Source organism: Thalia democratica, chromosome 6, assembly GCF_965202585.1.
Source record: "Thalia democratica chromosome 6, ktThaDemo2.hap1.1, whole genome shotgun sequence".
Classification (NCBI taxonomy): domain Eukaryota; kingdom Metazoa; phylum Chordata; class Thaliacea; order Salpida; family Salpidae; genus Thalia; species Thalia democratica.
In genome coordinates this window covers 12,724,438-12,796,526 of record NC_139170.1, presented here as the reverse complement: position 1 = coordinate 12,796,526, position 72,089 = coordinate 12,724,438, and the positions used below count along the sequence as shown (strand labels likewise).

The 72,089-nt window shown below is 26.1% G+C and overlaps 2 protein-coding genes across 3 annotated transcripts; both read right to left on the bottom strand.

The window, feature by feature from the left end:
- Positions 1 to 1,825: 1,825 nt before the first annotated feature.
- LOC145837978 (uncharacterized) lies at positions 1,826 to 5,359 on the bottom strand. The gene is made up of 7 exons (XM_082945484.1): positions 5,300 to 5,359; positions 4,076 to 4,167; positions 3,799 to 3,909; positions 3,468 to 3,663; positions 2,750 to 2,841; positions 2,447 to 2,551; positions 1,826 to 2,283 (listed from the first exon to the last, which is right to left on the bottom strand). Exons 1-7 carry the CDS (start codon positions 5,343 to 5,345, stop codon positions 2,071 to 2,073), a joined length of 855 nt encoding a protein of 284 aa, XP_082801610.1. The 5' UTR covers positions 5,346 to 5,359; the 3' UTR covers positions 1,826 to 2,070.
- Positions 5,360 to 24,676: 19,317 nt separating this feature from the next.
- LOC145837983 (clathrin interactor 1-like) lies at positions 24,677 to 42,479 on the bottom strand. Of its 2 annotated transcripts, XM_082945492.1 has the most exons (13): positions 42,410 to 42,479; positions 41,153 to 41,354; positions 40,707 to 40,815; positions 39,904 to 40,083; positions 33,559 to 33,643; positions 31,358 to 31,475; positions 30,607 to 30,672; positions 29,998 to 30,106; positions 29,127 to 29,189; positions 28,130 to 28,519; positions 27,257 to 27,403; positions 26,914 to 26,997; positions 24,677 to 25,430 (listed from the first exon to the last, which is right to left on the bottom strand). In XM_082945492.1, the coding sequence occupies exons 1-13, from the start codon at positions 42,454 to 42,456 to the stop codon at positions 25,297 to 25,299; spliced, it is 1,734 nt and encodes a 577-aa protein (XP_082801618.1). In that variant the 5' UTR covers positions 42,457 to 42,479; the 3' UTR covers positions 24,677 to 25,296. The 2 variants fall into 2 exon arrangements, with proteins under 2 accessions (XP_082801618.1, XP_082801619.1); XM_082945493.1 differs by lacking the exon at positions 27,257 to 27,403.
- Positions 42,480 to 72,089: the final 29,610 nt, after the last annotated feature.

The following is a 72,089-nucleotide window of genomic DNA, read 5'->3' as shown; positions in this document are numbered from 1 at the left end:
TGATACTCTCAGTTTTAAATAGAGTAGAAACTCTTATCATGAAATTAACACCAATTTGTTTTTATGATTTTAATAAAAAATAAGTTTCAATAAAAAATAAGTTATATTTCGTAAAAAAAACTTTTTACAACAATTTTTAAAATCAAAAATAATATGTTTAGAACCATCAAAAAAATAAGTCTTAGTCTTATACAAACACTTCTAAGAGATCTTTCGTTTATTAAAAAACAAACAATTTCAATTCTTATTCAAATAGAAACCAAACGTAATTTCACACAAGGCATTAACCTTTAAACCCTCAGATCTTCCATACTAATATGCATGTTGTGATTCCTTAAGATCCTTAAACTGGCAAAATGTAAGAGTATAACACAAAAGTTGTACCTTTATTAGAACAAAAATTAAAATGGGATGAAGGTAGTCTGCCTTATTTGATTTTAAAGACCGTACAGGATTGATAATTAGACTTAACAAAAATAAAAAAAAAAAGACTGAGACTGATTTTTTGATGGTTTCTAACCATTTTTTATTTTTATTAGAACAGATGCAACAGCTGCAAGTTCTTTTTAAAGCCTTGTGTTTCAGCACAATAAATTTTCAAACCTTTGGCAGCAGAATCGATTGACTTCCACGGAGAACATTTAAATATTAAAAGACGTTGTAATTTTCCTTGAACTTTTTTTAATTCTTCATTCAACATTTAAATAAACCTTTTGTAAATGGAACTGATGAGATAATTTTTGTGTATAATTTATTATATTTATTATTTATTTTGATGATTTCATTTGTAAAAGTTGTTTAAACGTTTTATTTATTTTAATGTGTTTCAGCACAGTAAATTTGTTAAAAAAGTAATACTTTTAAAGTAGATATTGGTCTCCCTTTTAAATTCTATAAAATCAGTTCCACATTTTGGTAAACTTTACTTAAAACTTTTAAGTAAAATAAAGTGTTTGCGTACAAAAACCTTTTTTTTGTATTTGCAAATAATTCAACTATTTCTCGTAACCAGGACTATGAGTAAGTAGATAATTTAAACAAACTTATGAGAAATAGCAGCGTAATTTTACAATATATTTTAATTTAAGACTAGTAAGTTTCAAAACATTTAAAAGCCTAGAGAAATTTAGGGAAGTGATAACCCTGTGTATTAGGTATAATAAAAATATATATAACTGAAGTTGATCTTAATAACAAGACTTATAACGTTTACAGAGTCACTTTTTAGTTTTCATTATTTTATAACACTTTTATAAGTTTAGATAAGTATCAAGTTTTCTTTTCTTTTAGACAACTGTCAAGGTTTAAATAAAAACCAATAAGCATTATTAGAAAGATTTCTTTTTAAGTGCACCTTTCTTCACTTGTTTAGTTTATAATTTTCAATAGATGTTCAGCCTCTTTTAGTACTAGTTTTACAACTTTAGACTTCTAAAAGTTTGCATAATAAATGCTTGCTGAACATTAAGAACAACTGTTAAGAATATTTATTTAAATTATTCTAAATAAAAAACTTAAAAGTATAACAATAAAATATAAAACGGTGTTATCAAGTTTAATATCTTTTTAATGTTAGTAGATTTTAAAATTGACTGAATTTATAAAATAACGTTTTCAAAAATGTTTTAAGTATAAAAACAATTGTGTTTTCCGAGTTTAACATTATATTAAAACCAGAAAATAGCAAGTATTTTATACTGTTATCAAAAAGTAAAAAAAAAATAAAGTTCAGAATTCAATCAACGCTGTCATACTGTTAAGTTTCTTTTGAAAAATAGTTTGTGAACCAATTTAAACAAATTACGATAACATTTTAAATAAAAAGTAAAATTTGTAATTTACGTTTTATTATATAACATAAGATAAAAAGTATTAAAATTCTAGTGATAGAATGAAATTTAAGCGAGTCGTTGGTTTTAGATGAAAATAAATATTGAAAATATGTGAAGTAAATTAATATTTTTAATTAAATTTTGTTTAGTTGACAACTTTTAAAGCTATGTACATTTTTTTTAATCTTGCATCAGCCTAAACAAAACGCAAAAATCAAACTAAAAACAGTAAGACATTTTAGTTTCCGTAATAGTTTCCGTAATAATCAAGGTCATCCTGAGATAATCCCTCAAAAACTGGTCCGGCTCCTCCAAACTGACCATACGAACCCAATAGTAGACGGTATATATCATTATCAAATGGTCCAACAAAACCAACAAATATGGCGTTTCCACCGTTGAGTGGCTTTAAGGCTTCTATTACGGTGAACAAGAAGTAGTTTATTTGCACCTGCAACCAAAGAGTGATAAGTTTTTTTAAATCAAGCATTGATTATAAAACGAGTTGTAGTTTCCAGTGAGTTATTTTAAACATTTATTTTGAAAACTCGCAGAAACAAAAATATTAAAGTTTTAAAAAATTGTGTTTCCGTATAACATTAAAAAAAAATAACCACTATAATGTAGTCAGTGCCTGTAGGTTTCTTTGCAGATGTGTACACAACCGCGTTGTACAATTTCATTAAGTAGCTGAATCTCATCTCAACTATGTTCTTGACCTAAATGTGCAAATTTATATACTAATCCTGTTAAAACATGGTAAAATATTTTTTGATTATTGTGCTTGTATGTTTACTTTACGAGAAATTTTAAATAACTTTTCTGATAACTTACATACGATAAAAATAGCTTTTGTGAATTTAATTTTTCTGTTAAAATAGTTTTTTTTTTTCTAATATCATTATATAAGTTTGTACCTCATCAGCTACTTCTTGAACCTCTTTAGTTGCTTTTTGTACTTTGCTAAAGCCAGGAGGTAGTAAAAAAGGTTGATCTAAACATCCTGATGCTAAACAGTTAAAGATTTTTAATAAACATTGATTTTGTCTAACACTCAAGTTTTTAGTTGAATGGTGAATAACTTTAAACCACTGAATTCTGTACTCAACATAAAAAAAAATATATGAAAATTTAAATTAAATCAAGTTGTGTGGTCTAATATTTACAATGCAGCTCTCAAAGTTATACAAAAAAGTTAAAAATAATTTATCAATTTATAAACTAAAAAGATTAGTTTATATAAAAGCTGCAAGTATTTAAATATTCATAACTTGTTTGTTAAAAAAAATGTTCTGGACAGAGAAACAGTTTTTATTTACATCTTTGTAGCATCCTTGTAAACTACTTTTTGAATTTACCTAACAAAATAAACACTAGTATTTAATAATTTAAGCAAACTTTTTTTGGTTCATAAAATAACAAAAGGAATATTATTTTATAAGTCTAGAAAGTAAAATAATTAGTTTTTTTTTATTTAAATTAAATTTATTATAAACTAACCTTTAAAAGCAGGACTAATCTACACAAAGTAAAAAAAAACTTTCATTCTAATTTTAACAAATAAACAGTTTAAATTTAAGGGAAAACATTATAAGTTAAAAAAGTAGTATAACTTCAAAAAATGTTTTAACTAACTTGAATTGAACAAACTAAAGCATGGTCCAAGTTCTTCGAATGGTCCGAATCTCTCAATATCTGGGCCGATTTCTCCAGAAGGTCCAACCATCTCGAATAGTACACTACCAAATTGTCCAACTAAACCTAAGAATACGGCTTTTCCGTTTGAAACAAAGACTTCTATATTTGTGAACAAGTCATCACTGATTTGCATCTAAAATTTTATTAGTTTAAAAAAAGAATAGATGTTAAGCAATCACTTCATTTTAACTTATTTTTAACATGCATCACCAACAAATCTTAATGTTTAAACAATTGTGTTAACATATAACATAACACGAATAAAAACCACTATTATGTAGTCCGTTCCTTTGTATTCTTCACTGTAGGTTGATGTGTATACAATCGCGTTGTACAATTTCAATATATCTATAAATCTCTTCTCAACTTCGAATTTGACCTAAATTGTGCAGTTTATTGTACTAAATCTGTTGTAAGCATAGTCCTATATATTTAAGTTCGATATTTTTTAATAAATTTTCTGATGGGCTACCCACAATAAAAATAACTTATTTTTCTATTAAGATTATTTAGATTTTTTTTCAAATTATAAGACAATTTTTTACCTCATTAGCTATATCTTGAACCTCTTTAGTTGCTTTTTGTACTTTGCTAAAGCCAGGAGGAAGTAAAAAAGGTAGATTCAAACACTCTGATGCTAAAAAAATAAAGATTTTTTAACAAACATTGTTTTTATCTAATTCTCAAGCTTTTAGTTGAATGGTGAATAATTTTACACCGCTGAGTTCTGTAATTTAAATAAAATAAAAAATACAAAATTTATAACATATCAATTTTAAAGAACACAATGTTAGTATGCATTTCTTAAAATTATACATAACTAAAAAAAATTAATTTATTATTTTATTAAAGTAAAAGAAAACTTTTAACAATTAAGTTAAGTAGAAACACCAAGTATTTTAATTATGTTTAAAACAGAAACGTAGTTTTCCATGCACAGTCAGAACTACTATAAATTTATCAAGTTATAGATCAGTCAATAAAGTCTAATTGTAAGAATGTTTTATGCCAGGATCGGCAGAAGGTAACTATTAAATCGAAAATATCGCTGTTTGTCCAAAATATAAAAACATAAAACATGAAACTATTTTGTTTCTAGATTTTTTTTAAATTATTAAATATATAGATCAGTAGGAAGTGTTAATTTGTTTCATTATAATTTGTTTGTTAAAAACAGTCATTCTGGACAGAGGCATAGTTTTTATTTATACCGAACTAACTACTCATGGCAAGCTACCTGGCTATAAGAAGGCATTAAAAATGCAGCTTTATCACAACTTAGTTAAAAAATTTTGAATTAATGCATTCGTTTTACTAAAAGAATTGTAAAAATTATTCCCAACTACTATAAAAATTAGCAAATTCGTTTTTAAACCCTTTTTTTTAAATTACGTTAAATAAACATAAGTTTCGGTTAACATTAGATAACCGCGGTGTACTTATTTATTACTAAATAAGAAAGCATTAAACATCTAAACTTTATAAACTTTTAAATTTAACTGAACTTAAAATGTTTTTAAACTTATATTATACTTAAAAGTTTAAAAATCTTAATTTTTAGCTTACATATGCTTGTACAAACAAACTTATTGAACTATTTTTGTAAAAAAAGCATTTTTGACATTTTTATTTTAACCACAATAGTTTTAGGTTTAAAATTATACTTTAAAAATAAGCTTAATGCTGTATAAATCTGAATAGTTACAGAACTAGTAAAGTATTGTTTAAATATATGTTTCTAAGTAGAGTTTAAATTATTACAAACGAACCTTTAAAAAGTAGTACTAAACTGCACAGTATTAAACAAGCTTTCATTTTAGCTGTTAGAAATAACTGTAAAACAAATAATAGAAAATTAACAAAAGATGTAGTTTTAAAAATGACTATAAATTTGTAAGAATTTTATTTAATTTTAATCGAACAAACTAAAGCTAAGAACATTATATAATAAAACTAAACCCTCAAATTAAGTCTTTTAGAATAAAACATTTATAATTAAAAATGAAAGCTATAAAAACAGATTTTAGTTTACAGATCAAGAGTTAGTTCATGGTTAATTGCTTTTAATTTCAACCTTATAAAATAAAGTTATTTTTTATACAACGACTTCAGAAATATTGTTTAACATTTTAAAATACTTTTTATAAGAGTTTCAGAAAACTAAGTACCATCATATCTCAACTAAAAAGAATAACTATTCTTGACTATAACAAAAAAGTTCTGACACATATAAGCTCTATTATCGAAATTTTTTAAACATCTAAAAAAAGTTGTTTAAAAACTTCGTAAAACTTGATTATTAAACTGCTTTCCTGATTAGCCTTTAGTATCATGTTCAAGAAACTTTAAACCTGTATGTTTTACATTAAGTCAGAATCAATAGTTTCAAGGTGCAGAAAAAAGTATTTTTTAAAAATTAACAAAAAATTCTAATAGTATGATTGTTCTACGTCTGTTGGTTTAAAAAAATAAAATGCTCTAACAATACTAGTTGTATTAAAAATATTAAGTTACCTTGATTCCAAAACATTTATAGCTCCAAAAGGTTTAAATTTTCCGTAATTAGCTTAATAAGTAACTCACTTTTAATTAATGGCAAATCGTAATGGTTATAAATTTTAAAAATTAATAAAGTAGACTTTTATCTAAGTTTTTTTTTCTTTCTAAAATCATTAGATGCTAGCTACATGGTACTACTGTAGCCTAAATAACGTGAGAAAATTAACTGTTTCTAGTGTTTCTCTCCGGAAAAAAAAATCGGAAACGGCTTGTTTCCGTTTTCCAGATCGGAAAACTTTAATTTCGTTTTTGATAAAATTTGCGCAGTCGCTGGTTGTTTTATAGGGAATTTCTATTTTGCCGGAAGGCGAAACGTGAACGTTTAGGAAGTCAAAGTCGTCATCTGCAAAAAAAAGAATGAAACTTTTTTTCAAATTATAAACCACAAAAAAATTAATTAAGTGAAGCATTTAAAATTGTTTTGTACGAAAAATAACCTTGCAAACCTCAAATTCCATAATTCGTAAAACTGTGAAAAGACAACACTGGAAATTGTTAAGCAAGAATAATCTGGTTATTGTTGTTTAGGTATTTATTAGACTTTCGCATACTTTAAAAAAAAATCAAAGCTGACAAAAAATCATAGTCACATTTAATTTTTTTTAGTGATAAATAATAAATCAGTTTTTGCATGGCCTTAGTTAAACAATAATCAGTTATACTATACATAAGTCACAATTTGCAAAACCATATTTAAATACTTATTACATATACGGGCTCCATGAAACTTTGCTTGCTTTTAAAGTTTTTGTACAACTTTTGTCAATTGTGTTGAGTGAGTCCTCGTTTTAAACTTACCCGGATGCAATAAAAACAAATCCATTTTAAGTCTCATTATAGTTATTCTATTTTGATTGCTAATTAGTTTTATCAAATAGTCATCAACTTTTACTTTTACAACTTAATTATTCGTTTTCACCTTTTTGTTTATTTGACTCGATAAAAAATTGCATTGTTGACATCTACTTGTATGTGCTATACTTATAATTTTTAATAGATCCAATAAATTTTCCACAAGTTTTTTTATAAGTTACAGCTTAATGTAACTTGTTTAGAGTCAACACTTATTAGCAAAACTTTTATTACAATAACATACAAAACAAAATTAACATTTGGAACTGTTAATACTTCTGCGCATATTTTTTCTAGTAATTTTTGTTTCTTGATGTAATCTTAACCATAATACTGCATATATTTTAAAATCTAACCACAAGAGAAAAAAGATTCATTTGTTTAACACGTTATTAATCATAAAAAAAGTATTTTAATTTATTATATTAGAAAATTAGGGTGGAATAAACTTCCTGATTGTGGTTTATACTCGTACTAATATTGATTATAAGTATAATCTTTAACTCTTATAACTAAATATACAAACCACTAATTTTTTGCAGACTAAAATCAATTGAAGTATATACATCATCATGTTTATCGTTTTTAACAAAAGTAACAAAATTATTATTGAAAGACGGAAAAGATGTTTTCTCTTTAAAATTTAAAACTACTTTCAAACTAAATAGCTCAAAATAGTTATTTAGATTGTTTTATTAATTAACCTTAGCTTAACAGTTGTTTTTAAATTGATAAGAAAAACCTAAGAAGTTTTACAATACTATTTGCTAAAACAAATGGATAACATACTTTAATTTAAGGGTGTGTATTTTGAAAATGTCATTACTTAAGTGTTTTTAACTCATTTAATAGAAAACAATAGAATACAGATAAAAAATCTAATTCTAAATTGAAGCATAATTAAGACGCGTCAATCAAATGCATGTGAGTTTGAAAATTGTAATACTTAACTTTCCGATAAAGTATATTTATAACTAATACAAACATTTTTCCTTTTTTTACTTTTTGTTAGTAGCAGCTTAAGCAGAATTTTCTATTACTATTTGTATTACATATCAAGGAAGGAAAAAATCCGCTGACTTCAAATGATTTTATTGCAAAAAAAAGTCAAATAAATGAGGTTAGATCAAACAGCGTGATTGTGGTGTTTGGTCGTACGATTTATGATTTGCGATCTTCAATTTCTGTGGTGCAGAATAAAGTACCTTGTTTGCAGTTAAACATGTAAACCACTTTGGACTTCCCAAATGATTAATTTATCCACGCTAAAAACCACGTAAGAAATTTGGAAAGTTTTCAAATATCTTTATACAAAACAACTATTTCTTTTAATTTTAAATTTTTAGTTATTTCGTTTTTTTAATGCCATCATTAAACATATGAGTTTAATTTTCAAATTTTAGTAAGAATATATTCTCTTGATTCTTAATTCTAAGTAAGCATGGCTTTTAAATTTCTTTAGTATTTATTACATTAACGTTTTTTAATGCGTTTGGTCAAAAATACTATAAAACAGATACACAGATACACAGCGGCAGCACTATTCTAAGTATAAGTAACTAAACAAAACCATGTTATTAGACAAATTATCTTTTTTAATTTTATCCTACTTATGAATTTCATTTAAAATGTTGGAAATGTAAAAGAAAAAAAACTAACTTCAGTTTTATCTATTTTTTAAGTAACATTTTTAATTCACGTATAGTTTACAGCTTTATAGAGCTTATTTAAAATTCATGATTTTTTTTTCATTTTTACCTTTATATTTAGAAAAGTTAAAACTTTTACACATACTTTTTTGTTATATTTTAGAGTTTTTTAATCGAAGTTAAGCAGAGTATAATACAAACATTTTAAAAACATATTGCCAATAGAAAGAATTCCATCGGTTTAAAATGTTTTTATTTTTAAAGAAAATTTTTAGTTTAATATAGATGAAAGAACCAGCTTGATTGTGGTATACAATCGTACGGCTTATTATTTTATATCTTCGCTTTCTGTTCAGACTAAAGTATGTTTGCTGTTAACCATGTAAACCACTTCGGACTTTCCAACAAATTCATTTTCTACTTTAAACCGCTAATTTTATTAAAGGTTAAAATGTTAAAACCATAAAAGTGTGCAAAAAAACGTTAAGCTGTTAAATTATTTAAAATCATTTTTTGTAGTAAAAATGTGCATAAAAATAATTACTATCTTTTGTATCTTTATTTTTTAACACTTATTAGAAATTTTAAAAACTATGATTATTTCAAAAAGTTAACACTGATCAGTACATATTACTAAGTCAGACAGTTAGTACTTAGTAACTATTATTTTCTTAATCTATTATTTTTATTTTTTTTTACAAACATATTTGTACGCATTTACTTTAAACTTAATTTTTTTTAGTTGTCTAAAATATTCATCGAAAACTACTATCAAAAATGTTTATACTTTAAATAAATTTTTTTTAACTATAACTTGAAAGAGTTTTATTTTAATAACAACTTAGATTTTTTGAAGTTTAAATTTAGATGTGTTTTTTTAGCTCTTAGTAAATAACAAAAAAACTTTGAGGTGTTCAATATACTTTTTGTTTTATATTTTTCATGGTCTTAATTATACTCTATTTACTGAAGAGTTTTAATTACTGTAATGCTTTTAAAAACTCATAATTTCGAAACTATACATATTTATTCAATTATTTAATAACATACAAAAAAGTTTAGTTTGCTGAAAAAGACTTAAACTTTTTTTTAACTGTAAGCCATAAAAAAAACGAAAAAAATTAATGTTTATCTATTCATAAATTGTGAATTATAAATCTTGAAATAACAATTTTTGCTTTTTGTACAAACTTATTTTAAACACTCTTCATATTTCTTTTTTTTTATGGCTTACAGTTTAAAAAATTTTATGTCTTTTTCAGCAAACTAAATTTTGTTGTAATTTATTAAACAATTGAATAAATATGTATAGTTTTGAAGTTATGAATTTTAAAAAGTATTACAGTAATTAAAACTCTTCAGTAAATAAAGTATAACTATTTAATAACGTTAATGTTAAATAAGGCTAATTTAATCAGTATTGTTTAGTGAACGTTCTGACTTGGTGAAAGATTGGGTTCTTCTTGAATAGCGGTAGGCAATGTGTTGCCGTAAGCCGGGTCTGGCCCGTCAACAGAAGCATTATTTGTTTATTTGAGATCAAAAAAGCACTCAACAAGTTTGGTCCAAGGACCTGGTGTATAAAAAAAACTTTTCGGTTATCGATTCATACACCATAGATACAGTTTAATATCTTTTCCAGAACTAGACCTGTCGGTATTTTTCCCACCAAATGTTTGTTAACATTTAGTCATCCTGCAAATATAAAATATAGTTTGTTTTTATAACAAACATGTTAAAATGTGCGCTTAACTTGATTTTAACAACACATTATTGCTTATTAAACCACCATGTTATTAGAATATTGCTTTTAAAGGTTTTTTCAATTTTACAGTCCAACTTTTCATAATTACGCAACACGCTAATTTTTTTCTTCAAATACAGCCTGCGAAATAGTTTATCTAGTAAGTTTGTTTTACTGACTAGAAATTTTGCCCTATATTTTCTAAAGGAACAAGTATCATACTGCAAAAATGCAAACTTTTTGAAAAAGTTTCATCAGGCCTGAGGGCAATAAACAATAAACGGGCACTTGAGTGAGCGATTTTAAATTAGCTGGCAGTTTTTGATTTAAAAAAATATTTCCTAAAGTCTAATCTTGCTAAGACTTTTTGTCGTAAACTAAAGATAAAAAGATTTCAGTCATTAAATTACGTTTGTAGTTATAATAATATTTTTAGAACAACAGTTTTTTGATACTTTAAGACGTATTATTTACTATTAGGCCAATATCAGCAATTTAAAACTAATTTGATAATTTAAAATAACCTAATTTTATTGCATAAAACATTTTATTTCAAGTTTTAAAATGAATATTAAGTAATATTTTTTTTTCTACTACCTAATTTGTTACAGATTATAGCTAATTTAAAATTATATTATTAATTATAGCTAATTGTTAGCCCTCAATCTAATGTAAAAACAAGTTGGTTTGAAAAATAATTTCTTCCGAACAATAGCATTTTATCAAGTAAAGTTTGATAGGTATCATATCTATTTAAATTTACAGAAACTTCTTGCGATAATGCATCTACAGCAAAAAAAGCTTTTTATATTATTGGCTGTATTCTGATAACGCATTTGATAAAAAACAGTTAAGAGTCTGTACTACTTTTAGTCACTACAAAAGTGGACAAGTTTAACATTTAAAATAGGACAAAATAAAATGGTCAATTCAATATATACAATAAATTTAATTTTTACAATATTAATAATTTTTCAAACTTTTTTTAATATAGCTATGAGAATTCTAAAGTGTGTAACTAAACGGGAATTCGTAGATTCGCGAAAGGCTAGTGTAATTCATACTCTACTTTTCTGATAATTCCAAAAATATTTTAAATGAGTTTTCAAATAGATAAAATATTACGAATTTTCATATGTATTAAAACTTTGTACTTAATACAGTAGCAATCTATTTTATGATATTATATATGTGCAATACGTTTATAGTTCTTTGTAAAAAATGTTTTTCAATCTAAAAGGGCAACCTTCTCGATGAGTCTGGAAAATAATGTCTATACAAGGGAGTCATTTTAGTCAGCAAGCAATTTTTTTTCAGGAAAATTGGTCGATTAATTTTAAACAGTTGCCGACCTATTTTACAAACTAAGTTTTTCTTAAAACCAATACATAAAAAAAAACTCTTTAAAGATTAAAAGTTTTTCTGGTAATTACTTCAATTATTAACATATATGTCTAAAAACAGGGTCATTTTATCGTAAGATTTTTATTGCTTTTGAATAACCTTTTCTTTTGTTAATTTTTTTTTAAATATATTTTTTTTAGTTTTAGCTGAATATAAATTTCAGCAGCTTGAGTTAAGTTCTGTTGCAAATATAACATATGTTGTATTTACAAAACTAATTAAGAAGCTGTGAGTTGAAAACGATAGAACATTTTTGTTTCCATCTATCAATTTTTCAGCATGTAGATCATAATAAATTCAAAAAAAAGTTAAACTTGTTAATTATACTAATATTGAACTTGTTTTAGTGGTAAAAAATCAATTTGCTTGTTCGTATATTCTCTGTAATATATTTTCTATTAAAATGTTTTACTATTTAAAAAACTAAACTTTTTTTTAAATAAACTCGAAACGAAAAGAAACTTAACTACAATATTAGCTCTACTTCTTTCTAAAAATAGTTTAGTTTTTCAACAAAGTACAGTTATCAAAAAGAATTAGCTAAAAAACTAAACATGATTAGCAGTAAAACAGAACAGGTTTTCATGAATAATTGTCATTTTGTAGCTATAAAAATAATTTCACTTTCTAAGATTTATCCTTAAATAAAGATGAACAATGAACGCATTTTAGCAAAGTAAGATCTTTAAGATTCAAGCAAAAAGACCTTTCTCAATTCGTCCCCTTAACATGTTTTTTTTACCCAATGTGAGCTCTTTACTACCCCTAGTCATCCTCTTAGTTCTCATACTATAAAGTTTATTACAACGAAATATTTACTAACTTCAAATGAACTTTATTAACTTGCTTTAAGATACTATAGTTTATTGAACGATAAAAAAACGCTCAAAATATTTAGTCCCAGGACCTGGTGCACGAAGAACCTTTCAGATATCGAGTCGTACACCACGGATACCTTTTAATGTCTTGTCCAGGACAAGATAAACTTTATGACTTACAAGTTCTTGTTTTTTTGAGGCTTGATATCATCTGTTTAAAATAAATATACTTGTGTTAATGTAAAAACAATCATTTTATGTTATATTTAAAAACTATTTGAAATTTATTATCATAAACGAAGATAGTCTTCTTATTTTTTTTTTTTTAAACACAAAAATGTTTGACACAATCTTTGTTTTTTTGAAATCAAATGATAAAATGAAGATTAAGTTAGAACATAAGTTGATATTTTTTTAATATGGTTAACATGAAATGATATTTATACAGTTTTCTTCTCAAATAAAAAAAAATGTGTTTTCTGTAAGCTTCTGCCAATAAAAAAGTAAGTCAAAAATGTTGCTTTTCGGTTTTATGCAAACTGAGTGATTAACTCTGGTTTGCGTTTTTTGACTATTATCAAACCCAAGCTCAAAATTTCACTCTGTTTGCATTGTTTTAAAAGTCAAAAATAAAATGAATACTTTTATATTATATAACAGTTATACTAGTAAGTAAAATAAGGATGCTACTTTTTGAAGCAAAACAAAAACAGCTTGATATTTTATATAAAGCTTTAAAATTTTACCTTAAACTTGCTAATTATTGTATGATATTTTATAACATATTAACTAAAGTTTAAAAAAATAATCTGCTATTTTCATAAGATAGATCAGGGGCCTCCAAACTCGGCTCCATTTTTTAAATTTGAATATCAACGTATTAAAAACAAGCAAACTTAATAATTAAAAATAAACACTTCTGAGCGTGATCTTAGTTTTATTTAAACTACAAGTTGGGCTTATTTTAAAAAGTTTTGCTAAATTTTGTGGTCTTAGAGTTTTTATATTTTTTACTGTAAATTTTAAAACTACAGTGGTCAAAAATTTCTTTTTTTTTAATCTACAAACAAAATACTGAATAAATTTGGCCCTTATTTCTAAAAAGTTTGCAGACAGATGCTATAGATCAGGGGTCGGCAAACTGCGGCTTTCAAAGCAAAAACCTGCGGCCTGCAATGTACGTTTTAGCTAAAAGCATACTTTAAAATAATAAATAATTTAAACTTATTAATAAAATAAAAATTATAAAAAGTTCCGCAATAAAAACTTACAACCAGGCTTTTTTTTAAATAAATACTCTTTAAATGAATCTATTCTTTCAAGAATTTATTTCACAAACTAAATTTCTTACAAACTAAGTTTTTCTTAAAACCAAACATAAAAAAAAACTCTTTAAAGATTAAAAATTTTTCTGGTAGTTACTACAATTATTTTTTAATAACTGCGGCCCTCAAAGACTTTTTTCTAAAAAGTGCGGCCCACGAGCAATTTTTTCTGAGCCAACTAGGCACGCACTATGAATGCAGCGAAATGTGCGTACCCAACCGGCAGTGCGTAACTGGGAAATAATGGTCTTTAATTACCTATATTAGCCTAGTAATACAAACATTTTAAAAGCCAATAAAGCTTACAAACGACTGTTAAAGTTAAATTTTCTACCCAAAAAATCTCATCGTTTATAAAAAACAAATTTGTTGAAAGTACATACACATATTATAAGTCATTATATATTATATAAATAAAAATTATTAAACATATACTATGAGTCTAGAATATGTTTAATAATATTTATTTATATATACAAAACATATTTGTTGAAAGTACATACACATATAATAAGTCATAACATATGTATGTACATTGTAAAAATTATTTAACATATACTATGAGTCTAGAACATGTTTAATAATATTTATTTGTAAAGATTTATTTATGTATGTACATTTATACTTGTGTTTATGTTCAAGCTATTATTTTTTTATATATCTTGTATCTACTTGTACATTTATAATTTACATAGTATAAAAAAATAATTACTTATTTAAAATAAATAAATTATAATAAAAACATGCAAATCTAAGTTTTACATTACAATTATTTTCGTTAAATAAATAAACGAAAAGATTTTTGTTTTAAAGATCGTAAGATATAAATTTGCAAGTTTTCTGGTTCCTTTTGTCAAACGCATTTAAATTTAATACAGTATAATATATTTAAAATAAATACTTAAGTATGTAAAATCAAGTCAAGCTGTATTTGAGGTCAAAACAAAATCAGTTATCTAACATTTCAGACAGTTTTGAGCTCTAGTAGCAATTTTGAGTTAAAACTTTTGTATTACTAATTTAGGTTTGTCTTTAAATTTCAAAAAAAAATATTGCATTTTGTACACAGCGTTTTTCGGCTTGAAAGTGCCTACCATACCAGCAGTTCGTACCTAGCAAACGAGTACCTAGTTGACAGGTTACTGTGTATAGTTAAGTTATAATAGCTGACAGGCAAAAAAAGAAAACAAGTGTGTGGCTCAATGACCAAAGTCCTTGGACCAAAGTTTGCACATTTTTATTTGATGAACAAACTTTAGCTTGTAACTAACTATTAACATATAAAAATGCTAGAAAATCAAATAAGGTTATACTAGTTAATCTCAACAATATAAACTTTTGAACTAAATTGAGCCAGCCTCATAAAAAAAAATGATCTAGTCAGAGTTTGCTTTAAATTTTCAAAAGTGTTTTGTATATGCTGATCTCTCAGAAGGACCTGAGAAAGCAGCAATCCCGAACAAGCAATCAGTAAATTAATGCTACTTTAGCTAAAATTAAACTAAATAACTTACATATTGAACTTCTTTTGGACTTAGAAGCTTCATAAAAGACCTAGGATTGTCTCTAAATTTTTATTTTTCATTTTTTTTAAAAACAGTATGGCAAAACTTTTTTAATTTTATAAAATTTGTAATTATATAACTTAATCTAAAAACTAGTAAATTTAAATTATAAATAATATATTTATTTTATGAGTTTTGTTTTTTTTTTTTGAAAAAAATTATTTTGATTAAAAATTATGAATAGTTTAGCTAGAAATCAATGTTAAGTAGCTTAAAATAAATTCAAATTACCTAAATTTTGGGCTGTATGGTACATATCTAAAATCTCTAGGTTTAAATTCTGTATCTTTTAGTTTTGATACTCTTCGTCTCTTACCTAAAATAGAATTATAAGTCAGAATTACTATAAAGAATTTAAACAATTTAATACGATACAGAGTATTTGGTAAAGTTAGTCTAGAAGTTTTAATAGTTTTCTAAAGCTGGTAATTTCTAATATAATTGGAAGTCATAGACATTTTTACAACACACTCGATAATTTAATTCACAAAAGAACTTAAAAAATAAAATACACATGTAAAACGATTTGGACTAACTTTGTTTGATGCTCAATCCTATGTGATTTGATTTTTTAGAAACTTGATGTGTAGATTTCTTCATAGATGTCATAGATGATCGAGGGCTGTTATTATTTGTAGTACAACTTGTTGATGTTTTTTTCTTTTTTTTACTAACTAAAAATGAAGGTGACTTTCCAGACATTTTTAGTTTAATTGACACTATATAACAGTGACCGATAAAGCTGCAGGATAAAACAGTTATACAATATCACAAAAAAGTGTTCCACTGAATAACAAGGTCTTTTAAATGTTAGTAAAAATTAGCAATTTAAAATCTTCTGTGTAGATATTACAACATTGTCGCATCATAATAAGCTGTTATAACTAGGATAATGCATTAGAAAAATAACCTTTAAGTCTTAAATTTTAACAAACAGTTAAAGAAAATTAGATTTATAATTTTTTCTTATATTCAAGCTTTTTATCAAGTTATGAATAAAACTAATAAATATACTCAAATAATCTACATACTAAACTTAATTCTCAATATTAACTTTGTTTCAAGTCAAAAGACCATACATCATTATATTACTTTAATTTTTTTACATATTAAGAACCTTGATTGCTGTAAAATCTAAAACAGATCAAGCTGTTTATATAAAGTCAAAAATATTTTTCAGGCAAGATATTTCTGTAGGTGAGTCATATGTTGCAAGTTGCAACCTTTGTGTTGTGCTACTAGCTGCTGTATGTATTCATTAACTGGTAATTTAAATAGCTCAGCCAATTTGTGTTTTGTGGCTTAAGCAAGTGTTTCTGTTGCAGAGTTTAATTTACTGTGAACAAAATATTAAGCTGCTAAACTTATTTTCAAACTAAGTATATTTTATCTGGGTGTAATTTTTTATAAAATATTTCTTGGTAGTTTTTAAAAATTTCTTTAACAATGTGACAATAACTACCACTAAAGTTGATTTACATAACAGTCTGTTGTGCGCAAGAACTTTTCTTTATGTATGTTATGTGCACTTTTTTTTTAATAGAAAGCTTCTTGCATAAACTACTGTTCAACACTATTTTTTATTTACTTGTGATAATTTTTTAGTTGATGTTTTAGATTTTTTTAATTATACATTTGTTTTTTCTTTTTTTATTGAGAACCATTTATAAACTGAATAAGTGTATTCTCTTTCTCAATTTACTAAAGTTGAGAACTCTAATTGTTTTGTTTTTATAGTAAGGGTTGCCACTTTTAAATCAAAAAAGCTAGACTGAGTGACCAATTACTAGCCTCAACTACATTAACTAGCCCGAATAGGCTTAATTTATAACATTTTTTTTAATGTAACAGGAGCCAAAAACTGAAAAGAAAAATTGTTAATTAATCTAAAGACCTTAACAAAAAACTACCAAAATTACATAATATCTAGTAAAAAAAAATATTTTAGTTTTTAAAACTAGCCTAAGATCTGAAAAAAAACTTTAGTTCAAGCTTCAGTTTTTCAAAAAAGTTATATTTAGCTTGTGTTACATTATTGAGTATCATAAGTGTGTGGTAACCCTGAAAATAAAAGCAATCACACATTTGAAAATCAAATCTTCACAACATTTATTCAAATATTCAATTCGTTAAGATGACAACTTTTTACAATTTAACACACAACTTAATTAAGTGGACATAAAACATACATTGGTTTGCATAAAAAACTTTATACTTATACCATATATTCTGATATACATGCAAAATGAGTCTAGTTTATTTTTTTCTTTTTTATAGATATGATATCCCATGAATTTAGAAATATAACTAAATCTATTGAAAACAATTCGGTTTTAAAATAATTATTAAATTTATTTTTAATGTGCACGATACTTTGATCAGTGATATATTGCGCACAATACTTAAATCAGTGATATATTGTGCATAATTATTGTTAAATGATAACAACCACTGCTTTTAGCAAGCTTTTCTATACACTTTTTTTTTGATTATAAGAGCAGAGTTGTATATATATATATATACATCCTTATACAATTAATATTCACAAAAAACTTCTTTTTTTTTGAACTGAGATAGTGATTAATACTTCATCACTCAAATCAAACCTGTAAAATTAACAACATTTATGCTACAACATAAATTAAATATGCATATGTTTAAAACTGAGTATACTCAAGCTCATTTAAAACAAGAAAGATAGCCTATTAAGAAAATACATTAAATGTAGCCTGGGCTAGCCTGATTGCTTGAGTGTGTGGGGCAACCCTGTAAAAAATTAAGTAATCTGCATCAACTATTCTTTTGAAAACTTACTTTAGAGAATGTCAGCAACTTTTTTAAGGGAATAATGAGCTTAATAAAATAAAATTTATTTTATGTACTACTTTATGTTCAGAAAAAAAAATCTTAAAATATAAGTAGTCTACTGTAATGTAAAATATGAGTTTTTAAGAGTGAAGTAACTTTAGTCTTTATAAATATTTTAATGAATCAATTTCATTCAACAAAGGTTGCATTTACTTTTGGTATCTTAAGTATAATATATTTTAAGAAAAACAGTTTTATCAAACCAGAAACACACATTTTTCATTTTTGATACTTGTCTATTTTAGGGTAATCACTGGTTTTTTAGTAATTTCTTCTAGATTTCAAAATCAAGTCTCTTTGTCTATAGGAGTAGAAAATCAAACTGGAAGTAAAAATCATTTTAGTACCATAAAATCACTGTAAAAATACTGTTATACTACTATAAAAGTGTTTTATAAGAAATAAAACGTTAAAAAAAAAAATTATTTCATATAATAGTTATTTCTTATCTCATCTACATTTTGTTATTTATATATAAAAACTGTTCAAAATTCCAAGTTTTACAAGACTTATTTTATGATTTTGCTCAAAATTCTTAAAAACTTGAAGTTTTTATCAAAAATTAAAAAGTTGAAGTTTGGGCCTAAAATTTTAAATTCATGGGTTTTTTAATGATTTCTAGGTTAAAATACCACTCTGCTATTTTTAAATGTTTTTATTATTTATCATTAGCAAAAGATTATGTCTTCTCAACTATAACTGTTTACTTAACAAAGAACATTACTACTGTAATATTTTAAATTTTACCTAAAATTTACATTTTGATTAAAATATAAAATAATTAAAAGGACATCTATGAAAGGAATAAAAAATTAAAAATGAAACAAAATTAGTTTTTAAGCAAAATTTAAAAAAATTAAGTTTAAGTATGTCAATAACAATAGTGTGGTCAAAAAAAAAGTTAACAGTTGACATAACATAATAAGTTATGTAGTGAGCACCATGTGAATAACAATTTAGAACAAATGAAAACAAATATCTACATTAAAATATAAGTCTAAAAAAAACTACATCAGTTTGCTTTAACATGAACAGGAGAACAATCATACTTTTTTTAAATGAAACTTATAACATGCTATATAAATACTTAAACCATAACAACTACACTTAAATATAATTCAAAATTATACGGCACATGTTAAACAACTTTTTAATGTATGCTGAGTAAAGCTTACAAAAAAAACTATGATTTCTTACCACTATGCAAAGTAAAGTTGCTTTTTTTATGGTAGAAAAATATCAGTCTCACTTTTCCCTTATTTACTGGTAGAAAACTAAACTATACACAGTTTTCCAAAATACATTTTTTGTTAATAGATTTACACTGACAAGTTTATGACTTACATTATATATGTTCCTTTTTATTAAAATTTTTAATCAAATTTCAAATTTTTTTGTAAACAACTAAGTAAATTGAAATGTCAGTGAAAAAAATTTCAAAACTTGCAACTTCAAAAAATTATATTAAACATGTTTACTGTCACAGTTTTATAAAATATTTTACTCTAAATCACAAGCTCTATATTCAGCTCATAGAAGGCCGTTTTGTCAATTAAAAACTAAAAAATAGTTAAATAATTATTTTTATTATTATACTTTTACAACAGATTTTTCAAAAGCTTATAAAACTTTGCGAGTAAAACATAAGTTTTGTTTTTAAGAGTTAAGTTTCTACATGATAATTTTCATTTTAAGTTTCATAAACTTTTTTTTTTCTTAAACATCCTGGACAAAACGTTAAAAGGTATCCGTGTTGTAGGACTCGATAGTTAAAAGGCTATTTTGTGCACCAGGTCTTAGAACCAAATATTTTTAGCGCTTTTTTGTCGTTCAGTAAACAAAGTATATATATGGGAAGCTGAAGTTTTGCAGATATTCAACATCAGATAATAAAAATATTTAACCTGGTAAATAATAGAATACTATTACTTTTGCTGTGTGAAATAAAAATGATATATTATGTTGAACATATTTTTAACTGATGAAGGAACTTTAAAAGTACTGCAAAAAAATATGTGTCAAGCCCAAAACTTCTATATTCTTTTAAATTGTTTTAACAAATTTGCAAAGTGTAACATCAAGATAAAAAACTTGCAGTAAAAAATTGACATACTAAAAAACTAACATATGATATTACTTAATATGTAATATGTATTATTACATTGAAAATCAATAAAAAATTTGCTAGATACTACCTAAATGTTTATAACTTTCAAACTTAAATTACAGTGGGTTAATATTTACAACATATCATTTAACAACTTAAAAAAATGCAGTATCAAGTTTAAAGATATACATTACATAAAGTCTAACCTTTTTTATATATATTGCCTATTTTAAATGAAAGTTTAATAAATTAGGGCAGGCAGGGTCTCTTTTTTTTCAAGCTATAAGCTTTAGTTAAAATTCTATTAACACTTTGAGATAAAGTTAAATTAGTTCAAGGTACTTTCAAGTTTGTTATAATATTTTTGAACACTTTTTGTCTAATTTTTACATCTTATATTTTTAGAGTTTAAAAATAAGTTATAATGGAGCTTTGGCAAATCTTTTAAAGTGTGAAAGCTAAGCTTTTTTTTCCGGGGTAACACAGGTTCTATACTAACGCCGCCCCTGCTAAATCAATCTCAAACTAGTAATGCTAAGAAAATGTCTCTTATATGAATTTTGCGCAGATTAAAAGCTGTTTCACAATAATACTACTCACAAGCTTAATTCATAACAAGATCAAGTCAGCCTTACGAAGCAATAGTTATATCTTAATTAAGGTTTAAAAGTCTTTTAACCTTATATTTTAAATCCGCTAACTCCAACTTATTCATAATACGGTTTAAAAACAATCTAAAATTAAAGTATATTTTAAAGAATGCTAACTGAAAAAATTGTATATGATTTTATTTTAAAATGTTTAATGAATCTTGCATTTTTATAAATTTAAGCTGTTTTAACAGTTCAGTAACTTAACAAGACTATATTACGGAATTGCATTTACCTTTTATTTGGGTTGTAGGTGTCAGCCCTGGTTAGTGTGATGATATATTTTTTAATAAATTTAAGGTTGTATTTTACTAGCTGAAGTCAGTCTTAAAACGTAGCAGTTTTTTTTAAGCACGAGTTAAAATATTATATAAGCTATTACTTGAGTCTAAACGCGTGAGCTCCAACAGGTTTGTTACTATCGCTTTAAATATAATATCAACTAGCTAAACACTGTTTATTTTGTTTCGTTTGCTAATGTTGTTCTATAGTTTATGGGGTTTAATTTTATATTTTAGAAAACTAAATATGTTGTACAGTCTAGTTGTCTGTTTAAGTTATTTATCTTTTTGAAAAAAACTAGTTTTTTAATCTTATTCGTAGTTTGTTTCTTTCTTGGGTTTAAATATCAGTTATAGGTAAGTCAGTACCATCTTCGAGCTGATTTACACTAAATAATTTCAAAAAATGAAGTAAGTAAGTTTTAAGTAAAGTTTTGTAAAAGCATTTAAACTCATTTAAAATTTTATTAATGTAAAAATCCACAGATTACTAAAAACAAAATTAGCAAGCCTGGCAGACTAAATACTTTTTGAAGCTGACAGTTTTGCCTTTATAAAAGCTTAATAGTTAGTAAACGTATGTTCTATATTGAGCATAGTGATACTTGCTTAGTTTAAAACATCGCGGCGATCTGGTTTCATTCCACACTTGGGTCACCGCGGCGACACAAGGTTAAACTTCACCTTGGGTCAATGATGCTAGGTTTTATGCATGCCATCTCACTACTTACTTTTGTAAAATGCAATTTACTTGCAAAAAACTACTAAACAAAAATACAACCTAGTTAATTATTGAAATAAGTAAAATAGATTACAAAGACTCTACAACGTGAAAATTGAAGAAAGAAAAATAGTTGTAATTGTTAAAAAAATAGAAGTTAAGTTTCTGTTTTATAATATAAGGCCTCTGTATTAAAAAATAAAAAAGTATGGGCTCAAACAAGTTTGAAACTGTCTACAGCAAAAATTGAACGAACTAAATGCAGTACCAAAGACTAGCTTAGCTTTTTTCTTATATGTTTTAGAACACAACTTTTTTAATTTTTTAGGTTTAGTTTAAAATTAGTATTAAAGTTTAGTTAAAGTTGAACTAAATAGGTATAAGTTTAAAATTATAATTAAGACAGTAAAAAGCAACAGTACTGTTATTTTTCAAAAAAAAAAAAAATATGAACTTAATACAGTAAAATGACTAAGCAACAGTATTTTTATTCGTCAAAAAATAATTAATAAATATAAACTTGAAGTAATAAAAACCAGTAATTAAGTATATTAATAAGTGGTAATCTTAAAACAAATAAAGTTTCTTAGTGATAATACAAATTTAGGTATATGTATTTAGTTTCTAGGTGAAAAGTTAAAAAACTTTTTAAGTACTTTTGGTTCTAGCATTTTAATTGACTTAAAGTATCCAAATAATCTCTTAGTTTGTTGTAAAAAAGTCTTAGTTTTTACAGTTAATAAGATAGTTAAAAATTTTAACCTGATAGCAAACAGTGGCACGACGTTAAAAATTTGACAACTGAATTTACGATATTTTAAATAATAAAATTAGTGTGAACTATCTATTTCTTTTAACTGTGTTTTCCATAAAAACTTTGTTAGTAAGAACTTCTTTATGGTACTGTTTTTCAGATTCAAATTATTGCTTAGAAATGGCTAAGTAGATTTTAAAACTTGGCAAAATATAGCTATTTATGTTAGCAATTAATTTAAACTTTTTTTCAAACAAAATCGTCTTAAATGTATATTGTGTAAAACTTTTAACTTTCTAGGTATTTTAGAGTGATATTGTCACTTAAAAACTTTTATAAGATTTTGAATTGTTTAAACTTGAGTTTTCCAGCAACGTATTTAAAAAATTTTTAAAGTTAAACTCACTAAAAAATGTTTACGCCTAATGTGTATAAAAATCTTACATAATAATTAAAAAACATACAGGTTAAAACACTCGGCAGAAACTAATACTCTTTCATAATATTTTTTTTTGTAATTATACATTTTTAATTTTAATTTTCAAAAAATTAAAGATAATTGGAATGACACTTTATTTAAATGATAAATCACTAAAAACTGATCATTTTAACAACTTGTTAAAACTATATTAATAACTATATATCGTAATGTTACCTTGTTGATATAAAATAGAAAACTTAATGTGAATGGTTAACTAAATTTTCTCACATGAAGATAAATTTAACCTTTAAACAATATAAAAAAATGTGTAAATTAATTACGAGCATCCATAGAAGTTTATCGTCCACTTTGAACTATTTTCCAAACTCTTAATTGTTTTTAGCAAGAAACAAAAGAAAAAATGACATAAACATTGCATTAGAGAGTTGTGAAAATTAGCATGACACAATAACTTCGAAGTAAATTGAATGATAAAAAATAGAACAACTGCTATCCAACAGAATCGATTAAGATAGAAATAAAACTTTATAGTGATAAATTAATATAATAAAAGTTAATACACAAGTTAAATTATGAGCAAGTTAGAAATTATCGTATATACGCAGTAAATAATTTAAAATAAAATGAAAACAAAATCCTCGTGCAATACAGTTTAATCGAGAGTTATTTTTTAACCTGTTTTAGACTTAAATTTGAAGGACGAGATATCAAGTTTTGGTAAAAGTTTGGTAATACAAGCTTTATTACTAAAGTGAAACTAGTTAAATCTGCTAAACACTTGAAAATCAGAATTAGAGATATTGTACCAAAATAGTTACAAATTCTACTAAAGTAACATAAAACAAACCTCAGTGAATACAGGAAATGTTCTACCTGTGAACAAATCAATGACTATTCAAAGTGTTACTTTTAGTGTCTTAATGGGAGTGATTAAATGAAAATGGTAGCAATTGTAGTATAACTACTATATAAGCCTAAACTATGTAAACAAAAGGAATTTGAAGTAGATTTGTACGAGACTGCGTTTCCTTAGTGTATTTGATTTATTTGATTTTTACTACGTTGATCAATATTATTTCTCTTTAACTTCTTCTTAGTTTAAACTTTCTTTGTTGTGTTGCGTATTTTATAAATTATACCTTGTTCTGTTGTACGTCTTCCAAAAATTAATCTAGCTACTTTAGATATTATCACACAATTGAGATTTTTTAGTTATTCACTATGACCATTATCGAAAATGGTATGTTTTTTACACAATAAAAAAATAGTATTTAGTAAGTACAACTTACTATTGATTTAAATTGAAAATCTAATTTTTAAAGTAGTGATGTTTTTGCGACGGTTTTTTGACTAGTACTAAATAAACTAGTACTATTTTTACTCACCAAAGTTTATTCAAAAAAAAAGTTACTTCATAAGTTGGGCACTTTAGAAAACTTACTAAAAAGAGTTTATGAATAAAGTTAAAAGTTTAAAATACGAAAAAAGCAGATATTCACAAGAAAAATTGTACTTATAAATAAATTGAAACGCTTTTACTCTTAAAAACTTTTACAAAAAAGTTTAGCAGGTAAGGTTGAAAAGCACAAAAAAAACTAAATCTTCAAGTAGGAATTGTAAAATATTATGAAAAAGGATAAAATACATAAAACTAAATTGAAAGATAATAAATACACATATAAAACTTTTTCACTAAAGTATCTTAATTATAAAGACGCATTTATCAATTAAAAGAGGTCTTTTAACTTAAGATTATCATTGAAAACAAAAAGCACATAGTAAGACAAACAAATTGCGCGAAAAATAACTTCTTTTTTAATTATAAACTATACATTTGCCTTTTATTTGGATGGCTATAAAATCTTTGCACATAGTTGCACTTTTCCCTGTACATTAACATTTTGATTTAAGAAACTAGACCGCTTGTGCAGGGCTTTATTTATAACAAGAACTAAATTTTACAATTCCAACTTTCGGACATAAGACTTAAACTCGCACTTCGGTGTATGATAAGAAAAACATTTGACTTAAAAATTAAAGCTGTTGTTGCTTTGTTTTTGTTGTTGTTGTTGGAACATACCGCTGAATTGTTGTTGTTGACTCATGTTGTTGAACTGTTGGTTTTGCTGTTGGCCCATCATACCGAAGTTTCCCATCTGAGCTGTGAATGTTATGTGATTGTTAAACGAAGTGGTGCATTAACAAACGAAAGAAGCAACATGAGTCGCATACACTAGTGTCCACATATATGACCACTTGAAGTTTAAACACCTAAAAATACTGCCTGATTGTGCATTAGTTGCAATTCTGCAACAGATAAAAGTAAAGCTTTTTAATAAAAAATGTTTACAGGAACCTAGAAAATAACAATAGTGATGTTATGTTAAAAGCTAGTTTATAATAACTTTATCATAATACTAAACAAGAAAATACTAAAAAAATAGATTTGTTAAGAGCTGACAAGAATTAATACCTTTTTATTAAACTTTTAAATACTTCAACATACAACTAACCTAACGAAAAAGAATGCAAGGTTGTGATAAAATAAAAATAACTACTTGTAATAATAAACAAATATACAAGTAAAATTGAAAGACAAGTTGTCTTTATTATTTTTAGATAATAATTTCTGATTTTACCACAAGATTTGCAGCGGGCAATTAAGGCTCGAATGCAGAAATTTCTGGCAACGTTTCAAACAACAACGTTTTAAGCAACTAATGTAAAACAAATGAAATTTGGTTTTTATGGAAAAAATATTTTGCAATAGGCTCTTAATTGACTTTTAAAAGTACATAGTAGTGCAGTTAAATAATAACTTCATTACCATTTTGCTTTTAAAGAAATAATTTTTAAATACGCGGGCCCAGATATAATTTTTCGGGTAAATCAGGCCCACTGACTAAAAATTGTCAACCCTAGCCTCGATAATCAAACTTTAAAGATCTCCACTCTAGTGAGTTTTTGTGGTGGCGACAAAGAGTTTAAAAGTTATAGGTGCCAAAACTTTATTCATCGTGTCATAACATTTCTTAAGCTTTAATTGTTCGAGTTGTTTTGTGAAGAACAAATTGCAAAACAAAAACTGAAAGAGCACAGTGGTCGTTTGCAACTTACTGTTGAGTTTAAACAAAAACAAAAAAGCAACTGAAGTTAATGAACTTTGGTTTGACTACTAAGTTGTAAGACTTAAAAAACCTCATTTCTAACAAAACGTTAGGCTTTGGTCCTGATAACTTTTGTTTCTTTGATTTTAAAAGCAAAACTGACTAAAGTGTCTAACCGCTTTTGAAAAGAAACTTATGGGATAGATGTCAGAATAATTAGTTCTAAAAGTAAGTTACTCTATTGTTAGGGTAAGCTTTTAGTGTCATAAATACTTTGGTTGTTAGAGCTCTGTTCCACAACACTGATCCTAAGATGTGTCTGAACACTATTCAAAAGTGGTTTGGTTTACAAAAAAAAAACTATGCCTTTCTAAAACTAAACTTTCTGGCATCATTAATATTTCTTTTGAAATTGAAGTTAAGTGTGTGGTAACAAAAAAAAAAAGTTTTTCATTTTGAAAAATTTTATCAACATTAATAGTGTTAACAGTTATCATAATATAATCATAACAATTTTAAATAAAAACAACAACTAACACATCATGATATTTGGATTTTTCTGATTGAGGTTCATACTACCCATCATTTGATTTATGTTTTGTTGTTGCGCAGGTTGATTACCTGAATATACTAACATTTTTACTTGAATTATCACTTATTCGTTATGACAGATTATTACAGTTCCAATTTTGTTGTAAAACTAACTTTTGTAAGATTCAGAAAAAAAAAACTATTTTTTAATTAGATAAAATGCAAGACTTTATTTAGATACCAGCTATATGAAAACCTTAAAATCCATACACACTAGCAAGCAACATTTAACGCAAGCAAACGATTTCTACAAACTAGAATAATAACTAAACACCACAACTGTTTTAACCTCTCTGCAACTGGTTCATTGTGGGCCTCTTTTCTTTCATCTGGGGCTTTCCCAACCCGTCCAAGTCGATGTTGACTCCGCTGATGCCCGACCACGTCGACCCCAGCTGCTGGTTGCTAGTGGCAACCGGTGCAGAGGCTTTGTTAGCTGCGGAATTGTTGTTACGTGGCAACTAACTACACGAGACTACAAGCAAGTATGAAAATTTGGATGTAAAATTTTCAAACCCCAATTTACTCAACATGAACAATTGTTTGTTGTAAGTTTTAAAATGAAAACAGCTTTTAAAATAAAGTTTAATTTTTATTATACAATGGCAGTAATCTAAATATACTGTAAGTATAAACCCCTATGAACAGCTTAAAAATAAATAAAAATATAAGTTTTTCGTAAAGCTGTATAATTTATAGTAAAGTAAAGTTATGTTTTTTTTTTGATAATTTATTAAGCTGGGATCAATGCATAAGTTTTAGTTTTTACCCGTAAACAGTTTTTATGCTAAACACAGAGTTAAGGTGACAGTAAAAAGTTACAAAAAAAGTGTAAAATTACCCATATAAACTGAACTGAATATTTATAGTTAAATTTAAAAAAATTAAAAAAAATTTACAAAAATAACTAATTTATGGACACTTACAAGACAAAGACATCACAAAAGTAACAAATTAAAAAATTCATTCATCAATACAAAACTGTGGCGATTTCAAAGAAAGTAGTACTTTTTGGTTCCCCTATCATAAAAATGCATTTACTTTTAATATTTGAAAAATAAAATAACTTGTATCGGCACGGGACTTCAACAAAACAATTCACAACATAACTGAACAACAAACAACTTTCTAAACGTAAAAAAAAATTTAGCTTTATACTAACTGAACTGCATGATGTTGCTTTGAGCGGTTGGCGCTGCATTTTGCTTCATCATCATCAGGTTCGGCTGCTGTGAGGTCATAGAAGGCTGCTGTGACATCATTCCCATTAAATTGCTGTTGCTTTGCGGTTGTTGCGTCATTCCCATGAAGTTGTTCTGCTGAGGCGACGTCATGCTCATTTGTGACGTCATCAAGTTTGCTGGCTGTGACGTCATCATTCCTCCGAACAGGTCGGCGTTGGACTGGGGAGCAGGTTGCTGGGGAGACGAGAGCGATGCGAAGGGGTCAAAGGTGGCGGGTTCCGGTTGCTTGGTAACCGAGGTGGTGCTCGACGTTAGTTGGCCGAAATCTGCAAAGTCATCAGCTGGTTGTTGTGTCGGGGCAGCAGCAGCTAAAAATACAAATTTCATTTAATATCTATTAAAATATCAATAGTATTCAAGTTTTTTTTTTAGATAAATTAGGTAATTTCTAAAATTGAATTGAGCAAACGAGAGTATTTATTTTAACTGAAAAAAAATTGCTCAGTTTTTATACAACTTTTGAGACAAAAAAAAATAGTTTGTAAAAACTTTGAAAGTTACTACTACTTTAAATATTTTTTAAAAGTCGTCAATTAATTTAACATTTATTAAACAAAAATGCTTTATTTGTTTTTGCTTGAAAAATATAACTTATTTTAAAGTCTTAGAACACGTAACATTTTAAAATATATCTACATTATAAACTTATTATTACAAAAGGCAAAATATACAACTTTCCTTTTTTCATATAAATTTTCATATAAATATAAAAATAAATAATATTGATGTTTGACGTTTAAAGATTTTTTTAAGATAAGAAAATTAGTCTGATGATTCATGGTAACACTTAAAAGCTTCTTATATAATGGTAATTTTAACATAGAGTATATACATAATTAAAACTAGTCGAGTAACAATTAAGTCTTTTTGCTAAAAATAGTACGTAAGTTAAACATATTAAACAGATTTACTTACGTGTGGCAGTTTGAATTTGATCGAAATCAGCAAAATCATCGTCATTATTGGTTGCAGATGGAACTACATGAAAACTTTTTATTTTATTTTGTTTAGGTATGATAGAATGAACTTATATACTACGTTCACTAAATATTTTTGTCAATCTTCAAAATTATTTTTTAGTATGCCTTGTTAAGATTTGCTATACTTTTTATTTTAGTTTTGAACTAAAGATCATCTTTACTTACTTAAAGGTATGATTAGTGGCTCTTGAAATAAATAATACTGTGCTAACTTAAAACTGTTTCTAGATTTAATTCAAAATTTAATACAAGTTAAACTATTTACTATTTTGATAACAAGAGAAAAATGTTAATCCTTATACAAAAACCATACATTAGCTTACATAATTATTTATGAAACCAAAAATTAAAACTTGATTGAAGAGATAAAATTCTAATTTATTTTAAACTATAACTTTAATAAAATACAGCTAACAGTTTCAAAGCTAAACATGTACTGTTTTGTTGTATTTCAACAAAAGCTAGAATACCTATAAGAAAACTTTTAGCCCACACAAACTTTGCATAAAAATACTTGAAATCAAAATAATAAGGATACTTCTAAACTTTACTTATTATCGATATTAAAGCAAACTTCCACTTCACCTTAACTTTTTTAATGATAAAAATCAATAATAAAAATTTGCAAAAGTTTTTTAGAAGGGCAAAACACATTGGCATCTTTTATCTAAGTTACAAAACACATTTAGAGTAAACATTTTCAATTGATTACTTACTCCAGTGAAACTACAATGCTTTAAATTGAAAAAAATAGCATGATACCAAACAAAATTCATGTCAAAATGCCAATTTAAAAATTCACTCACCATCACCAAACAAGTCCTGGTTGGTTGCAGCTTGCTGTGCAGGGGCGTCGAACAAATCGTTCAGTAAATCGACTTGCCCGCCGCTCGCCTCTGCTGGCGTTTCGTTCGTCTGTTGTTTTTGTAAATTATTTTAAACGCTACCGTGAGCATCGTGTAACAAACACAAACTTAATCTTGGAACTGATTTTCACAGTTTTAAAAAACGGAACCAGCGCACAATTCAGTGTTGCATATTACTGATCAAACTGCTTTTTTTTAGCTTTTTTTAGTAATAGAAATGTTGTTGATGTTAATATTTATGATCTGACCAATATAAATAAAAGTTATATCAAAAAATGTACACTTTGAAAGTCTATCAAAATATAATGTGTATGTTTTGCCATAGTACCATACCTATGTTTATAATTTTTTTAAACTTAATGAAACAACAACTAATGATAAATTATTTTAAAGTGCACAAAACCTTTACTTAGAACATCTCAAAAAAAAATTTATCAAGTGTTAAAATAACAGTATTAAAGTTCTACAAAGTATAATTTGTTACAAAACTATAACACATACTGAAAATAAACGTTTTTAAATTGCTGCATAACTAGAAAAAAAAAAAACTTTTTGTGGAGCTGCAGCTGACGACGTGTTGTCTCCTTTGTAATGCGCCGCTGCTCCGAGATCGACCTTTAATAATTATTTATATAACAACACTTTACAAAATATATCAATACAAATCTCTTTGTAATACCGGATACTTTTTACCGGCTCAAAACATGCTACTGTGAAAAAGCCACAGTGTGAAGTCTGAATGCTTGTTGCGTAAAACAAATTTTTAGCGCTCGAAAAACAATTGCACGTTTTGCGCGGACTGGTTTCGCACAATGCAACTGGATTTCCGTTACATAAATTATCAGAAAACAAAATTGCATAACCCAACTTTGTAATCTATTTTTCCAGTTGATCACTTTTTTTTGAGAAACTTAGAGTAATAAAATAATAAAAAACTTTATAAATATTGTAGAAATTGAGATAAACGTGTATTTAGATAAAAATATAGCAAACAGATTTACATGTATCACATGAGGCAAAACTTCATTTAAGTGTTAAACTTTTTAAATCAAAACATTTTTTGGTCAAATTGAAAACTAGCAAAAATATTTACAACAACACTAAAAACCACATAATAGCTTTTGACCATCCTAAACTTAAAAATCGATAAATTACACTAAAAACATAAAGTTCACTGATGTCCTGATTTACTACAACATTTTAATTTTAGAATTTTGTTGATGACCTTAATCTAAAATAAAGTTTCAGTATAACAGTCAAATCTAAACTAAAACTTGCAACTTATGAAATCAACACTTACTTTTTTAGAAACTTTAATTTCAGACTTAGCACCCACTGTGCTTCTCACAACCTGTTTCAGTTTCGATTCGCCGAACTCATTTGAATCTTCTGTTTTTGGCTTTTCTAGGCTGTCATCGCTGTAATAACAAACATTAGTGTAAATTAAATTGTAATACTGATAAAAGTCTTGAAATACGATTGTAAGAAAATGAAAACGAGTTACAGTTTTTTAGTTTGTGTAAACAAACAAACATATTATGTTTAATTATTCAGTTCACATAATACTAATATAAAAATATATTCAAAATATGTATATTTCCTTGGAGCATTTCCAGAGATTACATTATTGACACATTAACATGTTATTTATTTTCATATATGAGAAAATTGAAAAAAAATTAACTTTTAATACTTAGATTATAAAAACTTTAAAAAAAAAAACTTGTTATATTTGGTATAGGCAATTATTATTTTATAAATAGACAGTAAAACTTAAAAACAAATTTTTGCAACTTAACAATCTTTGTACATAGAATAAGAAAGCTTATTTTACAACGTCATATTCACAGTAATATCCATAGAAAAATATTTATACAACTGACGAGAACAGTTTAAACCATTCATAATTTTTATTAAGAAAACAGTAACACTTTTTAGTTTAGAAACAAAACTGCACTTCTAAAAATATAAATTAAAATTAAATCAATATTGAGAATTTTTCCTATCAGTATTGTCAAACATGAAAACTTTACAAATTTATAAGCATGATGTGACATTAATTTAAGAAATTTAGCGGTAAAGGTGTGGAATTTTTGTGAAAAACGTGAAATACAAGCTTTATTGAATACAAATAGTCATTTTTTCTACCAAGATTATTTTGCATGAAACATTAATAATTAAGTAATGATCATATAGAAATTGATTGTAAACATTTAAAAATAATGTATAGTATATGTAAAGTTAAACAAAAAAATCATTATTTTTATAAACTATTTTTATTCATAAGCTGTAAGATAAACTTTCTTAATTAAAACAGAGATTTTTCTAACTTTATATAATAATTATTAGTATTTTTGAATGACAGATATCAAAAAATAACTTGAACATAATGAAATAACTAACTAAATTGTAAATTACTAACAAATTAAAATGGTCGTATAGTAAATTCTAGCAGCCAAATAAACTTTAACAATTAAAAAAAACCAAACACATTTTTATTCCAATTTTAATTTCATTAATTTGTTTTATATTCATAAATGCATGATAACTTAAATGTTGTTTTAGCCCAAGTTAAGTTAATCGCATTGAAGTTACGATTTACACTTCAAATTATGCTAATCGAAAGTAAGAAGAAAATTCAAATATGTGAATGTTTGTTTAATATCTAACGTCACTTGTTTACTTTAAATTTTCAACTAAGTTAACGTTTTTATTACACATTAATGATGTTTTACTTATCAAATAAACAATAGCAAGAAAAAGTTTTAAATTTTAGCAGTTGCTCGAAACTCAATTGACATATAATTGTTTTAATTACTTTGATTTAATTTTTAGTAGACCACAACGACATATATAAAAAGCTAATACAATAAAGCTTTAATATGTTAGCTAAAACTTTTTAAATATTTTTTGCAGAGCATAAAGTAAATATTTTTAAAAATGATATTTTTAAATTTTTAAAATTAACTAAACTTGATAAATTATTTTTTAAATACTACTGAAAATATCTACTCATGCTATAGCAGTTTATGTAATACGTCAAATACGTTTTGAACTTACACAAAAACAAATTTAAAAAATTTAACTATTGTTTTTAGTTTAAAGTTTTTGGGCTATCTACAGTAAATGCTAACAAAAAAAAATGAGATATAAATATGTTTTATTCATTAAGCACATACTATGTAACATTAGATAACATATTTATTTTTGGAAACTACTCGGAGCTGAAAAAAATGTAAACAAAATGTCAATGTGTTTATTTATATTTCTTCCTTGATTAATCTTCATTTCACTTGTTTTTTTTTACATAAGTTTGTTTCTTACCTACTGAACTTAAACTTTAAAACTTCTAAATAACCGACTATCTTTTATATTGAACTATTTATTGCTTAGACAACTATAAAACTTTTAATATGATAGTTCTTTTTTTTTAATAAAGCATTTCATTTTTTTATGAAAGTATTCAGAAAAAATAAAACAACTGTAAGTAACAGGGTTCACCTTGAAATATCTTTTTTAGTTGAATACTCATCATAATCATCGTAATCTCTGTAACCGCCCCCGGAACTTTTCCAGTTTCCATTACCTAATAAGTTATAAGTAATGTGGTGAAAAATTATTTTTGTAGAAAATTTTGATTTATTTATATTTTGATTTATTGTTATATTTAAATTTTATACTAATATCAAAAGAAAAACTATTATTATTCAATTTTTTTTTGATTAATTGTAACTATTTCAATCAAATTCTACTGAAATTTTGAATACTAAATTAATTAAATGTTTTATGGTGTAAAAAACGTATACACTCATAATTTAGTTTTAAACTAAGACAATGCATACTAATTTTATTCAAGTGATAAAACAAAGTGTCTTCAGCATCAGCTATCGGTTACGACAAGCAGTTGGTTGCTTTGAAAATTAAACTATAAAGCTTTGAAAATCAAAACTGAATTTTGTGTGGAAAATTAATCAATTATGCATTTAATTCAAAACTAGTCAAAATAAGTTTTATAAAGAATACAATTTTGAACTGTAATTTCAATTGTATACTTATTTAATACAATATAAAATTTTGTTAAACATGAAAATTTAAAAGAGACCTCATGTCTAACTTGTGTTCTTTATATACAATAACAACTAAATGCACAAGTAACTTTTAAAATAGTTTTTCTTTTGTTTTATAAACTTTACAAGCAAAACCTAAGTTAAGATTCGTATATATATATCTAGTTTATCTAAAAGTTAAAACACATTACATTGAAATTACAACAGCATAATTTTTTATACTACAAAATGTAGTCATACAAAATATAATTTGGAGCTTGTTTTATTACAACAAAAACTAATTAACAGTTTTGTTACCTAATGGGATATAAAAACATGATGAACATTTTTTATGGAATAAATTGAAGAAAGACTTTATATTTTATAAATTTTAATTTTTAGACGTTAAGTTATAAAAAGGTTTAATTAAACTGATTTAAGCAGTCTAAAGAAAACAGAAATAAATTATTATTGAAATATTTAAAGATTATCAAAACAGTTAAAAATAATTTAAAACGCAACATTTAAAACGCAACATTTTTTTTTTTCGTCAAGCAAATAACTTTAATTAAACTTGAATTTTTTTAGGAAATCAATTTAGTTTTTAAACGAATCTATGGCTGACCCTTTCATAAAATTCAATTTTAAGATAGATTAAATTAGGGTTAAAATAATGTAATATTATTTAATATAATAATAGCCGTATAATTTGAGGTTTTAATTTTAAAAGGCTTATTATAATCATAAAACACAATATTATAAAATAATAACTTAATTTTACTGAGCTAGAATACACTACTTTATTTTCAAAATGTATTTTACCAACTTTATAAGTTTCCTTTACTATATTTATTACAAGTCATGACTTTTTGAGTTATTTATTTTACCTTAATCCTTATAAAGTTTTATATGTAAAATGCTTCAAACGACACTTAAAAAAGATGACAAATATTTCAAAGATTTTTAAAACGGTATTAAGATATGTCCAATTCATTTTTAAAAAAGTTTCGTTTTTAATAGTTCTATACAGAGAAAGTGAGTATAATAATACAGAAATTGGAGTTAAGATTTTTTCTTTTTTTTTATTTCTACCAAGAGCATACAATACGCAAAAATTGCTTGTTTTTTTTTTTAATTTATTTTAATTTTCTTGGAAATAAATGTTGATATATCAAATAAATTTTATTTTTGTTGGACTGCAATAAAATTGTATTTTTCTAGCTTCATAATTGTTATTTAAATCTTACTCAATATAACTATTAAATAACTTTTGATTTAAGTACTTACTTATTAATTAAACAAACTTCTTAGATAAAAAATTTAAATCATATTTATTTAAGTACAAATAAGACGCATAACGCTTTAGAACAAAATACATATTTAAAAAACTTAATACTTTATTGGTAGTGGATTTTCTTAAAAAAGTTAAAAAAGCTTTGTTGCCAATAATGTATTTAAACAGAGTTAAATAAAGCATTAAAGCTTAAGCTACTGACATAATTTAATACAACTAAAATGTGTATATTATAATATGTTTGCTAAGATAAAGTTATTAAGGTATTTGAAGGAAGTGAATCATTTTTCTTAAATGCTAGTCTTATTTTTTACATAAAAAACTGAGCTATTTGTTTTCTACCGTATTTAAAAATTCAAAGTAATTTTTGAGATTTAAGCGGTCAAAGTAACAGATTTCAATAGATTCTTTACAGGAGGCGCAAACTAAAATAGCGAAAAAATACTACTTCAATAAAACTTATCTTATTATTATTATAATAAACTATTACTAAAATTAAAAAAAATATAAACTATTAAAAAAATAAACATAAAAATAAAAAATAAAATCCGACTGTTGTTGCTTTGGTTAATTTTTTTCGTCAAAAAACCGTTTCCTACAAGTTTTTCATTATATTAAAAAGAAAATTTGCTGAAATTTGAAGTTAACTGCTATTAAATCAAAGAACGAGTTAATTTTTTAATCCATTTTTAAAGTTCAGAAAAAATCGTACTCAATTTTGTATTATTCCATTAAGTTGTAACGGGTTTCTTGTACTAAACTATATGGATTTCAAAATTAATTTAAGTTTTTATTCTATAATTAATATTTTATAGCAAATACTTTAAGCTTGCAACTAAGAGCCAATGTAAAAAAATGTCGGAACCCTATTTGGTCAACCATAAAATCCGCTTAGTGACTAAGTATTTTACAATGAAAATAAATTTAAGTTATGTAATAAATAATGGAATAAGCAAGTTTAACTACTTTTAAAACAAGTTTTTTTTATTGAATTGTTATAAAATTTAAAATTGAATAATAATACAACTGCAAATTAACTGCTCTATGTATTACCAGGTTTCAGTGGGAAAAAAATCTGACCTTATAAAATACTAATGAAATAGTTATGAATAGAAACCTGGTAATAAGTAGAATAGTTAATTAGCAATTGTATTATTATTTAAATAAGCTCGTTACCCAGTAAACTGAGCAATTTTTTAGTCAAAACAAATATTCATAAATATTTTTTTATAATTAAACAAGTTAAATTACTTTAACACAGTTTTGAAAGAAACATAGTTAGTAATACATACATATAATAAATATATAAACCATCTTTGCAACAAAAAACTAATTAAATAACCTAAAAAAATGAACACATTTTAAATAAAAAGTTCAGTGCAGGGGTCGGCAAACTGCGGCTCGCGGGCCAAATGCGGTCCTCAAAGCCAAAATCTGCGGCCAACGAGGTACTTTTTAGCTAATAATATACTTTTTGAAACAATACAAACAAAAATTTTTGTAGTTATAACTTGCAATTGGTCTCTTAAGTTAGTAAGAACTCATCAGTAGTGCTCATTTATTGCTAATTTTAGAACATATTTGGCTTATTATAGTATTTTTTAATTGATTATAGATATTTTCAGAAAAACTCCGGCCCTTAAAGACTTTTTTCTACTAAATGCGGCCCGCGAGCAATTTTTTATGTGAAAGTTGGCCTGCGACTTATAAAAGACTGCCAACCTCTGGTTTAGTTAATACTTTAAACCAAATGTTTTTGACAAATTTTTTTCAGGTTCTCAAAATTTCTTCCAGATTTTTAAAGTTTTAGGGTCTATTTTAGTTTAAAATAAGTTTAACGTAAAAGACTGTCTCAAGTAGTATAACGACATTGAAAAGTTATCTTAAATCTTCTTTAAATGTGTTTAAAAAAAAATTGGTAATCACATAAAAATTTTATCCATACGATAGATTTTTTGTGTCAAATTAAGACCTTATTACTTAACATTTAAAAGTTGTTTAAAATTCCACGTTTTTTACTGATATTTGTTCAAAATTTTTTAGTGAGTTTCTTCCAAAATTCCAGGTTTTTTTAGAATTAGCTTTAAAAATTTGTATTCAAAAAAATTAAATTTTTTACTTCAGGAATAGAAATTTTCTCTAGTTACTAACATAGAACTCATCATAAATTTTCTTCAAAACAGTAATGTTATTACGGTTTTTAGTAATTTTTGTTCAAAATTCCAGGTTTTTTTAGCACTAGCTTTAAAAAATTGTATTCAAATTAAATCAAATGTTCTATTTCATGTATAGAAATTTTTCCAGTGTTATAAAAATAGAACTCATCATAAATTTTATTTAAAACAGTGATGTTACTACGGTGATTGAATTTAAAAAAAACATTAGGCATGGCTTACTAATAAAAACGTCAGATATTTATGATGAATGTAAAACATTAAAATTTAAACAAAAATTTCATACTATATACATATTAATATGAGCTAAAACTATTTAAATAATGCTTATAAATAGCAACTTTTATATTATTGTTTATTCTTTTTGATTGTTTTTCAAAGGTTATTCTCAATTTGTAGGTTTTTATTAATTGGCAGGTTATTTTCAACTTAATAAATAAACTTTATTCCATAAATACCATTATTAAACTATGACGTTCTTTTTTAATTATAAACATGATATCATTCACATTGTTTTTACAAAGTTTAGCAAAACTTCATTGTTAGAAACTTAAAAAACTAAATAACAGTTAAGTTTAAGTAAGACCAACTCTTACTGATAAAAAGTCTTTTTAACAAACAATAAACACTAAGTTGTCATACTAAAATGAAAACAACTAGAATCATATTGCATTCATTTAAAATTTATCAAATTATGATATTGAGTAGATTCTAATTTTATTAAAAACATTATTGTAATAGTTTTTGTTTAAACAAAAGTTACTTAGTTTAAAGCTATTTTTAAATGTTTTATCTGAAAATAGTCAATAAGAATATGTACTAGAAAAAATTCTCATTACGAATTCAACATCAAATTTTTATAGACTAAATTTAGATTGTAAAAACTAAAGATATGAAAATTATTACTTTAATGAAATACATATTTCATCAAACAAGTTATGAAAGAAGTAGAGTGTAAAAATTTTGTTTTAAAATTATTACGAAATAACAAAACTGTTGTAGAAAAATTAATGAAATCAACTAGAATTATACAAGCGCATTTTAAAACAACTCAATTTTACTTAGTAACACATACTAATTTCCATAAAACTCTAGTGAAACAAAAAAAAAATGTTGAATTAATTAAAAATAATTTTATTATTAACTAATTGGTTCTTCTAAACTTTTCAATTACTTACAACCATGTACTTTTACATGCTACTTGCATGCTTCTAACCTCTATTACAACTCCTGTTTCTGTACGGCGAGTCTGGTGGTGATATGCCTATCATGCACACAAATTATTGCTATAAAAACTAAACTGAATATTTTTAAAGTCTTTTTTGAAAATTAAAAAGCTTTTTTTAACATTTTAAAATGTTTATTTAAACAAATATAATTTTCTAACACACTCATTTTCCAACTAATATTGCAAAAACAAATGACTTTGAATAATAAATAAAACAGACTTAAACATTTTATCATTTTTAAAACTTAGTACAACAAAGTGCTAGAATTTACTAAAATATTAAGAAATTCTAATAGAAAAGTTTGAATCAATTTAAAGGTTTAAACAACCGAAAACTAATTAAAATTTAATTGAAAGTATTGCTAAATGTTTGACAACATTATTATATAGTGAAAAAAATCTTAATATTGCATAGAAATTTTATTTATTTTTGTTTTAAATTACGTAACAACTTACATAGTGTGTACAATATATTCTGAAGTTCAGAAAACTATATTTTTAAATACAATTTTATCTTTTAATGACTGTTCTAATGTTATAATATAAGTTATGTTATTACAGAATTAGCAGTGATATATTTATTCAAATAGACACATTAAAGAATTGATTCATATTAGCTTATTAGTTGACTATTTACGTCAGAAAACATTTTTTTTAATTACAAAGCTTATTCAAATAGAATTGCATTCAAACAGGGTAGATGTAGTTTTGCACAAAGGGTTAATATTTCTTGAAGGAGAATTTTTGCACTGCTTCACTTTGTACGTACTTATTGTGACCGAAACACTTAATCTTACCATAACTCTAACCCTAACCCTGACCATGGCCCTAACCTTGTGTAAAATTGATGCCGTGAAAAAAGAATGACTCGTGCAAAAGTGATCCATTCCAATTTAAATAAGGCTTGTTGTTTTGAAAACGTATTTAAGTGGTGAAAAAGGTCAACAAATAAATCATCTCAACAAAACAACCTACCTTATATAAAACGACCAAACAAAAACTTAGTGAAAAGCCCTCGCTTACAAAAAACTTATACTAATTAAAGAGACTTAATACAACCTGTTAGTCTTTTGTCACGAAAAATAAAAAGTACAAAAAACCAACCAGAAGAGAAGTTCCTTCCGGAGTTGAACTTGCAGTCATCTGACGACATTCCCACGTATTTGTCACGTGACTTTTTTGCTTTCTTCCTCTCTTCTCTCAATCTGTCCGAATCTTGCACCAACGAGATGATGTCCTTCACTTTGTTGCGCACATTCATGCCCTGGTCCTTGCCAGTCTCATCTATTGTAAACAATATTAATCGTCGTTATTTTCTTGTACATAATATTTTCATATGTTTCCACAAAAATTAGCATTTTAAAATGATCAATCTACTGTTCATTAAGCAAACTTTTTTCGTTATGTTTAAAAGAATCTTGAAAACTACAATAACAAAATAACTACAAATGAAACACTTTAAAATAAAATACAACAACTTGTAGTAACTAACAAAAAAAAAACCATATACAGTTTCTTCGTAAAATATTATAGGTACAAAAGTTATATTATAGATAAACACTTTTTGTAATTAAATTCTAGGGATTGTATCTTTTTTTTCTAAACTATAGATTCATATAGTTTATTTCATATTATATAGATTTTATATCATACATTTGGTTTTTATTAATCTGTAGATTTCAAATTTAAAAAACTTAAGTTGGAAGTTAAACAAAAAAATTCTGACCTTTATAAATTTTAGGAAATTTTAAAGCAAGCAAAAGAACATTTAAAAATATTCTTAATTTCAACCAAAAAATTCATAATTCTATTCAATTAAAAGACTAGGCACATTTATTCAACTTTAAACTTCATTAACAATATTTAATGCATTTATTGGTATACATGCATAAAAAGTTTCAACAAACCATAGCATGAGTAGTCTTGTAGGGATTTAAGATCGTACAAATGTTCACGGGCGCTTGTCACTACTCTCTCTGATCCATTTCTTATCAAATATGACAATAGCAATAACGCCTATGGAAGTTAAGTAAAGTTATGTATGTGAAAATGGGTCGTAGGAATAGTATAATTATCTTAGGTTTCAAAAAGTAAACAGTTCGAATGAATTATTTTGATTTTTTTATATGACAATTGCTATTTACTATTTAATTTATGAATATGTATGTTTTTATTTTGTTCACATGACATTTTAGTAATTTACTTGATATTCTATTATCTAATTCAAAAACATATGCCTTATTGTGATTTTAACAAAATAAAAAGCTTAAAATATTAATAATTAACCATTGTAAGTGCCATAATATTCAAAAAATTGAACAAGTACATTTGAAAACTTCCATTTATTTCAAACCTTGTAAATTCTTCTCCAGTTTTTCCTGCCCTCGTGCAGCATTCTCTTCCACAGCATTCCCATGACTTCGGGGAAGCACTCGTACATGAACGTGTCGCGGGACAGCTCCTGCATTAGGCTGCCCGCAGGACCCCACGCGTCGTCGTTGGTCGCTTGCCTCACGCGAGCCTCCACTTCACTGTAATTCATCACCACGTTTGTGCTGTTTAAATGGTGAAAATATAAATAGTGACGTAACAATGATTAAAGTTTATGCTTAATTTCGTGATCATTTAAACTTGTGTTTTATTATATTTATCATCAATAAACTTACCAATGATCTGTTCTGCTCATCAGAACAGTGAAAGAATTGTTAAGGGAAAAACACAGTGTTTTACAATATATTAAACATAGTAAAATTAACATTCACAGCAATATCATGTTTTTTGTAAATAACAAAAAACATACATATTAATGATTAGCAGCTATGATTGCGAAAAGTACACTGAACTAAAATTAACAAAACTCAAGCTTAATCCTATTTGCTTCCTGGGAAGTAATATAGATAAATAAATCTAATAATTTTAAACTAAAAGTACAACAGTACTAAATAAATCTACTAAATATTATTAAATACAGCTTTATAATTATATGTACACATGCATGAGCTTGAGCTTTGTTAATTGAATCTAGTTTATACTTTTTGGAATAATAAATGATAATCATTAATAAGCATAATTCTATGTTATTTTCAGAAAAATGGTATGGATGAGCATATTTACCATATTTTGGATTAAAATATAGCTAGTTACATATTTTAATGAAATTACAAAATCAAAAACTATTATTAACAAAATTCTTGAAAAGTTGGTTAATTTAAACAAAAGTTTATATCACTGGGTATATCATAAAATTCTTCTTATAAACTTGACGTTTACATTGTATACTTACAAACTTTTAATTTTCATACACCAGTCACTTTTTTTTGATAATTAGTTTTAAAAATTTATACTCATATACTTTATTACTTACATTTATAAGTAAAATGGTCAAGAACATAAAGTAAGATATATGGCAGGCTTATAAAGAAAGAAGTATTAGTTTAACAAAATATTTAATATATGGTTTTGTAACACTACACAAGAGATACAAGCTAATAATTTTCTAATTAAATACTAATATTAATAAGTAAACATACTTTAATTAAAAAATTTCAATTTTATGTGTATCCAACTAACTGTAAAAAAATAATATTTATTAAAAAAACTAAAAACTTACGCCTTGTCAATCACTTCTCTCACTTTCCATACTGGAAACAGATTCATTTTGAATTTTAAAAATAGCTGTTTTCTCTGTAATGTTATTTTTTATTGTGTTTAAAAGTTATTAAATATTTTTTAAAACAGTAATAAAAAAGATTTTAATTTCAATTTTTAACTTTGCTTATATTTTTTTACACAATAACCGTCAACTAATAATAGTAAAAATGTTATTTAAAACTTATGTTGCACATAATGTTAACTCCAAATTTAAGTTAAGGCCTTAGTCCCTAAAATTTAACTTAAAGTTATAGAAGGAGAATTGTTCCTTATTGAAAGAATAAACTAAAATAAATATAAATCTATTATATCTGCCAGACCAGTGGAAATGCATGGTATTTTTGTAAGGGGATGCGGTGAAATAAAAAGCCCTTAATTTGATATTTTTAAAACTAATTTACCAAGATAAAAACTATTACAACTAGTACAAACTATTTGTAAACAAAAGTTAAGGGTATAAGGGAGCAAAACTATTTTTTCACAATTTGATCTTATTTTGTTAAGTTATACCCAAGCTACAAGTTGCTTTTAACAGATTTTAATAGTTTTTTTTTTGTTGTGGTTGTAAAACTTTTATTTTAATTTTATTTTAACTGTTCTGACAAGTGTAAAATTTCCTGAAAATTTTAGGTTAGTAGTTTAAAAATTTTACTATAAACTTTTTATAACAAAATAAATTTAACTAAACAGGCAAGGAAAACTTTTCTTAATAATTTAGTATGAGAAATTTTTAGTATCAAAAATTACTATATCTATGAATTTAATCAAGTTTTATTTTCTGAAACTTTTAATTTTAAAAGTAAAAGAATACAATCTATAATAATAGTAAATGCTAATTTATAGTTATAAATATTGAATCTTCTCTATTTCTAGTTTTGTCATTTTTACTTTTAATACTGTACATTATAGATAAACAATGTACTTTTTAAAACAGTAAAGTTAAATTAATATTTCAAACTTAACTAATTTAAATCATCATGAACTACAACATAAACAAAGATTTGTTTTATCCAATAAAGTGTCAAATAAATAACTGTATACTTTTAAAATTAAAGTGTGTACTTTTGAACATTAAGTAAGTATGTGCCAACTATATAGTTATAAATAAACTCTAAGGTTTTTTTATATTCGAAAAGTTAACTAGTATATAAGAGTTATAGTTTGTAAAACTATACCAAAATTTAAAACAATACTAGTATTATTATTTAAGTTTACAAACAAAACTAATTACTTATAAATTTTACTGGTAAATATTTTATTTAAATCAACTTTTTTTAAGTTTAATCGAAAATTTTCAAGATTTTTGCACGATACTAGTTCATTTGGAAGTTCTTTCCACAGTTTTACTAAACGATAGAAAAAAGATTTTTGTCAACCAACATTGTTGAAATGATATTTGCATGTATATTTTGTATTACCTCTGAGTAATTAATTATTTTTAAAAGGTTTCAAGAAAGTCTGGAAATCAATAGTAGTTTTGTTGTTAATCAGTTTAAAAAAAGTAATAAGATCAAATTCAAGGCTTCTGTACTCTAAGTTTTTCTGTACTCTAAGCTTGGTTAGTCTTTCTATGTAAGACGTATATGAAATGTTGCACCGATTAAAGATTGATCTTGTAAATTTTCTTTGAATAGATTCTAGTTGGTTAATGTCTTTTATAGAACATGGAGACCATAAAGGTGTGTTGTATTCCATCTTAGGACGGATGTAAACTAGGTAAATTTTTTATGAATTTCCAAATCCATAAATATAAAGCTTTTTAGAATTTGAAAAGATAAAATTGATGCAGTACGGTAGATATAGTTAATGTGATGGTTCCATTTTAAATTATCTAAAATAAAAATTCCAAGGTCTTTAAATACTTCAGTTTTAGGTAAGATTACATTGTTTATTTTAAAGTCAAACATAGGAATAGGTGTACTTCTGTGAATATTCAAAACATGACATTTGCTAATATTTAGGTCTTATTTCCTTTCTTTTAACCAATGGTAGATTATGTCTAAAGATTTTTGTAAAATTAAGTTATATTGGATAAATATTTTTGTGTGGTCTGCAAAAAGCTTAATGTTGCTATTAGAATCAACTTCTGAGGCTATATCATTCATGTAAATTATAAATAAAAGTGGGCCAATAACACCTTCTTGCGGAACTCCACTAAAAATTATGAACTTTTCTGTAGTAAATTATTTATTGTACTAAAAATATATATTCAATTTTGTTTTATGGATAATAAAAGAAAAACATTAAACACTCAAACTAAGTTTAGAATTTTTTCTGATACTTTTAATATAACAAGTAATCTGATTATACACAAAGTTAAGGTCATATCGAAGAAAATTTTATTTTGCAACTTGATCTTATGTTTACAGTTTTAATGAACTACAAGTTACTTTTTACAGCTTTTTAATACAACTGCTAACTTTTGAGAAACAGCCAATTAAAGTTAGTAAGTACATTGGGTTCTTTATGGGAGGCGAAAACTAAATGGTAAACAAATAAAAATCACTAAAAATATATCTTTTCTTACTGTTTTAAAAATAGATACCTTAAGTTATCAGGAAATGTACTTAAAGTATTAAAAAAAATTGTTAACTAAATGCTTAATTTTAGAAATAAAAATTTACAAAAACTTCTTCCTTAGTTAAAAGTACTTCAACATTTTGTGCAATTTAAAAAATTCTTCTATGGACTTTAAAATGCTCTAAATTTACACAAAAAAAGTTTTAAAAGTCATAAGGGAGGCATATCACCTTTTTAAAACTTGATCTTTAAGGTAGAGTTGTAAGCTACAAGTTGTTTTTTAAAGACTTTTATTGATACTTAAACAATTTTTTTAGTCTTGGCTGATTAAAGTCTAAGAGTACAATAAGTTTTAAGTAGGAGGGGCAATCTAAAAAAGCAAACAGAAAATTTGACTACAAACCTATATCCTTTACAATTTTAAAATAACCTCAAACTTCCAGAAATGTTTCTTGCAGTATTAAGAAAAACCTCTAGTAAGGAACTATTAAGTTTCAGTATAAAAATACTTTTTTTATGTAACAAAAAAAGATATTTTAGGTCGTTTTAGTGATAAAACTTTTATTCCAATATTTCAAAATTTTATTAAATAGGCTATAAAATGATCAAAAGTGTAAAAATACAAACTGACTCAAGCATGTCAATAAAAAACTAAATGTATATGAAGCAGCAGAGTACTATTAGTTATTATGCCAATTGAGAACTGAAGGATATAAACATTTGAGTTAATAATTTCACACTTGAGTAAACAAAGCAATTCTCTTTTCACTAGTATGTGATTACAAAATGTTACAAATTGGACTAAAAGTTACAAATTGGACTAAAACCTTGAAGCCTGCCTTAAAGTTTTGTGTGAGTATTTTAGCATGTCATAGGGAAACAAATAGTAAATAGATACAAGAGAACAAAATTGAAGTTATTGGAAAACTTGTTTTGTGAAAATCATATCCTTACAATTCGTGAGATAAAACTTTTAAAAGAGGTAAGTATTTTAACTTATAATTTACAAAAACATCAAAATAATGATATGTATCAATAAATAGTTTTGTTAGATTAACACAGGGTTGCCACTCTTTTAGAAAAATCTAGGTTGAATGACCAACAACTAAACAGAATCAAGATTTGTAAAACTCTATTTTTTTTTTACCTTTAAAGAGAATTATTATTTAATAAATTTACTTTAGTGTGCACAGAGAAAATGTCCTTTACAAATTTTAATAATATATCCATAATCACTAATAAATCTTATTCTAATTTTAAATTGTTTTTATTGCTGTTACTAAGTTTTTTAAGACATAATAAAAAAGATTATTAAACCTTAAAAAAGCTTTAATAAAACTATTTTCATTGCACAAAATTCAATGTACTAATTTTTTACATACAACTTATTTATTATTCACTTTTTTTTTATTTATTCACTGTGATTTATAATATACAGATTTAAAAAAAATTAAAAAATAAAAATTCTTAACAAAAAAACTAAAAAACATTTTTTTTTGTTTATTTTTTATATAAAATTTTTATTTTTTTTTTAATTTGTTCCGAAAGAATTTCCTAAATATATCAAGGAACATTTCCTGAAAATTTGAGGTAGTTATCTCAAAAAACTTATGAGGAGATAGATTTTTAGTGAAATAGTCTATTTTTGATGTTTTAGACTGCGCTTTCCATAAGGAACCTATTGTTTCCTCCGACTTTGATCAGCTATATCTCAAAAATTGTTTTGATTTTTTTAAATCTGTAAAAAGCATCTTGTAGCTTAGTAAAAACTATATAAAATAAGATCAAAAACCAAAAAAGGGTGTTTCCCCCCTATGCCCTAAATATGTATACCTTTAAAGTACAAATATGAGTAATCTTACAAATTTAAACCAATGAAGATTAAAAGAGCTGAGATAAATCATCTTCATTCTGCATTTTTATAGAAGTACTTAGTCATATTTTTAGTACATACTTTTTGATACCATTACTTCATTTTTTTATGTTTATTGCCTAAATCTTAATTTGTTTATATTTATATTCAGTTTTTTTACCATTATATATTTCCAACCACAGTACTTGGATAAGAATTAAAAATATTATAATCAAGTAGAACTAGTAGCAAGGTAAATACTTTTATCTAATAACATATCAATCCATCAGTTGAACACCTAAATGTAATAGTAGAACATAATTTAAGGCCATCGGGTGTTTAATAACTTTTGAAAATTACTCATATTTTTAAATAAAAACTATTAGACCACATATTTTTCAGTTCTACTGAATCAAAATATTTGTTTTGTTTCAATTTTTTAACTAAATGAGCTGTTTACAATTTTCAAAAGGATAACTTTTTATAAGCCAATAGTGCATTGAAGGGTTGCCACTTACTCAAGATAACTCAGAATATTAGAAGTTTTAAAAAATCTCAGGATGACTCATAACAGCACAGAATAACTCAGGAAGTTTTTTTCAACTCAGGTTGAAGTTTTGAATTTATTTACAAAAAACTTAGGGTAGTTTTATGTCAGGATATTTTTTAAGATTCTAAATGAGATTAAATTATTTTAGGTGCAATATATTCTTATTGTATAACCTATTTTGTTATAAAACTTGATTTTTATAGTTTTTTTAAAGTTATCAAAAATATATTTTAGGGTTTTGAAAATACTTATGATAATTCAAGACAGTTTAAGGTAATTCAGGACAGTTTTTTGACTCAAAGAGAGACAACCCTGATTAAGCTTTTAAGTTGAAAAAGTTCAGAAATTTAGTGTCAAAAAAAAAAAAAAATAGTTTTTACAGAGTAGTCACTTTTTGAAACAAAAACTGAGCCTGAGTGATCAAAAACTAGCTGGAGTCTGCCTATAATTATGATATAATTGATAAAAATTAACAAATCACAAGCTATAAATAATTACTGTTTTCAAAGCATAAATACAAGACTGTGAAAGACTTCTTAGAAAACTTGTCAAGTTTTTCTGAATTTCTTTCAGGTTTTTGAAAGTAGAAGTTTTTTGTCCATTTTTAGTATAAAATTAAATTTAGGGTGAAAATCTGTCTTTATAGTTAAAATATATTAAAAGATACTTATATGCCACTTTATATGTGTTGAACAAATTCTACATGATATTAAAAAAAAATATTGTATATGATGGATTTTTGTATGTAATCAAAATTTCTTTTTTTACTTGTATAAATTATTTATAATTCCAGGTTTCCTAAATTTGAATAAATTAGCAAATTCCAGGTCTTCCAGGATTCCTTTTTTTTAAATCAAATAAATACTAATATAAAACAAAAAAAAAACATTTTAAAGAAAACATAAAATTTGAATTTATAAAAAACTAGCCTAAAATTTAGACAAAACATTAAAACTAGCCACAAACAATATTTGAGTTACCCTGAGGTGTGGTAACCTTAATTTTAAATTACTTTTATTTTCAATTATTTAAATAACTACTATGTATAATGATAGTTTGAAAATATTTTGAAGTTTAATTTATTTAAAGTTTGTTTGTAAAAAGAATTCAAAAACTAAATATTAACACTTTAGGTCTATCACTTAAAAATATGCTTGAGTAGGGTAGCCACTGTTTTTATTTTCTAATTTGCCAATAACTGAAAAATAAATAATTGTTGCTCAGGCTTAGATAACTAAAAATACCAAAATGATTACATATCTGAGTAACAAGACAAATTTAATGAAAAAGATTTAAACAAAAAATAGCTGAAGACTTGAAGAAATTAACAAAACTAGCTAGAGTTTTGCAACGAAAATTAAACTAGCATGAACTATGGAGATTATTTTGTGGTTCTGGCAACCCTCAAACTTGACAAATTTAGATTATTTTGTTTTACTTACTATAGTATAACTAACTAATAACAATTTACTCAAGTAAAATTGATTTAAGTTATTTAAAACTTATTTTTTAATAAAATTGCATTGAAAATAACTGTGGAGAAAATAGAATAACAACAGAAAATAAATCTGACCAGTCAGTATTTAGCCAATAAAGCTAGTAAAAGGTAGAAAATCAGAAGTATAGCAGGGTTGCAACAGTGTCAGGATAACTCAGGATGTTTGAAAGTTTTGAAAGTCTCAGGACAATAGGTAAAAAACTTGTAGCCTAGTTTCATATTAAAAAATAAGACTTGGTTTTAAAAAAATTTCTTTCCACATATACAATTAAGAATAAGATAATATTTTATAAAATTTTAGCAATTTTTGAAGTAAAAATAAGGTATTTGCAAATTAAAAGACAGGTTAATGTAATCTTAACCCTAATTTAGTTTAATAAGATATGCAAACCACTGTACTGGACATATTCATAATGTTTTGTCATTGTAATTCAAGAGTTAAATAAATTAAAAAAGAAATCTTTATTGTTAAATTTTGGGCATAGGGTGGTTACACTTTTTTTTTTTTTAATTTTTAAATATTTTTTTGAGATAACTACCTCAAACTTTTAGAAAATGTTCTTTACAACTTTTTTAAAAATTTGTCTGAACAAAACTTTTGAAAATCTTTAAAAAGAAAAATTATATAAAAAACAAACAAAAAAATGGTTTTTTTTTGTTTTTTTGTTATAAAATATCTATTTAACAATATTTTAAAATTTTGGTCAGACAGATTTTTTTAACATTGCAAGAAACATTCCCTAAAAATTTGAGGTAGTTATCTCAAAAAAAGTAGGAGGAGATAGGTTTTTAGTGAAATAGTCTATTTTTGAAATTTTAGTTTGCTCCTCCCATAAAGAACCTATTGTTGCCTACAACTTTGACTGGCTATATCTCAAAAATTATTTTGAATTTTTTAAGTCTTTAAAAAGCATCTTGTAGCTTAGTAAAAACTATATAAAATAAGATTATATTTGAAAAAGGTGTATTACCCCCTTCCCTATGCCTTTAAATCGAACTTTTACACTTTTCAGCATGATTACATACTTGACATTTTTTTCTAACTCTAAATTAAAGTTCTTAATATTGCATACTTACTACAAACATCATGTTATCTTAACTATTAATGCTTTATAACTTTGAGGTTTCAACTTTCTATCAAAGTTTGATACTTAAACTATAATCTAATTTTGTTTTATATTTTGAAGATACTTGATTACAATCAGGGTCAAAACTTTATAAGTATATTATGGAAATAAGGCTACTGGTTTTTGGAAAGTTTCTTTCTGGTTTTTATAGTGCAAACATTTTTGTCTCATTTTATCATAAAACTAACCTGAAAGTAAAAAAAATGTTTTTTGAAAGTTTTTTATAGGTTTTTGAAAGTATAATTTTTTGTTGTAATATGTAAATAAGAATTTTAGTGTAAAGTAAAATTGTGTCTTAAATAGTATAAAAAGAGTGAAAAGATACTGTAATGCTACTTTTATGTTTTAACAAATAGTATCATAACAGGGTTGCCACTCTTTGAGTCAAAAAATCTTCCCTGAGTCACTTTAAACTTCCCTGAGTTACCCGGATTTTTTTTTAAATCCTTAATTTTTTTATTTTGCGTCTGGTACAAATTACTAATACCTCATGCTCATTTTTGTTTCTTTAATAATAAAAGGAAAGTTGTATGCTTCTGAATTAGATGCTAACTTAACTTATTAAAAAAACAGTTTTCAAAAGTTCAATTTCAAAAGGTTAAATCAATTGAGATTTAAAAACAAAATTTGTGCATAAACTTGTTAGTAAACTTTATACATAATAGAAAATAGTTTTTTTTTGACATTTTAATTAACAAACTTTAATTATTCTATAACAGGGGTCGGCAAACTGCGGCCCGCGGGCCACCTTAAAATTTTTATTCAACTAGTTTAATCTACTAATATTTTCAAAAACACAAAATTAAAATTTAAGTGTTATATTTAAATGATATTCTATCACATAATTTTTTTTTGTTCAAAAAAATTGTTTTTTAATATGTTTTTTAAAGCGCATAAAAAAATGTTCCTTTTTTGTTGCCGACCCCTGTACTATAACAATAAATTCTACATGAAGTACTCACTTGATTTGTTTGTTAGTTTACATTTTTGTTCTCCAAACTTGCTCAAAGCATCACCTTTATTTGGAACATCTTTAACAAAGCTATGTTGCTCAAGATTTGCTAAATATTTGGCCCTAGAAGATTTTACAAATATTAACAAGGCAGAACTTAGTTCAACTGTACTTGGTTTTAGACTGTTTGCATATAGATAATTTTTGACCATTCTTAGGGACCTTATTGTCATCTCTCCCATTTTAGTTGATATTAATTCCTTATTTAAGCTAAAGCCCCGTTTAACACTTGCCTGGCCATTGTGAAGCACAAACCCAACATAAAGGACTCTTGTTAAATCTTTATACTTGTTTGGGATGTACTGTCCAGTGTGTCTAAGTAAAAGCTGTCTAAACTGTGATTTTCATTAACAAAATTTTCATTAGTATTTGAGTGTTGGATAAACTTAACAAATTAATGTATTGATTAATGCTGGCATCAGCCTCTTATGCCTCAAAGCTAAAAATATATCTAAATAAGCACTTAAAAAAAATAAAAATAATTTTTTTGAACAAAATATTGAAACTAAATCTCATTCTAGATCTATAAAATAAATTTCCTGCAATTTGTAGAAAAAAATCAAAACTGCTTTGAGTTTCCCTGAGTTTAAATAAAAATTCCCAAGTTTCCTGAGTGTGTGGCAACCCTGATCTAATTTCTTTAAAAAGTATTGGATAGATTTTCTGTATCTAAATAAAGTTTCATTATTTTTCATGTAAAAATTGTTAAAAATTCAAGGTTTTTTAGTGATTTTTGGTCAATGCTTCAGGTTTTTCCAGGTGTTTTTTTAAACTCTCAAAATCCAGTTTTTTTTTTATTATGTAGTTGCCATGGGTTTAGATCTTAAAAAATTCAAATCAAACAATTTTCAAAGCCTTCATTAAGACCCTTACACCAAACAACCACAAGATAATTTTCCAGTCATTTTTTGTCTAAATTCAAAAGTTCTAGGCTTTTCCAGGATTCTAGGTTATTTTTTGCAACTCTGTGTTTATATGGAAAGAAAAATATTAGCCAGAGGAGCTAAGAGTGTGGTAACTCTAAAACATGACAAATTTAGACTATTTTTATCTATTTACAAACAAAAAAATAATTGAAGCTAATTTATTTTAATTTGATTTTAAAATGCATTAAAGATAAATAAATCATTTCTAATTAGCTTATTTGAAATTGCATCACAAAAATGGAAAAGATAATAGTAATAAACAGTTAAAATTGGTAAAATTAGTATATAGTTGGTAAGGTTAGTAGAAGGTAGAAAATCAGAACAGGTTTGCTACACACTCAAGATATTCAGTATAGCTCAATATATTTTAATTTTTTTGTAAATCTCAGCATTATTCAGGACAGCTTAGGATAACTTGGAATATTTAGATTTTTTTAAACTCAGGCTGATTCAGGATAATTTTGTTTTAAAAGATAACCTAAAGATACTTTTAAGACTTTTAAAAAATCTCTGGACAGTTGTTTTTGTATCGTTTGAATGAGACTTATTTAGCCTAGTTGCATTATTTTGTTAGATTATATCCAATTTTGTTGAATAACATGATTTTTGCTAATATTTGATAGTTAAAGAAATCTTTTTTTCGGGTTTTAAAAACTCAGGATGACTCAGGACAAATTAAGGTCATTCAGGACAGTTTTTGGTTACTAATGACACTTTTTTGAGTCAAAGAATGGCAACCTTGACAAGAAGTATAGTTTAAAGGTATTTGTTTTTTAAAACATTAATTCTTTTTGATTATTTTATAAAATAAATGGTAATTACCTAGGATGATGTTGCACCAATAACAAGCAGAAATTATATCATATTTGATGCCTTTTTAACCATTATTTAAGGATAAAATTCATGTTTCATAAATAAAATTAAACTTGTTTATCATTAGCTAATAAAACTTAAATATCTAGTTGCTTTTATTTTATAGTATAAAGTGGTTATCAAAACAATATTTTATGTTGCTTACTCTTTTGTAAAAAATTATCAATTAAATATTTTAGTTTATAACAAATAAATTTAGTTCTTACTATGTACTTATACAGCTTGTTTAAAACAAAGTATCATTTTAGATCAAACATATTAGGCTTAAAAGATTGATTTTGAGCCTAAAATTATGGTTAAAAAAGACAATATAGATATAATTTTAGCTTGATATTAGTTTAACATAGTCCTAGGTAATTACCAAAAAATAATTATTTTTAGCTTATGATTCTCTAATATTGAGTTTGTTTCTATTTAAAAGTAAATTAAATATTTCATATACATACACTTATTCATGCTTCAAGCATTCATCTAAGAGCCTATGTCAACTTTTGAAAATATATACTAAATAAAAGTTTTTAAATAAAATTGATTTTCAAATAAATTAAGATAATAGTTTTAATTATTTTCTTATATTTTATTTTAGTTTTTTATACTACTATTAAATTGTTATGAACCATGGCCACTTGGCAAAAATAAAGCATCTTTGTTACTATTATGTCATTTATTGCATAGTTTACAAGTTAGAGGTGGTCCTTAGTTTTAATACAAAATTTGTGTATTGTTTTCGGCCCATCTTTTATAAAACTCTTACTAAAAAATCTTATAAAAATAAAAATTTCTCTAATTATAATTAATAACAATTTACATTCAATATTTCTATAATAATGAGTTAATTTTTACTTTTGATCTTTTTCTTTACTTAAGTTATAAAATTTTAAACACAATTAATACTGTCTTAACATAACTTATAAACAGCTTTATAATAGTTGTATTAGCCTCAGTTGCAATTTTTTTAAACAATTTAATTTTTAATAGTTGTGATTCGGTTGAAAATTGTCAGTAAAAAAATATTTTTTGATATATTTTAAATATTTTGTATTTAGAAAGATAAACATATTTTACAATTTTTAGCTCCAACTAGAGTAATAGTCAAAAAACTTACTCAGTAGTACTGAGTCAGTACCTATTCTATTGTCTTTTTACAAATGACGAGTTAAGGCGCTTAATTTTCCGTACTAAAAAAAGTTTGTATGAGTAGTAAAAAGGTTAGATTTTTTTTTCTAACACTAATAAATTAAAACAAATTTTCTTAGAAAGTTTGTAAATTCTCACAGTTTTGTTTATTAGTTTTTTTGATTCTGTGCTACCCAAAACTTAGTTCTTGAAGTCGTCCACATTCTTAACCAGTGGCAAATCGTGATGACGCCATAAAATTGCCATAAAAACTAATTATTTTTGAACAAAGTAAGAATTGGTTTGTTTTAGATCTATATATACATTTAAATATTAAGTATATTTTTTGGTTATACGCTCACCTTCACTATAATGAAAACTGTAGTGCTTTATTTTAGCTATATCGCCACAAATAATCAAAATAAATTTTCTAGATTAAAACCAACAAGGTTTTTTAATAGGTTAAATTTTCTATTTTAGGCATTAAAAGGTAAAGAGTGAGAAATTTTAAGAATTTATTTTAGGAAAAACCTTAAAAACTTATTTCAGAAATGTTTAGTTACTAAATCTCTATCAAATCATATGTAATAAAATGGCGAAAATGCGCTAAAAGAAGTGTTTTATTTAGAGGCTACCTATATAAAAATTGTAGTTCAAAATCAAAACTATCAACAGTCGAGTTTAAGTTAAAAACCAAAACTTAAACAAGTTGTTCATTTAAATCTGAGATAAAGACTGTTTATTTTGGGAGATTACCTCGAAATTTGTCTATATACAATTTTAATTTATTTGTTAAATTTAGTTTTGATTAAGAACTTCTAGTTTATTATTTATAAATTTTATAATCAAATATAAAAGAGAGTATTAATACAAAACTTAAATTTTGTCTTAGAGCTTAGTAGTGTTTATGTATTTATTTCTGTTAAACAACATAAAATTGATTAAATATTTAGTAAACAAGGAAAATTTAAAAGTAAAAAAAAATTATAACTTTAAGTATTAACAATTTTGCATGCTATCAAGTTATGTTTTGCAAGCAGTTGTCATTAACTACTGCAGATAAAGCAAAAATAACAAATGAAGTGCACTATATTTATTAGTAGTAACGGTTGCCACACACTCATAATGCTCAGGATTACTTAGGCCAGTTTGAAATTAAAAAAAGTTAAGAAAATTTAATATTTTTTAGAAAGTTAAACCAGATTTTTTTTAACATTGAATAAGGTTTAGTTAAATTTGTTTCGAAGTTTAGTTAATTTTTGAACAATTTAGTAATGAGTAATATTTTTAAAGACTTTGAAAAACTTGTTATTTTATTTTATAGGATTGGTTTCATTGGTCATTGTGTGAAGAAGCAAAACACACTGTAATAAATTGAATTGTATTGTTACTTGTTATCTGTTTTGTATACATAATTTTTTTTAAACATATAAAAGTTTAGTAACTAATCTGATATTCTTTTTTTAAAGCATAGTGTCAACTAGTATTGTTTTTAGTGTTTTTTTTTTGTATCTTTAATTCAATAACTTGTGACTAGTGTTTTCAGACGCAATAAACAATATAGTTTAAGTTTACAAACGTTTCTGAAACTTGACTTGGACTAAACTGTTGAAAATGAACTTAAAGCAAAAAAAGAAAAGGACACAATAGTTAGTTATCTCATTTATGAAAAAAGAGACTTATACTTGTTTCTGTTTAAAATACTGTATTGCAGTTAGGTTTAAATATGTACGTACAAACCTTTTATTTAATAACTAGATAATGTATGTTTTTTTTAATTACTTGTTTGAGCAAAAAAAAAAACTTAAAACACCAGTATGTAGTATTGTATAAAAAACTATAATTAGTTTTATTTAAACTTAATTTTACTAAATTATCTATTTAGTTTCTTTTCAAATGTATAGTATATATAACCATTTTGAAAAACAAATATTTTATTTCTTTTATATTTTATTGGTTTTGATTAAAATTTAAGTTGGACTTATAAAAAGTTAGTATAATTTTAAACTATTATGTTGAGCACGAAAATTATTATTGTAATATCTAGTTGCTAAGATTGTTTGAATTGTTTTTTAATTAGTTTAACTTGAAATATTTTTATTTAGATAAGTGCTCATTAAATAAAATAAAGAATATTTTGCTAAAATCAATTTAACCATTTCCTATTGCTAAGCTGATAAAATTTAAAAGATAAAGTTTAGTTAGTTGAATTTTAGTTGCTTTAAATGAAATTCTTAGATTATTTTTGTTTTCTAATGTTATTAAGACAAGTAGCTTGTATTTAACTGATGCAACAACTAATATAGTCAACTGATGAAATATTGTGAGCTAAATTGAAACAGTTAAAACATGTATAGAGTTACATTACAAAAGAAGCGCGCTGTGCGCCAAAAATAATTTGAAATGAGACATTTTAGAGCAAATTTGCATTTTTATATAAGACTCAGTAAATATATTGTTTAGAAAAATAAGTATGGACAAAGTTTTTAGTTTTATATTTTGTGCAAGGTTACATCACGAGTATTAAGGAGATAAAAATATTCCAAAAATTTTTGAATTTTATGTCATAACTTTAGTATTTTTACAATAATGGTGCTGATTTGTAAGTATAGTTATCTAATTTCTTTCCGAAAACCTCAACACAATATTTAGAGCATGACAACAAATTAACAAGCTATATTACCCACTTAGGTTGCTTAAATTAGATTTTATTTACAAAATTCATAAGGTTGTTTGATTTCTAACTATAATGTATTTTTCAGTAATCTTTTTAAATTGCCACGTGTTGGATATAACAAGTATTTAATCAAAAACTATTTAAAATAGCTAATTAGCTTTAAATTAGCTGTTTTAAATGTTTCAAATCTTTGTTCTAATAATTTTAAAAGAAATATTACAAAAGAAGCGCGCTGTGCGACAAAATAACTTGAAATAAGCCATTTTACAGTAAAATTGCATTTTTACATAATCAAGTTTTAGTGTTCTGCTTTTAAATAATAAAAAAGTATGTTTAGAAAAGCCTTCAGTCTTTATGTTCATGCAGAGTTACATTGCGGATATTTAGCAGAGACAAGTATACTAAAAGTTTTTCTTTTTTGTATTTTAAGTTCAAGCTTTGCTATTTGTTCAGTTAGAAAAAAGTTAACAGTTTTGCTTTTTGAAATAAAATTTAAAATTTTTTACAATAAACAACGACTCAATTGATGCTGAGCTTGTAAAAATAGTTAACAGTTTTTATTTTCCGAAAATTTCAACCTAATTACTTGAGCCTGACGTTTTAAGAAACAAACATTTATTTATTTGGTATTTTTAACCTATTATTTCTGTAATTTTGACAACCCTACTCGTAAGTATGCTACAGGGTTGACACTTTACCTGGAATCCTATAAAAGCCTGGAATTTGACAATTTAGGCAAAAAAACCTGGAATTTTGAAAAAATAAATAAAAAATCTCGAATCACTAAAAAAACCTGGAAAAACCTTGAATTTTAACTATTTTAATATTTTCAGTAGTAAAATTTCGAATTGACTCCAAAAATATATCATATAAATTAAAATTTTTTGTCATCATCAAAATTTTTTTTTGTTGAAAAACATATTTAAAGTAGCTTTACAGTATCTTTTCAATGTTTTATACTATTTAACACATTTTCTTACCTTAAACTTAGCTTTAAACTAAAAATAGACCCAAAATGTGTACTTTTTAAAACTTTGAAGAAATTTCTGAAACCTGAATTTTTTTTTTTTGAAAAATCGAGTGGCAACCCTTACACTAATTATGTACTATGTGTAGTGTATACTAATAACAGTTGTACCTTTCATACTGTACAGCAAGTGTTAATTGTTTTTACTAATGCCATTATATTCTTATTTCTTCATATACTTACAATATTATATTTATGTTTCTTGTATGCTTAATTTGCTTATTATTAGTTCTAACTTTATATATATTTAAAACAGTAAAACAAATTATTAACTTTTTTTCATATAATCTAAGGTTATAAATTTAAACGAAAAAAAAATAAATAGTTTTTATGAAAGGTTTAGATACAAGCATCATTCTACTTATAACAAATTAACTTTTATTACCCATTAAAAATTTCTAAAATAATTCTTATTTTATAAGCTAATAAGGTTGTTTGAGTTCTAACTATAATATATTTTTTCAGTAACTATTTTCTTACATTTAAATACGTTTAAACTTAGTTTTATTTTTATTATATTAAGCAAACTTTCGACAGTTTCAAAACATTGCCAAGTATTAGATATTTCATGTTTTTATTTAAAAACTATTTGAAAATTGCTGATTAGCTTAATAACTGTATTTTTACTTTTTCTAAATTGAGTTATTACTTCAACACAATGTTAATCATCTCATGCGTGACCTGACGTCATATAGAGAAGTACTTGTTTCTAAAAACAAATTATTTTGTGTTGGTATTTTAGTTTTATTTCAATCTTAATATATTGTTTATTACAAAAGAAAAAGTGCTCAAAAAACTTGGTCCTTGGACCTGGTGCACATGAAACCCTTTTGGTAATCGTGTCGCACACCTTTTGGATACCACTTAACGGTTTGTCAATGACAGAATTCAATCTTAACAGTGTTGATTGTATACATTTTAGAAAATACTTTAAGTTATGTTTGTATATTTGTTTAATATTAGTTTTTTTATTTTTACACCTATAACTAGTTAAAAATTGCTAGTTGGTAAAATAGGAAACTTATGGGCTTAAGGTAAAAATGATTGTAGTATAATAAAAATATTCTAAAGTAAACTTGCTACATATGTTTTTGTATTTTTAGTACAAATATGGCAGCACACCAGATAAATCTGTCATTCATGGCTAGCAGCCGAAGTACCAACATGTCAGATTTATATCGAGTTAAAGACTTTATTATTTTATTTCAATTTTAATGATTCGTAAAAAAGTATGCTTAAATAGAAATCATTGCATAATTTTTTTTTCACCTAGCTTTGTTTGAGTTGTAGTTTTGAAACTTATAAAATTAAATTATAATCGTCATATATAATTTTGAGAATATAGTAAGTATAACCTTAATTGCTATATATATTGTACATTTTGTTTATACAATTTCTAACTTTTTAACATTTAAAGCTATGTCTTAGTTCAAAGTATTCTAAGCTCTTTTATGATAAAAATTAAAGAAAAATCGCCATTATTTTAAAACATCGACTCTTTATTATTTTAATTACACATTTACTTTTTGCCATCTTTCTAGTAACTTTCCCCTTATAGTCAAGATCGCCTTAGTAAAAATGTGATATTTTTTTTGTCAATTTTCTCAAAGATTACGTATCAATTAACAATCTGTGTTTACGTTTAATGCAAAAAGTAGTTAGTTTAAATTGCATTACAAAGTAATTCGTAGTTGTTGTAACTAAACTAAACATATTTTCGTTTTAGATTATAATCGCTTAGATTTAAAATAAAGCTAATATGGATTTTATAATTCCTAATGTTGTATTTAATGTGCAAAATAAGTTTGGAGATGATGCACTTCTTCACCAACAACAACAACAACAACAAGTACTCAGACAGCAGCCGCCTAATTCAATTTCAAAACCACCTCACTCGTTTCCAATACCAGCACAGCAGACCTTTTCGGGTTTGGATGTACAGGATTCTGCTCCTACAAACCAACGCTTCCATCATGATGCTAGATTAAACTCACAAAATGTTGTTCAAATGCTACCTAGGGGAGTCCTACAGCAGCCTCCAAATTTTGCTTTGCAGTCAAGGACTTACCCATCAAGAAAGAGAAGGTCAGCACAGCTAAGTGCATCTCAAAAATTGTATGATCTCTCATCACAGAGACAACAACAATATTCACATGGTATACAACCACCTCCACATGGTATGCAACCACCTCCACATGGTATACAACCATCTCCACATGGTATGCAACCATCTCCACATGGTATGCAACCATCTCCACATGGTATGCAACCATCTCCACATGGTGTGCAACCACCTCAACATGGTATGCAGCCACCTCCACATGGTGTGCAGCCATCTCCACATGGTATACAACCATCTCCACATGGTATACAACCACCTCCTAATGTCGTACAACAATCTCCACATGGTGTGCAACCATCTCCACATGGTATACAACAATCTCGAATTGTTAATCGACCATCTCCACATGGTGTCCAACCATCTCCTAATGTCGTACAACAATCTCCACATGGTATGCAGCCATCTCCACATGGTATGCAACCATCTCCACATGGTATGCAACAATCTCGAATTGTTAATCGACCATCTCCATATGTTATCCAACCATCTCCACATGGTATGCAACAATCTCCACATGGTATACAACCATCTCCACATGGTATGCAACCATCTCCACATGGTATGCAACCACCTCCACATGGTATACAACCATCTCCACATGGTATGCAACCACCTCTACATGGTATGCAACCATCTCCACATGGTATGCAACCACCTCCACATGGTATACAACCATCTCCACATGGTGTGCAGCCATCTCCACATGGTGTGCAACCATCTCCTAATGTCGTACAACAATCTCCACATGGTGTGCAGCCATCTCCACATGGTATGCAACCATCTCCACATGGTGTGCAACCATCTCAAAATGGTATGCAACCATTTCCACATGGTATGCAACCACCTCCACATGGTATGCAGCCATCTCCACATGGTATTCAACCATCTCCACATGGTGTGCAGCCATCTCAAAATGGTATGCAACCACCTCCACATGGTATGCAACCATCTCAAATTGTTAATCGACCATCTCCATATGTTATCCAACCATCTCCACATGGTATGCAACCAACTCTACATGTGCATCTACATCGAAATGTTATGCAACAATCTCGAATTGATATACGACCATCTCCTAATGTTGTACAACAATCTCTACATGGTATGCAACAATCTTCACGTGTTGTGCAACCCCCTGCACCTGTTGTGCAACCATCTTCAAATGTTATTCAACAATCTCCACATGGTATGCAACCATCTCCACATGGTATGCAACAATCTCCACATGGTATGCAACAATCTCCACATGGTATGCAGCCATCTTCACATGGTATGCAACCATCTCCACATGGTATGCAGCCATCTTCACATGGTATGCAACCATCTTCAAATGTAGTGCAACCATCTCCATATGGTGTGCAACCATCTCCACATGGTATGCAACCACCTCCACATGGTATGCAACAATCTCCACATGGTATGCAGCCATCTCCACATGGTGTGCAACCATCTCCTAATGTCGTACAACAATCTCCACATGGTATGCAGCCATCTCCACATGGTGTGCAACCATCTCCTAATGTCGTACAACAATCTCCACATGGTGTGCAGCCATCTCCTAATGTCGTACAACAATCTCCACATGGTGTGCAGCCATCTCCACGTGGTATGCAACCATCTCCACATGACGTGAAACAGCTACAAAGAAAACTGTACCTAAGACAACAAGCTCCTCAGTCAAGTCATTTACAACATGGTCAGAACAACCAACAACTTATGCATAATGGTCCTTCGGCACAACATGTGAGTGTGAATAGAAACATGGTGTCGAATCCTTCAGGGCAATTTTGTAATTGCAGTAACCCAAATTGTCCACTTAAGAAACGTCCTGTACCACAACGGATCCAACCAGCAGGGTTTCGAAATCATCTGTTCAAACACCCGAGTCAAAGACCAGGTGTTCGTGCAAGCAACTTTCAAAATCGCCAACAATTGAAATTGAACCACCAACAAGCGGCTCGAGGACCAGCACGACCAGATTCCCGGATGATGAGGAGTCCAATGCCGCAACCTAACCAGCAACAATTTAAGATGCTTTGTTTACCTCCTCAAGTTAACCTTCCAAATAATCAGCAAGACATCAAACAATTATCTGATGATGGAAATGATGATCTTAATCGTAAAACCCTTCGGACTAAACAGAAAGACCAGAACGTGCAATCCGCAATCAAGCAGCCAGGTCAAAATGGTGCGCAGCCCGTTGCAAGTAAGGTAGTTCAAAAGTCTGGAATGCCTCTAGGCCCGTTAGAAGTTACTTGCAAAAAGCGACGTACTTCACTAGTGAGTGAGCGGGCTGTAAAAGGAAGGTCGGAATCGAATGAGCCATTGACAAGCATAGATGAATTGCTGCAGAGCCCGGATCTGATTGATAAATTGGCAGAGGACGTACTACAACAAAATGAAGGTCCTTCTGGAGATATCAACTCAAATAAGGTAGATTTGTGTGTTGTAAGCTAATTTATTTTTGAAATCTTAAGTGAAAATATTTCTGCTTGTTAAAACAATAGAAGTATATTTGCTTAAAAAAAAAAAAAACAACCATAATACATATGAATTAAAAAAAACTAATACTTTGAAAAACTAAAACTTTCGATTAAATTATTATAGTCAGTTACTAACTCAACTTCCGATTTTGTAGTAATATTTTTTAACTAATAAAAGATAAACAGCTTGTATTAAGTTCTAAGTGCTTGGTAAATACTTTGCTCGCTTTATAATGCAACTATGAACAAAACCAAAGCTTATAAAACTTAATTATAAACACTAGTTTGTACCTCATTATAACTAATTAATAAGCTCTTTATTTTGTATTAAAAACATTTAGAAATTTTTTTAAAGTTATTAAACCCAAAAAAAAAAGTATCTAGCAGCTTACAATAATCTTAAATTTCACTTTTGTTTAACAGAAAAATGAATTACAGCAGTCTATCTCTACAACTAAACAAACTGATGAACTTGTTGGCATCCTCGAAGAAAAATTCGGAGGACAATACAGACCAATGACTAGGTCACAAAGTCAAACCGTGTTCACCGACGAAGACGTCGATAAACTTTTCAACCTTTATTGTTTGACAACGGAAATTTGATTAGAAATAAAAGGATTGACCAAAATTTACGTTTTTAAATGATTTTACTCAGAATTCTAGTACTGATAGTAAATTTATTTAGTTTTTTATTGCTTTCTAAGCGTATCTTTGAACTATTTTAATTATGATTGAAATTATTTTTGGCATTGTTTTATATGATATTTGAATAGTTTTACTTATAATTTTTAGACTAAATTTAGGTAGGTTTTAAATGATATGATGTTTTTAGACTTATAAGTTATTTAAATTGTTAAAAAATGTTTTTTTATGAACTTAATAAATTTTATTTCTCCGATAAATATAAAATTAATAAATTTTACTTTTTTTTCTAACTTTTAGATACAACCATCCAATATGTATGGATTTTATTCTTTTAAGAATTTATTTTACAAACTGAGTTTCGGTCAAAGACCTCGTCATCTTAAACTTTGTCAGATTAAACTTCACCTTAAACTCAGTCTTAATAATAAATTTTGATTCGTTTAGTATCTTAAACAAAATTTTTTGATAAATTTCGGTCTTAAATATAAATTTCTCATGACTGTCATATATCTTTTTAGATTTTTTTAAGCACTGACGAGGTCTTTGACCGAAACTTAGTTTGTAAAATAAATTCTTAAAAGATTAAATTCATTATTCCTCCTCAAGTAGTTGAGATCTCTCTATTTGTTTTCTTAAAACCAAAGCATATGATATCATCAAATTTGTTTCGACTTCTTTGATTGTGTAATTATTATGTTTTTCGTCTAAATTTTCTTCAATAAACTTTTTTATCAGAGTCCTTTTTTTATTCAGATATATATCTAACTGACGTAACAAACTTATTTGTAATACCAATTACATAACTTAGAATATTCAAATTACAAATTTATATAAGTTTTATAAATATTATTATTTCAAGATTTGTAAATCACTTTCCTTTTACCATTATACGAAGGTTTAAAGTCGAACTGATTTAAAATAAGTTTTAAATGACGACTTTAAATATAAAATAGTGGTAAATTTAATTCAAATCCTTTTACTTATTTAGTTATATCTTAAACAGCAATCAAAATTTTGACTTGCTACTTTAGTGAAGCTTTTATGAAAATTTACATTAAACCTAAAACTTCGAGTTTATATTGGTATTTTTTTTTGAACACAGTTAAGCTAATAAACTTCAGATACTAATTTGTCATAAAATGATATATTGAATGGTAAAGACAAGAAAGTAATAAACTTGATCCAGGTTTACTGACAAACAAAGTTAATATATTAAGAGCCATTTTTTAACTTAAAATAAAATAAAGTGGAAAGTCAAAACATTTGTTGTATACAAGCTCTGTTTCATCAGTCTTGCAGAATTAGTACTCAAGCTAAAAATAAATCGCGGACCAAAGGTTTTTGTTGACAGGCCGAACGTTACTTACTTTTAAGTAGTGATGTACCGGACTCACTATCCGGGTCCGGCCGGATATTGCCATTTTTGTCTGATATCCGGATCCGGCCGGATTCTAATTTGAAAAAAAAGTCCGGATCCGGTTCCGGCCGGATTCTTATTTGAAAAAAAAGTCCGGGTCCGGTTCCGGCCGGATCCAATTTGAAAAAAAAGGTCCGGATCCGGGTCCGGCCGGATCCTAACAGAGATCCGGCAGGACCCGGATCTAGTTAGTAAAAAAGAGCATATTGAAAAGTATTTTTTCAAAAACAAACCCTGAGTAAATTAATAAGAGTTATTTTCGTCAGTTAAAATTAAACACCTACCGTGATTGGCTCATTTTGTACACGTGACTAATTTAAATTTGTTTAAATTTTAACTATGAAATAAGCATTTAATGAAATGAAACTCTATACATATGTTGTAAAATTAAAAACTTTGGAATGAATACTTGCATTATTTATTGTTTAAAGTTGAGCTCAGAGAATATTTAGAGTTAAAACGGTTGAATGTACAAGTCAATGAGAATCATATGACGAAATGTTTCAAACTAAATACTGATGCAACAAAACATCAGAACATGACAGGCAGTTTATATGTACGTAGTTAGTTAGTTTGGTGTGTAGCATGAAGCAACAAAATATCTTGAACGTTTTTTTGAATGCTTACTGTAAGTAGTGTTTTGTTTTAAAAGTGAATATTTCAACAGGTGTTTAATTGTTTAAATATTTAATCCAGGTTTATAGTTTAATAGTTTATTAAAAATTTTACAGTTTCTTGTTTACTAAAAGTTTTATTTAATTTTTAGTTTTTTGTTTTAAGTCTTTTAAAATAGATTTAAATAGCTTCCAGTTTTTAAAGTGTTACCAAAGTAATTGATAATTTTGTATATGCTAGTATTTCTTGTTGTGTTTTATATAAAAGATTCATCACTCAAAACTGTCGTGCCTGATTATAGAAAGTAGTCTCAGTTAGAATTTAGTATTTATTAGATATTAATTAAATAAGGTAGGATTTAATTATGATGGGTAGTACTAATAAGTTAAGTGTACCACAATCAGTCCACAACTTTACTACCAAATTTTCAACCTTTGCTAGCTGTTCTACTGATTATTAGATTAAAGTAATTTTTTCAGTTTTTAAAAACCTCATTCTGACTCAGGCTTGTTTATACTCACTCTAGCAATTTTTATTGACTTAAACAGTGGAAACCCATCAAGTTTGAAAATTTTTGGGAATTTTAGAAAATCTTGGACTGCCTCAGGCTAGTTTAGTTTTATAAAAAAACTCAGGCTAGTTTTCTTTTAGATTTTGAATGAGTTTGAGCTGATCCAGTTTTAAATATTTTGTAGTTTTCTAGTGTATTTTGTTCAAGAACTTGATTTCAGATTTTTAATTGTAAATAACACATAAATTTGTAAACCTTGTGGATAGCTGTTCTACTTATTATTAGATTAAAGTTCTTATTTTCAGTTTTTAAAAACCTCATTCTGACTCAGGCTAGTTTATTCTAGTGATGTACCGGATTCACTATCCGGGTCCGGCCGGATATTACCATTTTTGTCTGATATCCGGATCCGGCCGGATTCTAATTTGAAAAAAAAGTCTGGATCCGGTTCCGGCCGGACTCTAATTTGAAAAAAAAGTCCGGGTCCGGTTCCGGCCGGATTCTAATTTGAAAAAAAAGTCCGGATCCGGTTCCGGCCGGATTCTAATTTGAAAAAAAAGTCCGGATCCGGGTCCTGCCGGACCCGAAATTGTGGGTCCGGTACATCACTACTTTTAAGTTTTAAGCTACATGTGGTGTTTTTAATCGGAGCCAAATTTACTATGCAACTAATGAAGTTTATTTGGCTGTTCTGAACTTCAACATTTGCTCTTTATATATTGTCAAGACTATACGCAGGATAATATAAAAAAAAAATCAAAACATGATATTTACAGCTCTAAAATAAATATTAATTAGTGACAATTGTGCATTAAGTCTCAGTTGCCAGTTTTATTTTAATAGTAAATTTTTTGTTTTTTTTTCCAAATTTTTCAAATGGTTAGTGATCAAAATAAGATGGTAAAGTTAAAATTTGCTAAAAAAACAAATGTATAAGTTTTTTTTTTATAATCTTATACAGATATGTATGTCTTAGTCTGCCTAAAATAACATTTTTTCTTAAAAAGCTAAAAAAATAAGTATGTATTATCAATATATAAGTGTTAGTTTTTCTAAATAATATAAAAATTGATAATTTTATAAAACCTTTTATTTCCAGTGTGTATTTTTTAAACATGAAAAATTTAATTTTACTTTACAAAAATAGACTAAAATTGTTTTATATTTTACCTACAACATATTACAAATAATTTCCTTGTACCCGAGTTAAAAGCTTTTAAATCCTATATAAAACTACCACATGATAAATTGAAAACATTTTAGGTTAAAAGAAAAAATCAGGTTTTAATAAATGTTTTGAAGTTTTTTTCTAAATCTTGGCTAGATTCTAGGACACAAAAGTCTACGTTTTATATTATGAAATATATATTTTTTTCTATATGTTAAGTCTTTTTGTTATTATTATGAGATTTTATGTGTTCAAAATAAATTAACAACTTTTTATCATACGCTTTTTTAGAATTTGGCTCTTAATACTTACTTTGTTTTAATTTTTGAAAAATAAGGCTGTCTCAAGCTAGTATAAAGTCACTCAGATTTTTGGCCTAAAAGTTGGAAGCCTTGATTTAGCTACATGATTTATATTTTATCAAAAACAATTTGATTGCTTAGTATCTCATCTATTTAGCACATATCTTGTATACTTTGAACATAAAAAAAACAAATTGTCAGGCTTTGAAGCTAGTTAATATTTAACAAGGTATAAGGTATCATAAATTGTTGATATCCCTATTTTTGTGTTTGTTCTTATAAACATATCGTACAAACTATACAAATATATCAATTTTCGTCAAAGTTATTATCTTTTTTGCCAAACCACTTCGTTCTCTAAATTTTATTATATAATTTACCAACAATAATTAAAATAAAAAAGTGATGTATACTAAGTTAGATATGCTTCATAATTTCATTAGTGTACAATACAGAAAACAAATAGGCTTTTACTAAAAAATTATATTAAACAAGTTATTGCTTAACTTAAAGTATTATTGTAAAATATACTTACAGCTAAAGTTTAAATTGTAAATTCTTTTTTTAGTTTATTTGTTTACTGCACAGTACTATATAGCTACTCTACAATCTACAATGTGTTAGTTTAGTTTTAGACCTACATCATATAGTAAAAACAGTAAAGACTTAATTTTGTAAAAAAAATTGTTTTTAATAATAAGTAAATAAAACTTTTGTATCCCAAAGGAGTTTTTAAAAAGTCTGATAGAAAAGTAACGGACATTGTAATGATCTTTTAAAATGTTTTGAAACAAGTTTAATACGAAATTGAACAGTCTTTTTTCTACTAATTGAACTAGTAGAAAATTTGTCCATCACTGCTTGTATGGAAAGTAAAACCAGTTGTTGTGGAACCGAAAACACGCTTTAATAGCATTGAAAAGAAGTTTCCAAAGAAGAAACATAAGCAAGTACACATCCTTGATTTACCCCACTTTTGATTGCAAATGAATCGAAACACTACCACCATACTGGATCGATGCTCTTGTGTTTGTGTAATAAGACTTCACAACGTTTAAAAAACTTGGAGGACATCTAATCTTCAGCAGTATAGCAAATAGTCCTTTTCTGCTCACTAAGTCAAAGGTATTAATAAGTTCAATAGAAGTGATGTATAAACGCATGTTCTGTTTATTACATTTAGTTCACCTTGTAACTGGCGTACAGAGAGTATCATGTCAGTGGTAGATCGTTTAGACCTAAATCCACATTGAGACTCAGGGTATGCTTTTTCAGCCAGCTTCTGGAGTCGAGGAAAAATTATTCTTGCAAAAGTTTTACCTTAAAAAAGCAAAATAGCAAGAAGAGAAATTCTTCTGTAATTATTGCAGTCAAAGTTGAACCTTAGTTCTTATATAAGGTTATGATCTTAGCATCACCGTGCTTTGTGGCACCATGCCTTCTCTCCAACTTTTAAGTAAAATATCATGTACATAAGGTTAAACGCATGACTTACAATTACGCAGCAAGTCCGCTGGTATCCCGTCACTGCCTGGTGCTTTCCAAGGAGCCATCGTACTTATGTATTAGGAATCCATACCAGTAAACATGGTACGAACGTTCAGCTTCCCAGTTTGAGAAAAGATCCCGTTTTCAGTTTTAGTTTGTCAGGTGACTTATTTTCAGTTTACGTTCAACTTTGTGCTTTCCCAATTCACCCAATGAGGAAGGTAAAGTGTGGCGGAACAACACCGTATTGGCTGAGGACTGCTCAGCTTAAAGCAGGCATTGATTGTTCAGTGGAATTAAAATAAATCCTCTTACAGTCTAATACGACTCCTGACGCCCATTCATTGGCCAAACAGGATTGAACTTATCACCGGTAGCTGTCGCATTCAGTGTTGTGTCTCCGCAAAAAGTTGTATTCCTTTTATCTAACTATGCCTCGACCAGCAAGGCGCGTTTGTTGAAGAGCTGCAATATTAACCTTGAGACAAAAAAGTTCATTTGCTATAGTAGCAGTTTTTCTTGCAACTTTATAACTTACGAATATAAGTAAAAATGGTCAAGAACATGATGGTATACAGCAGGCTTATAAATAAGTATTATTCTCATAAATAATAAGATGGTTTTGTAACACTACAATAACAGATACAAGCTAATACTTTTCAATTAAATCCTAATATTATTATTTAAACATATTTTATGTGAAGAACTAAAACTTTATGCGTATCCAACTAACTGTAAAAAAATAATATTTATTAAAAAAACTAAACACTTACGCCTTGTCAATCACTTCTCTCACTTTCCATTCTGGATGCAGATTCATTTTGAATTTCGAAAACAGCGGTTTGCTCTGTAATGTTATTTGTTTATTGTGTTTAAAAGTCGTAGAGTATTTTTTACAACAGTAATAAAAAAATTAAAATTGAAATTTTAGACTTTGCGTATATTCTTCAACACAAAAACCATCAACTAATAATAAGATATTAGTAAAAATTTTATTTAAAACTTATGTTACACATAATATTAATTCCTTATTAAAGTTAAAGTCATAGTCGATAAAAATTAACTTAAAGTTATAGAGTGAGAATTGATTCTTTAATGAAAGATAGATCAAAAAAAAAAATTTATTATATCTACTATAGATGTGACGTCTGGTATTTTTGTTAGGGGTGAGGAAAACTTACTAAAATTTGAAAAATCCTTAATTTAATATTTCTAAACATTGATTTCTTATAATAAAAACTATTACAACTACAAGAAATTGTTTGTAAATAAAAGTTAAGGGCGTAGGAGGTTAAATCACTTTTTTTTTTGAAATTTGATCTTATTATGTAAGTTTTAACCAAGCTACAAGTTCCTTTTGACGGATCTTTAAAGTTCTTAGTATATTTTTTTAGATATAGCCTGTCGAAATCAGAGACTAAGATAGTGTAATGATATTAACATTTCATTTTATAATTTTAAACCGTGTGAATTAATATATAATAATAATAATAAAATAGGGTTTTTATGAAAGGTAAATATTTTAGTTTCTGATGAGTTTTCAAAAACTTTCTCGGTTTAATCTCTATGGTTAAACAAACTTTTTCAAGAACAGAACTTTTCAAAACTAATAGCTGAATTTCTTTCTTTTTGTTATGGTTTAAATTATTTATTTAATACTTATTTAAAAACTGTTTTTACAGGAGTAAAATTCCTAAACGTTTTAGGTTAGTTGTTTTCAATTATAAAATGAAATACATTTAAGTACATTTTTGAAAGTTTTAAGTAAACAGGCTAAGAAAAACTTTTCTCCATATTGTATTATCAGACTTAATATCGAAATTTGCCATATCTCAAAATTTAATTACGTATTATTTTCTGATACCATCACTTAAAAAAAAAAACATTAACAATCTTAGTTTTTAAATAATAGTAAGTTCTAATTTATAGTTTAAAGTATTGAACCTTCTCTATACCTTAATTTCAATTTTTTCTCATTTTTAAAACTGTACATTATAGATATACAATGTGTTTTCTAAAAGAGGAAAGCTAAATTTCTACTTTAAAACTTAACGAATTAAAACCATCACGAATAACAACATTAACAAAGATTTTTTTCTCCAATAAAGTAACAAATTAAATACTGTATACTTAAAATAAATACTTAAAGTTAAATGCCTTCTTTTAAACATTAAACTAAGTATGTGCCAACTATATAGTTATAATTAAAAATCAAAGGGTTTTTCAATATTTGTAAAGCTAGCTAGTATACAAAATTAATATTTTTCATAAAACTATACCAAACGTAAAAATGATATGAAATTGTCTGTAGTAAGTTATTTAAAGTACTAAAAACAAGTATTCAATTTTGTTTAAGATATAATAAAAGAAAAAAGTTAAATACTCAAACTAGGTTTAGAATTTTTTCTGATACTTTTAATATTAGCAGTGATCTGAATTTATATACATTTTTATGTTAAGGCCATGGAAATCAAACAATTTTTCTAAACTCTAGCTTATGTATACAGTTTTAATGAACTACAAGTTACTTTTTACAGCTTTTTAATATCACTATTAACTTTTGAGATCTAGCCAATTAAAGTTAGAGATTACATTAGGTTACCTATTGGAGGAATAAAATAATGGTTAAAAATAATAACCACTAAAAACATACTTCCTTTTACTGTTTTAAATATGATTACCTCAATTTATCAGAATTTTTATTTTCTATATTTAATAAAATTTGTCAACTAAATGTGTAATTTAAGATATTAAAATTTATGACAGTTTTTAATAAGTTAAAAGTACTTACAACATTCTTTTTAATTTAAAACATTTTTCTATGGCCTTTTTTATGCTTTTAATTTACACCATAAAAAATCATAATAAATGTAAATTACCTTTTTACAATTTTATGTAAAATTGTAGAGTTTTAACTAAGCTATAAGTTGCTTTTTACAGATTTTTATTGATAAACAAACAACTTTTTGAGTTTTGGCTTGTTAAAGTCGAAGAGTATTAACAGGTTTTTTGTAGAAGGGCAATCTAAATAAGCAAAAAGTAAATTTCACTAAAAATCTCTGTATTTCACGTTTTTTTAGATAAATTCCTCAAATTTCCAGGAGTGATTCTTGTAGTATTTAATAAAGTCTCTAGTAAGATACTGTTTAATTTCCGAACTAAACACTTTTTTTATGTAAAGAAAAATTGATATTTTAGTTCTTTTAAGTCATAAAACCTTTATTCCAAACTTTTAGAAAATTTGTTAAAAGTGACTAAAATTAGGGAATAAAATAATTAAAAATAAGTAAACAAAGTCACTCAAGCGTGTCAATAAATAACTAAATGTATAGGAAACAGCAGAGTTGGCAAAATAGTTTTTATGCTAGTTGAGCACTTGAGCGTATAAACTTGTTTGTTTTCGAGTTAATAATTTCACACTCGAGTAAATAAAGCTCACAAGTAAGTGTAGAGAAAATAGTGGAAAAGAGAAATTCAACCTGATCAGTCAGAATATAGTTGGTAAAAGCTAGTTGTAGTAGTAGGTAGAGTATTAGAAGTATAGTTTTAACAGAATTGCAACAAACTAAAGATAACTCAGGAAACAGCTAGTAGTCTAGTTTCACATTTAAAAAATGAAACTATAGTTTAAAAAAATGTGATTTACCTCCCCTCTTCTTATGCCATTGAATTAAAAGTTCTTCCCACGTAAAGCATTGAGAACAATATAT

What these genes read in the sequence shown, in the direction of transcription:
- LOC145837978 (XM_082945484.1), bottom strand. Translation starts at nt 5,345, where the DNA reads ATGAAAGCTTGTTTAATACTGTGCAGTTTAGTACTACTTTTTAAAG. An exon ending in TTCAAGATATAGCTAATGAG is followed by an intron (nt 3,910 to 4,075) that starts GTAAAAAATTGT and finishes TGCACAATTTAG; the next exon opens with GTCAAATTCGAAGTTGAGAA. An exon ending in GAACGGACTACATAATAGTG is followed by an intron (nt 3,664 to 3,798) that starts GTTTTTATTCGT and finishes ATAAAATTTTAG; the next exon opens with ATGCAAATCAGTGATGACTT.
- LOC145837983 (XM_082945492.1), bottom strand. Translation starts at nt 42,456, where the DNA reads ATGAATCTGTTTCCAGTATGGAAAGTGAGAGAAGTGATTGACAAGGC. An exon ending in CGGAAGGAACTTCTCTTCTG is followed by an intron (nt 33,644 to 39,903) that starts GTTGGTTTTTTG and finishes ATAACTTATTAG; the next exon opens with GTAATGGAAACTGGAAAAGT. An exon ending in ACTAAAAAAGATATTTCAAG is followed by an intron (nt 31,476 to 33,558) that starts GTGAACCCTGTT and finishes TTGTTATTACAG; the next exon opens with CGATGACAGCCTAGAAAAGC.